The sequence below is a fragment of the Gymnogyps californianus genome, chromosome 11 (genome assembly GCF_018139145.2).
Source record: "Gymnogyps californianus isolate 813 chromosome 11, ASM1813914v2, whole genome shotgun sequence".
Lineage (NCBI taxonomy): Eukaryota > Metazoa > Chordata > Aves > Accipitriformes > Cathartidae > Gymnogyps > Gymnogyps californianus.
The window spans coordinates 6290790-6351737 of NC_059481.1; the positions used below are offsets into that span (position 1 = coordinate 6290790).

Here is a 60948-nt window from a genome sequence, read left to right on the forward strand (position 1 = left end):
TTTTACTATTGGCCAATTCTGACTGTTCTTCTGTTTAATATTTGATCAGTGTCTGGAAAGGCTTTCGTCTGAAGCGAACATGATCAGTAATGACTTTGATATTTTTTGTCTTGCTGAAAGTTGGCTATCTTTTAGCAATGCTTTTAAGGCTATGAAATTGCTCCTGTGTTTTGCAGTAGTGTACCTTGTATTGAGTTTCAAAAGCTTTAAGTCCACACATGGCATCCCTAATGTCAGTGTTTCCTTTTTTTTTTTTTTAACCTTTTCCTAATTACATGTGTGCTATCATCCAGTATTATAAGCAGTTCTTCTAAAAGCTCACTTTTCAGATTTAAAAAAAAAAAATTTTCCTATTTTTTTCTGCTGATTTAAAGAAAATGCATTAAAACAATTCTGATGTAAAAAGCAGGTCTCATTTAGGGCATGTCTCTAGCTTAAAAAATTTAAAAAGCTCCTGCTGCTTTATAATGATTTAATGAAAAGTAAAAAAAATTGCCTTAATGTGAAGAGGGATCAGTATGAAATTTTTTACACTGATACAGCTAATTCCCATGAAGGAAATACAAGTCTTTTAAAGTTTTTAAAAGCACCTTTTAAAGCACTGTACCTTCATGTATGCCAAAATTTTTTGCTGGCATGATAACATCAGAAAAAAACCAAGTCACGCCCTTTTCTGTAACTGCATTGGTGTGATTGTTCAGTATTGATTATTACTTCTGTGCTGTAATAGATTCTTCATTGCAACATGATGATCTGCAGAAAACCATGGAAATAAATATATGCTTTGTTCTTACAGATTATTTTTGAAGAAGAAAACAAAAACTTTTCCAGCTGTTTTTCTTAAAGTACCTGTTCCAACATGAAGATGTCTTCAAGAACTACTAATATAGGTAATCGTTTAACATTTCATAATAGGCTACCCAAGAACTACACCAATGTCCAGAAAATGGAAGGCAAATAGTCAAGTAGTAAATTTCTAAGTTTATATAAATGATCTGGTAGTCTATGTTCAAATCTATGCAAAAATGATTAATTCAGCATTTTACTGAGGCTGATAAATGAGATCTTAGCAATATCTGTGTTTGGGGTTTTGGGTTAAGCTTTTTCTACATGTTATATCTTCACTGAACAGATTTTCAACCCTTGTAAGTAAAGTATGTTTTTCTTATTTTTCTTACCAGTGCTTAACAACCTACAGCTTATTCCCATTATCAGGAAAAAATATTAAAATGTCAGGAAAAAAAAAATCAGGAAAAATACCTCATTAATATATATGCAGAATTCAGACACCCTTTAAAATGTTGATGTGGTTTTATTGTGTTGGTGCAACAAAGGCAGACTTTGTGCCAAGTTTGGAAGGTAGTGTGGGACGAATGGAACTTAGTAACTCTTCATAGTATATACTTCTAAATACTTAGCAGAAAGCAATTTGTTAGCTACTTAACACAGAAGCTAATCAAATCAGCTGGCTAGAGCCAAGACAGATATGCCAAACAATCTTTTGCCAACCTGTCCCTTTCAAATGCAGCTAACTGATGTACAAATTTATCTTATGACTATGAAGATGGTAAGCTTCAGTATTAAAAGGAGATATTTTCATGGGTTACTGTGCAAGTTCAATGTGACCAGTTTTAATATAAAGTATTCACTGCAATGAATACGTTTGCTCAGTTACTGCTGAAGAATATACTATAAAGACTGGTTGATGATTCTTCTCAGTAAGCACTTCCTAGGCTATCTTTGCAAGAAAAGTCAGGTGTGTTACAAGAAGCAATTTATGATTTTGCTTTTAATGTCTAGTGGTCCTGTGGTGATTGGCACAGATTTGGCTTTGAAAAAACACTATTTAAAGATTTCAAATTAAAAAGATCTCACGGAGCATTGAAAAACACATCTAGAGATAAACTGCAGTCTTTAATCACATGGGCATCATTGTGCACACAAGTGATCTTTTGGAATTTAGTGGGATACTCTCATGAATAAAGGTTTCCAGAACTGACCTCTATTTTTCTTGCGCTTGGTTGCTGAAACATAGAGGTATTTTTATTAATTAAGATGAATTATTCTGATATTTTCCATAGGCAAAGTTTCTGAAGGCAACTGTAATATTATTTTCCAAGATATTTGTCTTGCCTTATAGAAGGTGTTTCATCACTGTCAGAAAAGCTCCCTGTGTAGTTCGCAATGAAGTCTCACAATCATTTAAATCCCCTACTGGAGGGGAAGTTGATTTAATTGGGAGTCAACATACTTTTTAAACCTCACTACAAAAAAAAAAAAAAAAATCTGCAACTTTTTTTAAATCAACTCTGGACTTGAGTATGATTAACAGGAAAATCTCTCTACAGCACTACAACGAATAATTAAGCTGTAAATTTAGTCTGTGTTTGCCAAATGGGAAACAATATTTTTTACCACAGGCTCCCCCCCCGCCAACTTTATCTGTCTAGATAAACATAATTAGGTAATGGATGATGGTTTGTTAGCATTTTATTACATGTGTTTGCAAGGGCATTAAGAATAATCATAAAATGCACAACAAATATTATAGGTATTGAGGTTTTCAGCAGTGGAAAACGTGACTTTTTAAAATCTGGGCTGGAAACATGTATTCCTACAAATTAACTATTCCTCTATGCAGAACAGCAATTGAGATGCTGCTGTCTTAGTTGATTTACATACACTAATTGCTAGTTCCTGTTAAGCACTGAGTGGTCACTTGCTCAATAATATTCATAAATTGATATTTTCAGATAGCGGTTATTCACAAATAGTAGGAAACACAAAATTCACTTTAGATTTTAGCAATGAAAATAGATTATCCTTTTGATTAGAAACCTGTTTGCTGCTTTGCTATTCAAACAAAATGACGTAGTGAAGCTGTCAAAATTTGCAGTATTTTGTATGTGTATATTATGTAAATGTACGTGTATGTACATATTTATATAATGGTAAAAGTTTCAAGCAGACAGGGATGGAAATATTTAATTTTTTCTGCACTTTGACTGAGTCACATGATCAAAATGTCTCTACTAAAGTGACTCATTTATCTGGCTGGGAAATAATTATGTTCATATTTTGCTGCTGAACCTTTAAAGCAGATCGAATTCTCCATATACAGGACCTACAGGAATAATCCATATTTATGGCTAATGCAGTTCAAAGGAAAATCTGAGCTGGCACTTGTGAAATTCCTTGCAGCTGAACTTCCCCAAAAATCCATTTAACAGCTTAGTTCACTAGCATATGGCTCATCTGTATCTTAATCAATGCACAGCTGACAAATCAGAAGACAATATTATAGGTATGATATGCCTTGTCAGCCTGTGGCAAAGGGAAGCCATACAGAAAATGAAGACTGGAAATGCTTAGCTATAGCACAATTGACTTAACCTGTACAGGCTTCACAACACCGCATGTAAATTCACGTCACTGTATTGGCCTTGATTCAGCAAGGTACTCGCAGCCAGTGAGATTAAAGCACAGCAATGGCCCTTCTGCTTCTGGCTGGATTACTCCATTAAATGTTACACTGTGTTGAGGCCTTTATATGGGACTACTTTGGGTCCTATTTACCAAACAGATGTCCCAAATTATTAGTAGGCAACAGTGGTAAAAACCCCTCAGTTTTACAACACACTAACTGACAGACATTCTGACTCACTTGGCTCTTTTACTTTCTCCTAGGTTTGGTAAAAACACTTCAAGTCCAGGACAGACAACCCTGGAGATTTGAGTACAACTTTTGGTACATGCTGGAAAAACATACAGGAATTCCATATTCTGCTTCAACAACAGTATGGAGGGATCGTTTTAGGAACAAGTGCCTCAATTTTAGAGACTCAGTTCTGTATCTGACTTCTGAAGATAACAAGATGCTTCTTTTTCTTTTTTTTTGTTGATACTTGTCATTTAAAATTTCCCGATTTTTCAAAACAAAAAAACCCCCAACCCTCACAGTGCCTTTCCTTCCTTTTAAGGAATTCTTGATTCTGTACATAGGTAGTTTAATGTTCTAGAAAATGAAAAAACTAACAAGAGAAATAGATTTTTACCTCTGTTTAGTTCTGTGTGTTTTGAGGAGTACGTTCAGAGATAAGAGGGTCTTTATGCTCTTGCCGAAGGTATGAACACGTAAAATACGACAGAAAGAAGCATTAATACCCTGCCATACAAGGGTGACAAATGCAGACCTTAGAACTGCTTTTGAAGATAAACATTATTTCTGTTATGCCAAGACACGTGCTCAAATGAAGAGGCACAAAACCACCGCTACTGGAATTTCAAGTGAAACCTTAGTTTACTCCTAGAAGTTTGTGATTTTCAGTCTCATCTGCGGCCAAAGGGCCTGAATTCTGCTCCTGTTGTGTTTCTGTTGACTCCATTGAGAACAGACTGGAGTCCAAGAAGCCATAATTAAGGAGGAAGGAAGTGCAAATGACCCTACAGGATGACTCTGAATTTAGGACACTATTGTAGAGTATTTCTGCCCAGTTTTGATGATAAACATTGTCCTGTGTCCTGGTTTCGGCTGGGATAGAGTTAATTTTCTTCTTAGTAGCTGGTACAGTGCTGTGTTTTGGATTTAGTGTGAGAATGATGTTGATAACACACTGCTGTTTTCGTTGTCGCTAAGTAGCGCTTATCCTAAGTTAAGGATTTTTCAGTTCCCCATGCTCTGCCAGCAAGCAGGTGTGCAAGAAGCTGGGAGGGAGCACAGCTGGGGCAGCTGACCCGAACTAGCCAAAGGGGTATTCCATACCATGGAATGTCATGCCCAGTATATAAATGGGGGGGAAGTTAGCCAGGAGGGGCGGATCACTGCTGGGGCATCAGTCAGCAGGTGGTGAGCCATCACATTGTGCATCACTTGTCTTTTGTTGGCTTTTATTTCTCTTTTTTTTGTTATATTCCTTTTCATTACAATTATTATATTATTATTATTCTTAGTTAGTAGCCTATTTTATTTTAGTTATTAAACTGTTCTTATCTCAACCCATGAGTTTTACTGTTTTTTTTCCCTCCTCCCCATCCCACTGGGAGGGGGAAGCGGCTGCGTGATGCTTAGTTGCTGGCTAGGGATAAACCATGACACCTGCGTAAAGCAAAATAGTAACTCAATCTGATGGACGTAATTAGTTCTCTTTTTACCTGAGGGGTGTGTGTGTGTGTGTGTTTGTTACAAACACTGTTACTTGTTTACTACTGTGATACTTCTAATGTTAATTATTATTAATTATTAGCTTGAACAGTACGTCATCCTGAAAAGGTGTGTAAAAGTGTGCATCAATCTTAAGCCTGAAAGCATTTCCTCCTTTCATAGAAAGATAAAATTTCAAAGATTTTAAATGACTTTAATAGGATGAAGACAGCAATTCATGACATTGTTCAGTTCTGGGCTGTCCTTTCAGAACTCAGTATCACTTAGCTTTTTTTTTGTTTTGTTTCCTTAAATGGATATTACCTTCACTGTTGTGTGAAATGTTTACAAAAATGCAAATATCACAGAGAACCTCCAAATAAAAGCCATCGAAGCCAAGTTCGTGATTCTTGCTGAAAACAGATGAGATTTGATTCTGGTAAAGTTTCATTTTGAATTTGTTTAAACCCAATTCTCCAAGCAAAAATTATAGTGGCACAATTTATAAAGGGCAAAACCTAAAAGAAATATTCCTTAGGAGGAGGTGTATTTATTTTACATATCTCTTTATATGTCTTCATAATGATAGCATCTGAACTCCAACAATTATAGTAGCTGATTCTCAAGATCTTTAATGAGAGATAGTTATGGCTGTCATGTTTTGTGCTTCCAGTTCTGAAAATACTTGGAGGTGGATATCTGGGGCTAGTGAAGATGAGCACTAGCTTTCAGCGTAGTTTAGATGCTATATATATCTAAAATTTAGGCTTTATCTAATTTTTGAACTGCTAAAGTCAGAAGCCCCTTGTGGTGGGTTGACCCTGGCTGGATGCCAGGTGCCCACCAAAGCCGCTCTATCACTCCCCCTCCTCAACTAGACAGGGGAGAGAAAATATAACAAAAGGCTTGTGGGTCGAGATAAGGACAGTTTAATAAAGCAAAGGAAAACAAAGATTTTATTCTCTACTTCCCATCAGCAGGCAATGTCCGCCACTTCCTGGGAAGCAGGGCTTCAGTATGCGTAGCAGTTGCTCCAGAAGACAAACATAAATAACGAATGCCCCCCCTTCTTCCTCCTTCTCCTAGCTTTTATTGCTGAGCAGATGTGTATGGAATATCCCTTTGGTCAGTTGGGTCAGCTGTCCTAGCTATGTCCCCTCCCAAGTTCTTGCCCACCCCCAGCCTACTGGTGAGGGGGGGAATGTTGGAGAGACAGCCTTGATGCTGGGAGCACTGCTCAGGAGTAGCCAGAACACTGGTGTGTTATCAACGCCTTTCTAGCTACCAATACAGAGCACAGCACTATGAGGGCTGCTGTGGGGAAAATTAACTCCATCTCAGCCAGACCCAATACACCCCTTTAAATAAAAACCCCAAAACCGTAACTGTACATGTGTCACCGAAGGTACTATGGGTTAAGATCAGAAAATAACAAGAAGAGGAGAATTAAGGTGCTTGTTTCTGATTTGCATAAACATTCAGATGATGTTTTCAATTTTTGTCCTTTTGAAATGCTCATGTGGTAGTACAAACGCTATAAATCATTCTTGTGAGCCAAAATATCATTTGCCACTGTTAGAAGGCAAGTTAACAGTATTACAACTTTGGTGAAATTTGAATGCATTCCACGTTCAATTTTTTTAATAAGAACTGTAAATAACCGGCCATTTTGGAGCATAATAAACGACCCCTTCCAAAGTCTAATGATAGCTTACTTTAGTTACAGCCGTTCTTTTATAGCAATAGACAGCTTTAAAAAATCATTCTTGCAGCATACACATAATTTTAAAGAGCTGGAATAAAGTTTTGGAGCAAGTCCATTCATTTAATTTATACAAGTATGACAAGTACTAGGAATATCTTTGATGACCTAAATCTCATCTTACACAGGAAGCTGCCTTATCTTTTGGAGTTTCAGTTTGCACATAGTATTCTCTTCACAGGTATTTCATATTCTAGAGATTTCCTTTCCACTCAGAGTATTGCTTATCCTCATTGATCAAATCTCATCAATCAGATGCTAAAGATTTATAAAGTAGGTTTAAAAATAATAAGATTTTTAAAATTAATGAAGTCTATATTAAAAATTTTCCTCTGAGTTTGAAGTCTCTGAAGAATCATATTTTCCAGATTTTTACTGGAACCCTAAAGAGGAATATTTAAATTTTTTTTAATTAAGTAAAGCACCAACTCCTACTTAATCACACAGCTTTGGAAGTTGCAAATTTAAAAACACAGCAAGTTTTACGATATAATTGAGAGGTCAAAAGAATGCAGCCATATTATTAGCACTAACTGCAGCATTATCGTGTTCTTCACCTATATTCTAAGCAGATAACTATTTTCAAGCAAACTAAGCTTCAACTGTTCTGAAAAAAATCGAGAAGAAGAAAAATCAAATCCCCTTCAGAGAAATACATGCATCTTTCTGCCTCTGGTGAGGCTGTCATTTTGTGTTCAGACCAAGACATAGAAAGCAGAAGGACAAAAAATACCACACGCATTAACGCTGTTCATCATGAAAAGAAATGATAAGATGAACTTCAGTTTGAAACCACAAATATCTGGCTTGGAAGAAGAAAACAAATGCTCTTTTATAATGTTTTGCCTGCTTGTCGGTCCTGCTCTTACTGTAGTTACAATACTGTGCTATCACCACAATATGTGAGCATGTTATATAGAGACTACAGCCATGGAAAAACTCTCTAGTTAGAGTTGTGTCCGAGAAAAAAAAAGAATGAAAATTACTTATTCTGAGTGGGCATTTTTTTCTTCAAATTTTACTATGTGGTCAGATTTATTCTTAGAGAGAAAGGTATGACATTCTTGCTTCCCAGCTTCATGCTACAGACTAACCATCAACTGGCACAGCCCATATTGTCCTTTTTGCACCACTATATTTTTTTACAAAGTTTAACTTTTCATGATAGTTGAAAAGATGAAAAGCTATTTATGGAATAAACAGCAACAAAAGCTAGCCAACTCTGCACAGCATAATGGGATTTTAATGTATTCTTCTTGTCGGCATGGTGTATTTCTGTGATAATTTTATGTGACAGCGTAATTAAACTGGAAAACAATTCCCATTTCCTATGTATTTTATCTATTTATCATCATTTATTTCTTTACTTTCTTGCTCTGCTATAAATATTATTGTAAGGAGAGTTAAATAAGTTAAACCAATGCAATTACTTTTACAGATTGAAATTAACTTCATGTATCAATTTATACTGGTTTGTATACAGCACCTACTATTTGGCCTGTACAAATAAATGCATTTGTTGCGGTATATTTATAGTGTCACTATGGTTTCCATGTTTGCACTCCTTTTGACTAATGTTCTATATGTTAAAACTTGACATTTTAACAGTATTTTCAAACAATTTCATTCATTATCAAATAACCATTTATTACATTGTGGCAATTTCAAACCATTTACTGGACCCTCTAGACATTGCTAAACAATGATTTATCAAGGAGTGTGCAAATTTTAGTGCTTATCACAGCAAATACAAAAGTAACATTAAATAGTGACTTGACAACAGCTCTGACTAAATTATTTTTCTTTTTTAATCTTGATGAGTCATATTTAGTAATAGCAGTTTGTTAATGCACTGGAAATTGAGGGCAATATTCTAGATTGCTTCATCGTAGAAGGCTCTTTCTGGTTTGCTGAATTCTTTTGCTTGCTTGGGGGATAAATTGAAGACTGTGGGACACAACAGACACATCTCTCACTGCCTTTTTATTTTCTTATGGTGCCTACGATGCCCCCACATTGTCATGTGTGACAGTGCTTTTCACATTTTGACCATGAATCTAACAAAATCCATCTCTAGGCAAATCTGTATTGATTTTTGCTTACCTAGAGTGAATAGCAGTGATGCAAAGGATTTTCAGTTCTGTTTTCAGGAAAAATCTCCTTCCCAATGTTCTAGCCAACAAATAGGATGGATTTAATTTTATGTGTGACCACTTGGCTGCAAAATGCTGTGCTTGTATCTCCGTTCCTTATCTCCCCTATTTCTGTTGAACTTGAGATCCACAGTATGTTTGTGAGAGAACAGACTGATACCCACAAATGATAATTAGGTTTCTGGAAGAATTTAGGTGCAAACTTGACAAGGCAACAGCATTTGAGGGAGACATCCCCATTCTCAGAGATCTCATTAATCACTGCAGAGCTCACGTATTAATCTCAACATTAAGTAAATTGAAAGGCTTAAACATTACAGAGGATATTCATAGAAGGAGTTTCAATGACTTGGGAGTATTCCTCGTTTGTGAGGTTCATACATGGACTATAGCTGAACAAATAGCATTAACACTGAATTTAAATGATCCCTAAATCAATAGTTTGATATTGTTGATGTCTGCTACAGTAACATTAAGTAGCTCCAGATAAAGCCAAGGCCTCACTATGCAAAACTAACAGCTTAACATCATCCTTGCTCAGAAGAATTTATAGTCTACAGTTTGTTTATGAATTGGGGTAATACGGAACCACACCTTAGATTGTGATCTTCCTTGGCCAAGGTCATGAAAAGAGCAGAACTGAAAATTACACACAGATTTTCTATGTCAGTCTTAATTTCAAAGGCATCCAAAAGGTTTTGATTCATTATCTCCAATTCAGGAGTGGTTATCAGGACCACTTGTTCTGTTACTGCTTCCATGGTAGAGCCCGCAAAGAGAGCTTTTACTCATTAACGTAATAAAGTAATAATTTAGTTTAAATTGCCACAGCTTTCAACTTGTGCTAGTAAGACAGGCTGTAAACTGTAGTAGAAAAGAAACAGTCGACTTTTGGTTTGGCAGCCTGTGTCATAGCACAGCATCCTCTGCCAGAAAGGTGCAGCTAGGTTTAGTAACTTCAACAGCCAGTGCAGCAACAGCCAAGATGCATCATAAATTGGGGCCCTTATGCATGCAAAAAGGTAAAATCTTGTTTGCTTGCTGAAGGTCTCACTACCCCTAGTTTAAGGACTTCAGTTCTTTAATTTTACTCATGCATATCCTCTGTGTTTAATCCTAGGATCTCAAAGTTCATGTGTTTACTTGTGATGACAGTAGCTAATGTTTGGAGTTGGGGGGGGCGGTTGTTTGGTTTTTGTTCACCAGCTCTACTAGTATTCTGTGAGAATTTTGCTAGACTAGTAGGATATGACCAAGCCCGAAGTATGTTTACAGAGTACACAAGGAAAGCTCATCCAAAACCAGTAAAAAATAATAAATAATTAATTTTACCCCAGCAGAACTACTTACTTGTCTTCTCAAACTTCAGAGATAATTTTTAGAAATTCTTCATCTATTCCTGAATCACAGTAATTCTTAACATACTACTACTTTAAACAAAACTGTCACTGAAGTCAGGTAGGCCAGATCAGGCACAAAAAGAAGTTTTGGCTTAAACCAATCCCTTAATTTTAAGTGATGCCATATGATGCCAGAATAAATGAACCATTACACCCATGTCCCTGCTTATTTAAAAAAAACCCAAAACATTCTTAGAAAATGAAAGTGTCTGAGGACCCAGAGCAGACAAGAGTAAGCATTTAACATCGGAGAAAGTCAAGCTGAGTTCAAGGTCAGAGCTGAAGGTCTGCTCAGAATCAGGTACCTCAAATTAAAGCACTTTGGGCACAGATGTGTCTATAGCCAAACACTCAAATGACACTAATTAAGTACCAGTGTGTTTACTTCCTTTTATTTTAATCAGTCTAAATGACAGAGTCCTAAGATATTGAGGTATGTTCAGACCCAACTCTTCTTGATCCAGGAATTGATCCTGAGATGACTGGTCTTGTTATCCCATTTCCAGCCTCCTTCTCTCCACTAGTCTGTCTACCGGAGAATACTACTCCTTGACTTCCACTGGTTAAACTGATCATTTGGCTTCTTTTTCACCTATCTCCATGAAATCAAATTTTAAAAGATTTTTTTTTCGTGGATTATGTTACAATCCATGGAGGTTCAGCAACCATCAGCTATCAAGCGCCAGAGATCAGGCCTGAAAATGGCAAAAAATGGTTTTTAATATAATCAGGGTTAACAACACTCCCTCTCAGAATTCAGAAATGTAAAAAGAAAATTAGTTTTCCCCGTAATCAAAGATATATTTCTATGTGGCCAGCAGCCTAGGTGTGAGGGAAGGAAGTCATCAAGGTAAGCTCTTTGCTCGCTTAAGGAGATATTATACAAAACATTAAACCCAGTGAGGGTATCTGTCAAAATCTAAGAGACTCCATCTCTGCTGTTATCTACCTTTCATTATGGATTAATTTGACACTAATTGCAAAAATGATTCAATTTAGCTAATCTTCAAAAAATACTGTTTGAAAATTAAAATTAATGGCTAGGATAAAATCTAAGTATTCTAACTGAATAAAAGCTTAGAGATGAAGGGCCAGGGACTGACAGAGAAAGCTTAGATAGGAATTACCTCAAAAACTCGCATTTAATACATAAAGCAACAGAGAACCAAAAATGAATTTAAAGAAGAACGTGACAGGTACCAGTAGAGGAAATGTCAAAGAAATTGTGTACTGATGGAGAGGGATGGAAAAAACAAATTTGAAGCATTTTAGCTCTAAAAAGGACTTTGGGACTATATTTTGTTAGATCTAAAAAACCACAAGAAATTACACACTTTTTAAAGTTTTATCCAACTAGCAGAACCTAGAAAATCAAGTGCATAGTTTATCAATTATGCATTGGACAAACTGGAGAATGTGATTTTTGGAAGTGGTCAGCGTCTCCATATGAGGTTTGTAGTTCAAAAGTTAAACTTGCACCAGCAAACTAATCATAGCTTTGTGATGTTCTTTCAAGTCCCTATTTCTGATAAAGACACTGTGTAACATGACAGACTCTCATCTGTACCAGATGGTACAAGTCCCTGATGAATCATACGCCAGCTGTGCACAGCCAGAATACAACACACTCCAACCACACTTCCTCTTTCCTCTCACTGTGCACCCAGCACAGCAAGGCTATATTGACGCGTGGGCTCATGAGCATTCTAAGCAGCAGAACATGTGTGTCAGAGGCTCTCTGTATAGTAGGTGGGTGAAAGATGACAGCTTCCAGAGCTACACACTTTGTGCTCTTCCTACTAGTTTCTTCCTGCACCAAACTTAACAGGGGCAACGAATGCAAAGACAGCATCCTTTGTTCATCATGCCTGTTTTGTCCAGGAGGTTGGAAGGGTAATGTTCTCCAACATACAAAGATTATGTTTTCCCTTATCCTTATGTTTGCATTACATTAAAGGGTGCCATTTCAACAAGATCACCCCAGTGCCACCAGACTTGCCTTGGTATACAGTACAGTGGGAAACCTAACTGCCCCACCACAGCACTAATGCCAGTTTCCCTTGTACTCTTGTGTGCTTACCTAATGTAATTAGCAATGTGTACAGCTTGCAAGGGAGAATAAGGCTGATTCTAACACATGGTTAATTAAGATATTACAGTTAGCCAGTTGCTAGGCTGACTCAGGGGAGCAGTAATAGGATATGGAGTCTTTCACCTTAAGTTCAGCCATTCTTAGCCCCGAATTCCCAGGTAGTGATCAGTAATTTCTCATTAACCCTGGCACAAGATGAATCTGACTCCACTCAGGCATGTGGATGAGTTCTGAGCACATGTCTGTCAACAAGGAGTGTCAGTGTCTCTGATAATTAAATTTCAAAGTGAAGAACCCCACTGCTGTGAGTGAACAGCAGAAGTTGATGCCTCCCTGTGGCATTATTTTAACTCTTCTTTTTTTTATTGTTGTCTCCAGACTCAACAAGCTATCATAAGCTATCATAATATCAGCAGATACAGATTTAGGTTTTGAAGACTACAAATTGACTGTTGTCCTTAGATTCCCCTGCAAGACAGACAACTAATAGCAATACAACCATAAAAGCTGGGAAAACATAGTTAAAAAATACCCAACCCAACACCTAAATTATAATGAATCTGCAAGAGGCCCCTAATTTCATGATCCTACCTGCACTGCCAAGAACTTAAAGAATCATTGGTTCTTGACATCATTCTCTTGCCGAAGGGCAATTACCTCTTCTGTATGCATTGCTTTACTCATGTCAAGTTGTGTCCCATAAATTTGCATGTCTCCCAAGGAAGCACAGTGCATTGCCAGCAGCCTGATAGGCCAGATCAAAACAATTTCCTAATGTATGTTTACATCAGCTTTGGCTCCTGAGCTGCTTTTGCTCTAGTTGTTCCACAAAACAGAGCAAATTTCCTCTCCCTAAATTGTGTGTTGCATCGGGGATAGGAGGCGGAATAAGCAGAATATGGACGGATACATTGTCCTTACTAGAATTGGGCAATGCTTTCTAGATTAATGAACTGCAAATCAGCTACACAAATGAAACCACATGCTAGATATAAACACAATCCTCTGAGATGGGCTTGTTGTCACAGTCAGAGAGGGAGAAAGAGAGAGAGGGAGGGAGTGCACACACATATGTATGACGGGGGGTGTAATGAATGCCAGCTCCCCTCCCGACTCTCTGGGATACGTGAGGATGACAAACTCTCTGAGGAACAATTCCTTTGACTGGTTCGTTGAGGAAAGGAAACTTGTCACGCTGCCAAGAATAAAACTGCTTCTGGGCTTAGTTTTGAATTTATAAAGTGAATAAGTGAAAAACGTATACACATTCACTTCAGACCCAAGTCATGAATAATTAAAAGAATATATAATTGTACCCAGTTTTCCCCTCAAGCTCAACCAGCAAAGATATCTTCTGTCCATGTAACAGGGTACTTCATGTTTTTTTCAGAAACTGTAAGAAGTGAGCTGAACCAAGTATCGCAGAATTCATACTGCATGCAAGTATGAATAACAGCCTGACCATCAGAACACACAGAAACGCAAAATGAGAACTCAACAGTTTCATATGAAGGAAATTGCAGATTTTTTGATTATGCATAAATATTTTCCTGGTGTGATTCATCCACACTTGATATTGGATTCGGACCACAATATGATAAAAATGATATTATTAACACAGCATTATGGTAGACATTAAGCCAATACTGCAAATGGCAAAGATCAGACATTTTTTACAAGGCACACTAAGATAAGAATGTTTACCATGTCAAAAATACCTATGCAGAAAATAACCTCATAAAACAAAAGTTATCTGTACCTATGTGGAACTGTCTCCTTTTTCTGAGATAGGCAGACTTTCTAGTACAAATTAAGGAATGTGAGTTAACAGTATACAGCCACACGTTTGTCTGCAATTCTACTGGTGCACTGGAATTGTCTAACGGTATTTACCTGGAAGAGGCAGATGCAAGAGATCTCCTATTGCTTTTATTTTTCCACATTATTCCCACAGTTAATCGGTCCCTCAGTTTTCAACCAAAGTGAAATTTAGGATTAATAGCTATTTTTCTTGAGGGCACAGTAGTTAGCAAATACGGTATTAATAGCAATGTATTTAGTATCTTTCACTTGCAGATACAGAAATCTTATTTAAATACTAATGAAGAACATCAATAACTTCTGTAAACAAGATAATCGTTATATCCCCCCCAAAATGCAGACATGAAGATTCTCATGGCTAGCAAGTTGGCTCTTGCTTTCTCTCATACCGGTACGCCTGTTTGTACCCAACAAACTGTGATGCTCTGTGATAGGAAAAATATATTAAAAAACCTGAAAATCATACACACAGAGGATTAATAGATTGTCTTCTGTATGTAGGTAATAGCTATGTCCTTGAAATGGCAAAGGTCTGGGGTTTGGTTTGACTGTTATGGAAGATGCACATTCTTTGTATTTTTGTACTTCTCTAGCTGAATTCCAAACACAAGATCTTCACTTAGACCTGACTTAGACCTTGACTTCTTTTCAACAATGAGGTATTTGTTCAGAGATAGAAAAAGGCAAAACGTCAGGGAGGAGTGCTAGCAGATGTGAAGTGGAAGACTGCTTAAGAAGAACTAGTCCACTACAGCATCATGGGTTGTATTTGAAGTAGCTCCAGGAGGTTTGGGAGAAAGTACACAGGGACATAGAAGGACTGTGGTGAGGGTCACTTTCTGATCAATAATTTACCCCATGATATACAAGGAGGACGCAACTATGAAACTCAGCTAGCTACAGTAGCGTGACAACCGATTGCAATAGAATGGCTTTAAAGAGGTGGTGATGTACCCGACAGGAATATCAGAAGTGAGGCAAAGCATTACGCCCTACCTACTTCCTGTCCACACATCTGAAAGCTACTACTCTGTAATGTGTTGCTCTTGTCATTTGTATCACAGGTGTCTAAGACAGGAGCCAAATTACGTGCATGGACTACAAAAGCAGAGGTAAATTACAGCCCAAAGCTCCTATCATCAAAAAAGGGCAAAATAAAGTTGGAAAAAACAGTATTCGTACTTTCTGTATAGGGAAAATGGCAAGGTGGAATTCTACACAAATGCAATCTCTACATCCAACCCCACAGAGACAGACTTTCAAATGAATGTTTTAAAATTCCAACATTTCTGAGCTGTTGCTTGAACCACTTGAAAGGGGGGCATTTTTAATCTAGTAGGTGTTTTTTAGATTACTAGAAAATATTTTTCTAATAAGTAAAATGGGAAAAGACCATGAAAAAGGTGAATGTTTTGTATTCTGTTGCTTTTGATGGCTACTTTCTATTTAATGGTTAATTGTGAATTATGTCAGACCTGAAATTGTGTAACAGTTGATTTTTCCCATGTACAGGACAAAATTCATGCAACAGAGCATTATTGCTTCAAGCCTGTTCTCTTTGGTAAAGCTTTCATGTGAGAAACTGCTTATATTTGCAATTGTCTGAAGTTTAAAAATAGAGTTATTCAACATTCCCTAGTAGTTGGCTCTGACCTCTTGTTCGCTTGTTTTCTAGGTTACATTTGAACACTTGATAGATTTCCAGCTATATTGTGCCACCCCGTGTAAGAGATGGGAAATTGCAAAACTTTGCTATCATGACACGAGTTTAGTGTTGGTGTCCTGCAGATGACATTTGTGCATTTTGAAGACAGTTTTGAGTTTATCAACAACTGAAGCACATTTAGAAAAGCATTAAAAGTGTTTAATACGAGATTAATTTTTCTTAAAACATTAATTTGCTGGAAAACTTTGAACGTTTTGACTTAAGTCATGGTGGCCCTTTATTTATTACTGCTCTGTTGAAAGACAAGGAAGATTATCTATTGGGTAATAAAATGATTCTCTACAGCATAATTGAATCTCATTTTCTACATTATCTAAACCAGAATAGAACCGTACTGATTCAAAATCTGTACTCCGACACTTTGCAAACTTAAGTTTGCTGATAAAATAAGGGGTGTTCAGTCATCGAACTAATAGATAAGTTTTGATCCTTGTTAACTGAGCAGGCCATAAAAGGGAACATCTCTTTTCTGTAATGCAATGTGCTGCTCTAGGAATCACAGACACCCTTGATCTTTAGAGCTCAGTTAGACCCATTTCATTCTGGAATAATTCCAACTGTTCACAGATACTCCAAATCAGCAGGCTGAGATCTCTTACCACTCAGTCTTCAATACCTTGGCAAGTACCTTACAAACTGATCACAAAAGTCACATCATCAGATCTTTGCTATTAAAAGCTTGGGTGCTACAGGCATAGGAAGTTCCAAAGTAGGTACGCTAGTAACAGTAAGTTTGGTGTGTGGCTGGGAGCAGATAGAAAAATATAATGTCCTTAAGCATGGAGTATTTGGTCATCTTCTGTTGCGTTCTTACTTCCACAAACAAAAACATGACGTAACAAAGGTGGCAGGATACAGTATTTTTTCCCTTTTGCTGTTTCCCCTTGCTGTTTTACTGTATCTCTACTGGTAGTTACACACCCTTTCTTTATACTTAAGCTAGCTCTTGCTTTACATTTGTAACTATTATCTGATAAACTTATGTTACAATAATGCCTGCAGGCCTCAGGCCGTTTGCTGTGCATGATGCTAATTCTTTATAAAACGTATCGGGTCTGCGTGGCAAGGTTTTGGTAGCGGGGGGGGCTACAGGGGTGGCTTCTGTGAGAAGCTGCTAGAAGCTTCCCCTATGTCCGATAAAGTTAATGCCAGCGGGTTCCAAGACGGACCCACCGCTGGCCAAGGCCGAGCCCATCAGTAACAGTGGTAGCGCCTCTGGGATAACATATTTAAGAAAGGGAAAAGAAGTTACAGGGGAGTAGCAGCTGCAGCCAGAGAGAGGAGTGAGAAGATGTGAGAGGAACAACTCCGCAGACACCAAGGTCAGGGAAGAAGGAGGGGGAGGAGGTGCTCCAGGCCCCGGGGCAGAGATTCCCCTGCAGCCTGTGGTGAAGACCATGGTGAGGCAGGCTGTCCCCCTGCAGCCCATGGAGGTCCACGGTGGAGCAGATATCCACCTGCAGCCCGTGGAGGACCCCACGCCGGAGCAGGTGGATGCCTGAAGGATGCTGTGACCCTGTGGGAAGCCCGCGCTGGAGCAGGCTCCTGGCAGGACCTGCGGACCCATGGCCCCGTGGAGAGAGGAGCCCACGCTGGAGCAGGTTTGCTGGCAGGACTTGTGACACGGCAGGGGACCCACACTGGAACAGTCTGTTCCTGAAGGACTGCACCCCGTGGATGGGACCCATGCTGGAGCAGTTCATGAAGAACTGTAGCCCATGGAAGGACTCATGTTGGAGAAGTTCATGGAGGACTGTCTCCCGTGGGAGGGAGCCCACGCTGGAGCAGGGGAAGAGTGTGAGGAGTCCTCCCCCTGAGGAGGAAGGAGCGGCAGAAACAATGTGTGATGAACTGACCCAAACCCCCATTCCCCGTCCCCCTGTGCCACTCGGGGGGGGAGGAGGTAGAGAAAATCAGGAGTAAAGTTAAGCCTGGGAAGAAGGGAGGGGTGGGGGGAATGTGTTTTAAGATTTGGTTTTATTTCTCATTATCCTGCTCTGATTTGACTAGTAATAAATTAAACTAATTTTTCCCCAAGCTGAGTCTGTTTTGCCTGTGACAGTAATTGGTGAGTGATCTCCCTGTCCTTATCTCAACCCACGAGCCTTTTGTTCTATTTTCTCTCCCCTGTCCAGTTGAGGAGGCAGAGTGATAGAGCGGCTTTGGTGGGCACCTGGCATCCAGCCAGGGTCAACCCACCACATAAATATATTTTCAATGCTCTAATTAATTTACCTTAATAATTGCCTTTTTTCCTGTTATTTGTAGATTTTATCTTTGCTGGTTGGGCGTGCCTGTGCTTTCTGTTCTTCTTTAGTGGTATTTTTCTTTCTCATGTTTTCCTCCATTCATTTTGTGCCCCCTTATATCACTTTTTAATTCTTTCCACACTTCTTCTGCGCATCTGTCACATTTATTCCAAGTTCCTTCAGTGCCCTACAATAAAACAAACTTTTGCGTCATTCACCTTTGGGCAATAGATTAACTGTGATCAAGTTAGTAGCTGTCTGTATATTATAACAATGTGTTAGTGGCAAGTTCTAAACCTTAGCCAAAATCTTCCTTCCATCTTGATCTCCTCCTCCTAGTAATGTTGACTACCATTACCATTCTTAGCTATGTGAAAAAGATGAAAATGAGATTTATCTAACTTCCTGTGCTTCTATTGTGCATACGTAATATCACTACATTATGTCACGAAGGAGGATTGTATTTTGGATGCCATACAGCTGAAGTTGTAGTTTCAAATGATGTGGAGATTCAGGTTTTTTGCTCAATAACTGCTACCGCTGCCTCACCAGTATGTAATATTATCTGTTCTCTTTTTCCTCATGGAGAAGGTTCCACTCTTGTTTCTGACACTCATCTCATACTTTCCTGAGCACCTGAAGTATCAGGCACACCACACTAGTCTAGTACACAGAATTCAGCGAGTGGACTTCATATTTTCCATTCTGTGTCCCGTTTACCGCGTCCCAGGACTGGACCCCTCGGTTAACACTCCCGTGACAAGCGGCTGCCCTGGCCGGACGGGCAGCGGGGGAGGGAGCTGTTGGTGCCCAGGGACAGCAGCGGCGCCGTTAATTACCTCCAGCTGAGGGCTGCCCGGGCCGCAGGACTCATCCTCACCACGCTCCCGGGAGGTGGGCAGCGCTGCTCGGCGCCGGGGACGAGAGGACAGACGCCATCCCCGACGGCGCCCGCGCCCCGCCACCGGCCCTCAGAGGCGGCGCGAGCACGGCCTCACGCGCTCCCAACGGACGCCCGGCCGGCCCGGCCCCGCCCCGCCCCGCGCACGTGCGAGGAGAGAGTGCGCACGCGCCAACTTCCCCGGGGGGCGGGCGGCAAGGACGTTATTTTACGCATGTGCGTGAGTGCTCCAACCCCCCACGGAGAGGAGCGGTCACGTGAGTCCGGCGGCGTATGCGCTTCCGGGTGAGCAGGGGCGCGCAGCGGAGCGGGCTGTTTCCGTGGTGGCGGCGCGGGCGAGGCCGCGGCCCCGTCCCGTCCCCTTCCCCTCCCCGCCGTCTCCCACCAGGTACGGCCGCGGAGGGGGCGATAACGGCGAGCTGGGAGCCTTGAGTCGTGGTCGCGGCCCGGCCAGGATGTGCGGGCGCAGGGTAGGGCGGGGCCGCGGCCCGGCCGCCCGCCGGTGTGCGAGGGGCGGCGGGGCTCAGTCAGGAGCCCTCGGGCGCTGGGGACCCTACCGGGGCAGCGCTCGCCTGCGCCTCGGGCGCAAGAGCCGCTGCCAGGCCGCGCCGGTGACTGGCCCAGCGGGCTCGGGGGGGACGGCTGCCGCCCCAGCCGGCGCCCCGCGGGCGGCGAGCAGGGAGCGCCTTCGCGCCCGGGCTGCTCCGCGGGGAGCGCGGCGGGCTCGTCGTGCGGCCCCGCTCTGCCGAGCTCGCCGCTTCCTCCGCAGAGTGCGACGTTGGCGTCGCTCTGTACGGCTTCTGGTCGGCGCTGGGAGCGGCAGGAGGAAGAGTTTGAGCACGTAAACGTTAAACTTGAAAATCCCTTCCCCTGCCCCGGCAGGGTAGTCACACCAGAGCAGCACGAACTTCAGCCTTGTTTTCGCTAATGAGTTTGGGGGTTTGTTTTCAATTACGGAGACTTTTTTTTTTTTTTTTCCCCCTTTCACTTGTGTGGCTGAATAATGAGTGGGGGGTGTGAGTGGAATAACTTTTTCCGATGTAGGTTTAGCAAATGCACAGTATAGAGCTATGTCACAGAAGTTAGAGTTGCTTTCTAGTGCCTTTTATTTTAGTTCCTCCTTATTTCTAGCTACTAATGTAGTACACTAAGTAGTAATTTATTATTTCTGGTTAACTTGTATGCCTGTTTAAGTCTTATGAAGGAATATTGATTGTTTTTAGGCAGGGTATAAATTCTTTTTGACTGTTGTCTGGCAAGTCAGTATTTACCTTTAAATGAATCTCAGTGATTCAGAAATGCGGATTCTTCTATTGCTCTGAACGTGGAGCCTAAAGTAGTATTCTTGGAGATGAAAGCAAGAGTGTTTTCAAAAGTTTTCTCTTTTAGCTGACTGATTTATCCATGCTTTGATGCTGAGAGAAGGGAGTAAAAGGAGACGAACAGTTGACTTGTTACTAACGAAAGTCCTTGCATCACCTTATTATGCAAACCTGCAAGTGACAAAGTTTGGATGTCCATCTTCAGATCTGGGAGGTGTTTCTTGGGGTCATGGCTAGTGTGGCCACATTCTGAAAGCCAATGGGGTTATAAAAACATTTAGAAATTATGGTGAGCTGCACCATGTGGATGTGTGTACCAGAAAATATATCTGCTCCTTACTTTTGGCTTGCTGTAAAATTAAATGTGAAAAATACTGTTAGAGGCACCTCTTTAATGCCTGGAACCTGGAATTCACTTAACTAACACTCAGTTAATGTTTCTGTTGAAGTGGTGAAGGTAAAATGTAGAAAAAAGTAGGCTAACTTTTTTTTGAAGTTGATTTTGACTTTGAAATGGAAACAGTATGCTATTCATTGCCAATCAGGTACATAGTTCAATAGTGTACTCATCACTGCAACTATCTTGCAAAATAAACTTTATATTTATTCTACTTCAAATGCTGAGGCGCTGATCAAGGACTGAATATAGGTCTTTGTATTGGATAGGCAGATAAGACCATATAAATGCGTAGCTCGTATTTATTTGTGTATTCTGAGAACTCAGGGCTGAAAACCTAAAAAACAATTTTTGCAGGGGGTCTAACTTCGTGAATAAAATGATCTCATGCATTCTGTTGTCTTTTTTTTCTTTTTTAAGTATCTGGGACAGATTAGAGTCTCTGATTAGCTGTAAACTAAATTTTAAAAAATGGCAATTTATAATAGGCTTCTTAACACTGCTGTATTTGGTATTCCAGCACCTACCAACTAAGCCAGCTCGGTATTAATGAGAGAACTCTAAAAATTACCTTTTCTTACAGGAAAAAGGATGAGAACACTGATGTTTGAGTTCTGGTGCAAGCAGTAATACTCTTCACATGCAAACTTAAGTAGGTTTAACCTGGTGTTCTGGAAATGGAAACCTGTTCATTAGCTGTAGTGGAAGAGTAGTCGGTTTTAGTGATGTGTTCCCTTGTGATACTTTTTTTCTTTTTGTAATATCGTAAGTTGCCTGTTGAGATACTTAAAAATATAGAAGACATTGTGGAGCACCAAAGTCCAGTGGTTCCAGTAAGAGAGCAGAACCACATGGCAATCCTGCATCCAGATGTTCTTTGATGTGTTGAAGTTTCTCACCTTTAGATAGCTCCCAGTCTTCCATTTAAGTAAAATGGAAAGTAATGAGCAGTGGAGAGTAAAAATGATCAGGCTCGCTCTTCTCAGAAACCATGACTTTTTGAGTTGGCCATGAATAGTGCCAGGATCAGGTAGAAATTAATTGCTTTTCTTCCACGTGACTAATAAATACTTGCATTATTACAATATATTACATTTTTCAAGTTAAGCTTTTAGATCTTTGATTTACAGCTGAATTAAAAAGAAACTTTGGCATAGTAAAAACAGAAGATGTCAGCACTACCACAGCAGCTATAGGAAGACTATTCTAAACTCTGCTTTAGTTTGTATAAGCAGAAATAGTAGATTTTTTCCCCCTGCTTTTTTAAGCATTTATATTAGTGATGTAAAATTATTCAGTAGTTAACTTTGAAGTCAACACTTCTCTAACTTTCCTGAGAATATTACCCTTCCTTCTTAATTTGTCATTCTTCTAGTTGACAAATGATATTGCTTTTGTACATGAGACTTGAAGTGGAAACATCCAAACAACTACTTAGTCTGCATGTTAAGTAGGATGCTGAAAACCTAAATTCAAGCTTATCTGAACTTCAGACTTGCCTTGTAAGTTGTTTGCAATTGTACTATGCGGTATTTAGCAAATGATTGCTTTCAAATCTACCTTAATGAGAAGCTGCTGCTGAGAACTCTAAGTAATGTGAGAAGTGTTTTGTAAAAGTGTCTTAAACTTTGATTACAGCATGAGTAACTTTTAAACTCTGTGCCTGTCTTAGTGTATCAATTTATCTCAATGTAATGAAATACATGCAGGTAGGAATTGCTTCTGTGCTGAAATGCTGTACATCTGAAATTAATAGATGCTACTTGGTGTTTAGTATTCTTCAAAAGTATGGTGAAGAAACTGTTCAAGTCTTGGAGCAAAACCCTACTTTCAACTGTCTTGTGAGAACTGTATTGAGGTTGCCTGTACTGCGTTTACAAGAGCAGCATCTTCCAGCCACCAGCACAGTGACAGGGTTGGTTTGGGGGGGGTTTACTGTCAGTTTTCTTCATTTCTTCATCTGTCCCTTAAGAATAAAGTCATCAGTTTAGATTTTCTTTCAGGTTTAGTGTATCTTTGTTTACAGTGAACTGCATATTTGAATCAGATGGGCCGTTCCATATTGATTGTAACCACTGTATTCTCTTGACTGCATAGGGTACCTTGTGAAACTTCTCATGCTTCATCTCAGTGTCCTGAAACAAATGCATAAAGAACTATGCACATATTCACTCTTACTACTGATCAAAATATGATCTTATCTCCAAGCAAATATTTAAAATTCATTGTTGCAAACACTCAGCAGGTTAGTACCCAGGAGAAACTGTGCTGAGTATATCATCATCTTAATGAAAGAGAGGACATGTTTCATGAGGAAAGTCATATGATTCAAGCAGGAAGAAACTGCTCCAAACAGCATATTAGTCAAAAAGGACAAATACAAAGAGGGAGAGCTGGTAGGACAATTGCTGGGGGCAGCTTCTTGGAGATTGTGTGCACAGGCACATACTGCCAGCAACTGAGTGGTGCAGGGGCTGAATGATTCAAACAAGGAGAGTCTGACCCTTAAGAGGAACTAGGTTGCTACCTTCTAGAAATTATTTCAGTTTTCTGGGTGAGGGAAGCAGGGAAATGTCAGTAAAATAAGCTTAAATTTTGGTCATTAGTGTTTAATTTGTCGCCGGTACTGCAGTTTTCCAAAAAATCAGTCTTTTAATTTTTTTTATTAATCAGCTTGTGTAGTGCAGCTTTAAGCATTGCAGGATGTGTTAAAATCAGTCTGTGGTTGTAATTAGGTCAGGAGAAGTGAAAGTGAGATTTTTCATGAAAGATGATCCTACAGAACAGTAAGTGTAACTTGTTTCTTTTTAGCCACGTAAAAAATGTCTCTCTGGCTTAATTAGCAGTATGATTGCATTCTAACTTTGTACTTACTGGTGTTCCGTGTTGATTGGTTCTTTGCATTTCAACATATCATTGTTTCCTGTTTTGATTAGTGTTGATTTTCTGAACATCTTAATTGATAAGTTTACCTGTTCTTGCCAATCTTTAGAGCCAACGCAGCCAAGAGCTTCAACTGGCTTGGACTTGTATGTCAGCAGAATGGTTTATTATGTTCCATTATTGGGGATTCCTTGTTGCTGGTGATGGGTGAGCCTGAAAAAACACAGCTTGACTTGCGCATCACAGGGTGAGTTCTCTGAAAACACTTTCTGAAATAGTTATCTTTAAAGTGTGTTGTTGGTTTTTTTTTTTAAGAACTGGGTTTTATTTTAGATCTGACCATCTGGGTCTTTTTTTCTCAAAATATACACTTACTCAATATCTCCTATAGAATCTAGAGAGCTGTCAGGTTTCTTGCAGTTTGGAGTGAACTGGTGTAATCCTAAATAATAGATCAGGTTGCTCAGGGCCTTGATTTTAACTGAGAGGTTGATCCTGCTTGAGCAGAGCATTGAACTACATGAGATCCCTTCCAACCTAAATTATTGTATGATAAACCATTCCATAAGCAGTTTTGTATGGAAAAAAAAAAAATATGGAAACAAATCACAAACTTTTCCCTATTTTTTTTTTTCTTGCATAATACCTCAACTTGGTGATAAGTGAAAGGATGTGTTGCAAGTGTGGGAATTACAATAGTATTGAACTAGCATCTTCCGTTATGTTCCTGCAGCTCCTCTTTAGCCCACTGTCCTGAAGACAAGAGGTTCTGGCTGATCAGGAGTCTCTATTAGCAATTCAAGTTGGCTGGAGAATGGAAGGTGTTGAGTTTAAGGAAGAATGGCAAGATGAAGATTTTCCAAGGTTTTAAATTTTTTTTTTAAAGTAATTAAAATCAAATGCATAACATCCAGAATAAGCTGCTACTTTATTTTCCTGGTGAACTAACACTCAATAATAATCTTGAAGTGATTTCCATTAATATAGTAGTCTTGAAAAGGTTTTGTGGCATGTTTCTTGATGGTTTGGAAGGGGATCACTTCATGTTCATGTGTAAGTAATACAGGAATGCCACTGTTGAAGTTTCCAGTGTTATTAAAGTGAAAATTTGTAAGTTTGGCTTTGTTTTCTGTGGTAATCTTTTGCAACTACATTGTTTGCATATTATTACCAGTGTCTGAAGGCCCAAATACTTCATTAAGCACCATTTCTGAGCAAAATTTTTAACAGTTAAGACTGCTAGTGATGCTTGGGCCTACAAAGAAACTAAACCACCTGACTTCAGAGGCATTCTATAACAACATGACTAAACTACTTCTGTAACGTGTTTAATGTCAAATTTTCTCAAGCAAGAATATGACAAGTTTTCTTAAGGAAGACACACATTAGTAGCAACCAGTATTTTGGCATTTGTCACATCAACAGATGGTTGCTTGAATGCTGTAAAGGAATTTTCTGCCACTTTGGTGCTTTGTTTACTGAAAGCTTGAACTTAGGCTATAAGTAAATTTAGTTCAGTACATTCCCACAGTAGTTTTTTAGCAGTGCATAAGTCTAAATATTTGGTATTTAGCTGGCTGTTTAAAAAAGAAAAAAAGTTTTGTAACAATAGTTTCTACTTTGTGCACCAGACCCCTGCCAGAGGATGATCCTGTTGAGTCAGATATGTTGGCTGCAGCTGGAACAGAAAGTGAAGCTGGTAAGAATATTCCACTCCAGTGAAGCTGACTGCTTCCTACTTAGATGGCTGTTTTAAAGCTCCATTTTTGTTTTAGGGTGGTTTTGGGGGTTTTTTGGTTTTGGGTGGTGTTTTGGGTTTTTTTTGAGTCAGGCTTGAGGAAACAGTATTCTAAGCGTTTTTGTATGTGAAGGGTATTAAACACTTTCTCTAGACAGAAAAGGTTTTTGGAATAAAATATGAGACTCTTCGTCCTCCCTGTGAACAGAGCTATGCAGGTAATACTGGACAAAAATGAATTATTGCACTCACTTCCTGACCTGTCTTAAAATCTTGGTTCATTATTTGGCTTCTGTGCATCAGTTAGGGCCTACCTTAGTTTCGCTCCAAATTTCAGACCTTTGTGGCCTTTTAAGAACGTTGCCTGTCCAAATGGTCAGAGGGGAAATAATACAGGTTTGGGGTTTTTTTACACTTTTAAATTTTTTTTATCTTGTCTGTCTGCTTTAGTTGTGGCATTTACAGCGCTGGATCAGTCATGTTATTTTATTCCCTGCTTTCAACTGCTGTCTAAATCACACAAGTATTTGCCTTGTGTCTCAAAGCATGCTGTGTATTCACCTAATAGTTTCTTTGATTTTCTGTCATCACTGTTGTCTGCCAGCCTTCTCTTTTTTTTTTTTTTTTTGCAGCTTGTATATTGTTTTCTATTTCATCAAAGATGGTTATGATGTTACCAATGCCTTACAAAAACAAGGGCTAGCAACATGAATCTATTGCATTGTTTGCAAGACTTTAGTATAATATCTAGAACAACTCGTGGTACACTTTGATATAGCTAGCATGGATAATAGTTGCTTAGGTGGTGGCAGCACTTCAGGTTTTTCTTCTGTGGGGAGTATGGTGGTCTACCACTGTGATCATAGTGTGTATGCAATTGGGTAGGCTTACGGTCTTGAGGACTTGAGAACTTTGACCTCCAAGTGCTGTTCTTTTCACCCTGTGTTAATTTTATTCCAGAGATACATTGTTTAAATTATGGGTGTTAACTTACAATGCATTCTGAGAAAGCACTGTCCTCTTCTGTCTTGTTAATATGCTTATCTAAACTTGCTTTAGCTTTGACAATAAATAATTTGCTTTTTTAAATACAGAGGTCAATGGAACCAAAGTGAGGAAGAAACTAATGGCTCCAGATATTAGCTTAACTTTGGATCACAGTGAAGAATCTGTTTTGTCTGATGACTTGGATGAGAGTGGAGAGATTGATTTGGATGATTTAGATACTCCTTCAGAAAATAGCAATGAGTTTGAATGGGAAGGTAAGTATTTTGTTACTTTTGTCTGATGCCCTAAAATATTTGTTTTCTTATGTGCAGGTCAACAGTTTTTCAGGTGGGAAATAACTATGACTCAGTATTACAAGAGGAAAAATATAAAGGGAGTGATAAGATTAGAAATTGGAAATGGGTGCAATGAATTTTTAAAGAGCAAATTAGACCTTGACTGATTAGTAAACAGGCAACATAATAATAGCTGTAACTCCAAATAAACTTAGGTGAATGTCATTAAACACCTGTAAGACTTGAAATTATGGAAAATCCTCTGTTGCAGTATGTTTTTAAGAATCAACCTGGGCAAAAAAAAATCAAAGGTGTTTTACATGTATTATAGATCAGTTTTAAATAGAGGTGAACCATATAAAGGAATATAGATTATTGATTAGCTAATCAGAAATCAATGAATTGCAAGCCTTTGTATTTAAGGAGGACTGAATGATATTTTTAAAAATGTTGAGGAACACCTGATCTCATGTCTTACTGTGGTGAGAATGGCAAAAGGTCAGTAGCCTTAGAGTTTGCCTGCTTTCTGGATTGACTGGAAGTGGTAGAAGAGCCTCTATTTTGTGTCAAGGAATTCTGAAATTAGTTGATAGGAACTTAACGTAGCTATAGCCACACTAGTAATGATCTTAATTTTAAGAAATAAATAGATGCTTCATCTTGTTCTTATAGGCAAAACATGGAGATTCTAACAAATTTTGAGGTAAAAAAGTTCTGTGTAGGAGTTAAAGCACAAATTTTAAACTTGCAGTTTAATTATGTTTTAAGGCCCTTTTATGTAAGCCAAAAACTGTTGTGTTGTTCAAACAGTCTTTAATTTCTGTAAACTTCACGACATAAGAATGTCTCTAATGAGTAAACATGTAAACTCAATTATTATTTGTTTTACTCTGGAAATAAAATAATTTTAATTCCTAAGTAAACAGGAAGCTCTCTTTTCACTGTTATGTATGAAACACTACCTGTTCTTCATTCCAAGATAGCTTATAAATGGAGAAAGAAACACTCTTTAGAATAAGGGGGTTTTTTAAATAGCTAAAGACATATTGCAGGTGAAGTTTTCATAACAGAGGCTGTGGGTTTACCTGTGTAAAAGGATTTTCATCATTTTAGTGAAGAAGAATTGGTATTTAGCGTTAGTTTTGCAATGATGCAAAGGAAATGTTCCGGATGTTTGTGCCTTGTTTTTAAAAGTGGCTGAAAAGGGTTTCTGTCTTTTCTTCCTTTAATGCTGCTGCCTTCATTTTCCTGGAAGGATAGTTTCAATTAACAGCTTTGTCTTGGGAACAGACAACTAACTTGCAGTAGGTTTTTCTCGCTTTGGGTAAGGTCTATGCAACAAAGTCAAGAATCATAATTTAATTGGAGCAAATTGTTTTACAGATTGCTGTCAGCATAAATTTCATATATATTGATTGCACATATGTGAATTAGATTTAATTTCTAATAGATTTGCCTGCATGTCTGCTTGGAAGGTACTGTCAATGTTTTAAATCATGCTTTTATGTAAATCTGTGATCAAGCAACCTGTGTAATTATCATTGGAGTTAACCACTTTGTTTATTTTGGTGAGATTCATCAAGGTCTGTGTTCTGAAAGCCTAAAATTAAATAGGCTTCCTACATGAATGGAAATTTGTCATGTACATTAACACAGAAAATTACAGTCAACAGATAACTGCCAACACAGAGTATTTTGATAAAATATATATGACGCCCATGAGATCCTATTTTGTAATGACTGAAGGAACTAAGTCAGCTGATATGTCTGACTGGCTAAAGAATATTGGAATAGATTAAATAGCAAAGTGGTTAACCTGTGTTGTAACTGATTGTCACTATACATAGTATTCATAATGTATCTTGAACATGTTTTAACTTTGGCAGATGATCTTCCAAAACCAAAAACTACTGATGTAATTAGGAAAGGATCACTTACTGAATATACTGCAGCAGAGGAGAAAGATGATGGTCGACGCTGGCGAATGTTTAGGATTGGAGAACAGGACCATAGGGTGGACATGAAGGCAATTGAACCATATAAAAAAGTTATCAGTCATGGTGGTAAGGATTAGTGATGTGCTGAGGGGAACTGTTGAGAAACTACTACTTTAAGCTGAGTTGGGGTGGCAGAGAAGAAGAGCTTTGGGCATAAAGACTCGTGATGATTCATTTGTTGCAGTATTAAGGCATATGGTTGATTTAATATTTTTCCCTATTAAACTAAAGTACCAAAATGTACACATGTTCAGATGAAGCTACGAACATGCACATATGTAATAAGACGTACTTATCTGTTCTACAGTGTCAGTGCTACCAGTATAATTTTTTGGTTTTAAGGGTGTTGAAAGCATTAACTGTAGATCTACTAAGGCATAAATCAGTTTAATAACTCTTCCCAACAGTCTGTGGAGTTTAGGTTGGAAGAAAAGTTAACTATATAAAATGTTATTAAATGTACTGAGATTCTATACTGAGATATTGATTGTAGGTACAGCATTTGATTTACATCAACTTCAGCTGTTTCTTTAGAAGTAGACAAACTTGCAAAAGAAATCTTGAGGTTTTCTGTAACTGTATTAATCTGTCCATATAGAATAGATGTTTGTAAATTTCTTAAGGTAAATAATAATGAAAAAGTTTACTGAATGTGCTTGACTCCGTAAATGTAGTCAATATATAGTCATCTTTGTCACTACTGCTGCTTTTTTCTTTGTTTTTAGGTTATTATGGTGATGGGTTAAATGCTATTGTTGTGTTTGCTGTTTGCTTTATGCCTGAAAGCAGCCAGCCTAACTACAGATACCTAATGGACAATCTGTTTAAGTAAGTCATCATCTGCCTCTGAATACTGTCTTAATTTCACATTGTGAAACTTAGCGTTTTAATGTAAGGACAATTACTTCTCTCTCTTTTTGTAATGAAGCTTTTTATATTCCAGATGAGGGAAAGGTAACAGAGAAAGGCAACTACATCTGCTTCCAGGGGAAGGAAAAAACATTATTAGATGTTGCTCAACGCTGTTGCCAACTCTGTATTTTTTAAATATATTTGAGCACTACTAGGAATTACTTTAATATCCACACATCTTCACCTGAAAGTTTTCTTTGCTTGTCTCTGCAGGTATGTAATTGGCACCTTAGAGCTGTTAGTAGCAGAGAACTATATGATAGTTTACCTGAATGGTGCAACAACACGGAGAAAAATGCCGAGTTTAGGCTGGCTTAGGAAATGTTACCAGCAAATTGATAGAAGGTAAGAAGCTCTGCAGTGTTTTCTTACAATATTCACAAGCTCAGTGATAATGCATACTTAGGAAAAACTGCTGTTTAATGTGGTGTCTGGTAGCTACTGGTTAAGATTTCATTAAGCAAATTGCTTTGTGTATTGAAAACCTCTTCCTAAGCTAGACAATGTGGAATAATGCTACAGGCATCCCTGTTTTTTTGTCGTTTGGTTTTTTTTTAGTGAAAACAGTAGTGTTAGAATACTGAATACTATTACCATGTAGAATATCCTTAAAACTTCATGTATTAGTATGATAAGGTAATAAGGGGGGTCCTTTGTGAAGCGCTTCATTAATTATGTAAAAAGATTCAAAGAAACTTCTCTTTGGAATGTTATTTCCTTGTCATTGTTGTCAAACTGATACTGTATCTTAAATTTTGACTGTACACTTGTGTGGTATTTTTTTCTTCTGGCAGATGGTAATTTCTAACAATAGAATGTCAGAATACTAGATTTATGTGACAGTTGTGCTTGCGAAAACATAGTTTTTATATATTAAAAAAACCCTTGTCATGCTGCCTTTTTTGTTTAGTAATTATGTCTGCTGTTTGAATTCTTCAGGTTAAGGAAAAATCTGAAATCATTAATCATAGTTCATCCTTCTTGGTTCATCAGAACACTTCTGGCCATCACAAAACCTTTTATTAGGTAATACTCTGGAAGTGATTTCTTTTTTAAAAAAAAAAATCCTAACAACTGTTTACTTTAAACTTCAAAAACTGTTTTAATATTGACCTACTGAAAAATTTTAAGTTGTAACTGTACCCTGCATTTGTTCTTCCACAGCTCAAAATTCAGCCAAAAAATTAGGTATGTCTTTACCCTGGCAGAACTAGCTGAGCTCATCCCCATGGAATACGTTGGCATCCCAGAATGCATAAAACAGTACGTTTTATTATTCAAACATGTTCTATACTGATCATGTTTTAGAACCGGTATATATTGTATTCAATGATTGGTTTGAATGTAATACTTTGCATTTAATAAAACTTAATTTAACTCAGATCATTGCTATGTCTAGGAGGAGTATCCATGTTTGACCACATTGCTAACTACAGTTTGGTATGCAGTAGCATGGATAGTCAAAAATGTTAATATATAGGGATTTTCACAGGTAGTGCTTTACAGAATTACCAAGTTATGGTGTGTGAATTAAGTCTTCTAGAGACAAGGCCTCATTCCAGTTGTTCTACCCCTTAGTATACTAAACTGGCTTGTGAGTGAGAAATTCTGGGCATGTTGATACTGAAGTTTTTTTATAGTATCTTCAGTGTTCATGCTAAAATGTGGAACAAGGGATGAAATATCACTTGGGTTGGGATTTCATTTAGAAGAAGAGCTGTGGTGGAAAAATGCTGAATCCCTACCCATAACAGTTCTAAAACTGCTTTGGTGAAGAGGTGAAGGAAGCATCAATGTTCTTGGTTTTCTCCTCTTCCCTCCAGATATAAAAATCCATTTGAACGTCAGCACAACTCTGCTCTCAAATATGATGATGATACTTCTGTCAATAGCATTTGTGGGTGCAGTAATAGAGTAGGAACCATAAACTTGGGTCTTAAAAAAGCCAGATGAAAATACTAACAATTTAGGCTGATGAATTTATCATCAATTAGAGGATATAATATACAAAACCTATAGAGTATGCATCATAATAGGTGATCACAAACTGGGAACTCCATAAGGAAAGATGACAGAAGGGCGTATCCATGTTGGACAAATCCACCCCCACCCCTGTGAATGGCTGGTTATTGCAGTAAACATTCAGCTGGTATCATTTGCACAATTTAACTTTTTATAAAATAGAGAAAATGCAGTTTTCTTGGGGTGGGGAGGAAATACATGACAATGCTGAAGCAGCCTTGTGCTATCTTTAGAATTTTTTTTTACTGGGGCTTTTGAAGGATGTTATGAATATTCAGATTGTCATTCCAAGTCTTGAAAGACTCCTTTCTGTATTGATGAACCTTTAACTGTTCTGCAAAGGCTGAACTTGGTTGACTTAGGGAGTTAATTCTCAGTCTTCTGTGGAGGATTATATCTGGCTTCAAACTGTTATGAATACAGACTTTAAATTTTAGTGATGGATATTAATACTGTACAAGAAGTTGTATTGAATTCATATGTTATGTCATAGTAACTAAATGTTAATGCTTCTTGTTTAATGCTTATAAATGTTGGAGGTACCATATATTTTTTATTAATTAGATCAGTTTCAAAACTTGCTATGTTTCTACAAACTGTATTGACACTAATACCAATTTGCAGCTTCTGTTGAATTTGGCCTTCATATGTTATATTTACTGAAATCAAACTTTTCCTCACCAAGGTATGAAGAAGAAAAGTTTAGAAAGAAACAGAAAAGGTATATTCATATTTTGATTAGGGTTGCATCTAGATAAGACGATTTGCACTGCAACTAACTCCCAGTTGATTGGCTTGCATAAAGGAATAAGCATTTGTAAATATAAACATGCACTAGTGACTTAAGTTTTTATGCATGAAAGTAACTATACTGCCTGCAAGTACAGAATATCATCTAAAAGAACTGACCCTGGATGTTCAAACAGATATTTGTGAATAGTCTCTATTACTCTATTACATGAGATGCTCACTTTTAAGGGGGTACATGGATTCTCAACTGAATCTTCAAGAGGCAAAAGTAGTGCTTCTGTATGAATCGATTAAATAAAGTTTCACTGTTTCTAACAAGAAGTGATGTCTGAAGAATAAGCTGGGTTTAGGTGCTAAGCTGTAGCTATGCATCAGCAGAGATGCAACTTGGAAGAAGTTGGCTATTGAATCTTGTATTTTGTATTTTTGGTATTCACTACCTTTTTAGTTATTAACTTGCACAGATGCAATCTAAATTAGTATTTTTAGTGCTGTTTGTATTTGCAGTGCCTATGTTCCTTGCTAATAAACATTGGATTTTCATTTTGTTAATTTTCAGTCTCCTGCTAACTATTCAAGCTATTCCAGCAGCTGATGAAACTTTTTGAATGGATACATTTTTTCACTCACTAACAAATGTACTGAAAGGTTTTGCTACTAACTTTGCTTTTTTTAATTACTCTTCCTGTGTGTGTGTAACTGTTGAGGGAAGCTTATTGTCTAAATTGGGTAATAGACATAGAGAAGAACACTGAGAGATTAAAATAAAAGGAATTTAAGTTCTTTCTGAAAGCTAGCAGGTAAAGCTAGTGACAAGTGTTGAACATTCTCTAGGAATTATTCCAATTAAGTGATAATGTTACAGTGTGTAACCTGAAGTACTAAGCCTGTCAAATGTAAGAAACCCTTTCAGTACATATTGAACAACAGTTCTGCTTGATCCCCCCCCCCCCCCAGCGTGCATAATTTGGCCCAATTCTATTGCAAGGCCCACTGTATTCAGGATGCAAAGCTGAGACATTTGAACAGTAATGTAAAAACTTTTAAAAATCTCCAGTACAACAAGCACTTTTTAGTGTCCCTGTCAATATTGTCACTTATACTACCATCACTTTTGTAAAAAGCAGTATGTTCCTAAGTGAAACTTATGTATAGAGGGGAGATCACAGGCACTATTTGATACTGAGACTTTAATCAGGTTGAAAGCAGTTGTAGGCATTATTTATTATAATGGGGGGAAAGGAGATGTGTTGAAGCTTAGTTACTAAATTTGTTGAGGTAGGCATTAGGAATTCTTTGGCTATGTGTATGAGTCACTTAAACTAGAATATGATATACTATGGATTTACATTGTCAGCTGTATGTTTATGCATCACTTGTTTGCATTAGCTTACCATATTTTCTTACACTTTCTGTGAGTAGTCCTGTAAGTCATGTCAAAACATGCTTTTCTAAGATACTGCAGTGAGGACAGGGATGAGTTGCAGCTGCATACTGTGCAAGTGAACAGGTATTCAACTAGGACTGTTGCTTTTAGACAGCACTGCTCCAGACCTATTGGATCCTTATGTACTAGGTTCAGTTCTTACAGCTGCAAAAAGAAAAACCAACTTGCCTCCCCTTTTTATGGGTTTATGGCCTAGAAGAGCTGTCACTATTTTTATCATTTTGAAAAACTGCCTGGTTACAGTTCAAGAGACTGGACAGGTAGGTTAGACAATTAGGTTGTTAGATGACAAACTTGGCCTTAGCCTCTCTCACTTTGGAACAGCTGTTGGTTTTAAAATTAATTTACCTCCGTGCACAACTTATTTTCCAGAAGATACAGTTAAGACTGTAGCTTGTTCTTACTGTAAAGAAGAAAAGTACATCTTGTGCAAGACTGTCAACCATCCACTGGTTTCCGCAAAGCAACATTTTGTTTGCTAGTCCCAAGGCAGATAGCAAAAAAAAAAAAAAAAAAAGCACAAACAAAAAAACAGTTTTAGCGGCATGATGGTGCATTTTTCCTGGGTAATTACAAGAGTCTTAGAACTTAACAGAAAAAGTATTGCAGTTAAGGAGCCACTTAACTTTTGTTGATTCAACTAGTGTTGTTACCTTCTTGGCTTAATTACTATAATGTTAAAGGTAATTCTGTGCTTATTCTGCAGTGTATGAATTCATCAAAGTAGTAGTGCTTGACGGTATTGTCATGTTACCTGTAAACTTGTATTCCTGCTTGCATTCATTAATAAAAGCACAGAACCTGCTTTTTTTTCTTCTGTAGTCAAACTTCACTTGCACTTTTCAAATCCTTCCTTTCAAATGCTATAGTTATTTAAATGGTTTCTTAACAATTTTAATTTCTAGGGGGAGGTAGGAAAATAGATTTTAAAAAAACCATTATTGTGACTGCATTCAATAAAAATCTTAATTTAATAGTTCCAAAGAAAAATTCGTAGTAAATAAGAGCTTTGTGTTTTCCTGTTAAGATTAGTAGGTTTTGCTTAATGTATGAGCTATCAAACTAAACTACTTCTTAACATAGTTTTAATTTTACTGCTTTCTTTGCTAAGCAGAGTTGACCAAGAGCTGAATGGAAAACAAGACCAGAAAAGTGAACAGTAAGTTTGGAGTCCAAACAAGACTGAAGAATATGCAGATGGAATGATGCTATTTTTGCTCCATTTACAATGCATTCTCTGTGTGTGTGTATATATTATATAACCTGTTGCAAAAGGTGCTTAATTTCTTTTGGACTAGCACACAATGGACTGCTTACTGCTGTATTGGTTTGTCTTGACTTTAATAGCTATGTTTATGTAATCATTTTATACTGCTAAATGTGAAAGAACCCTATGTTTTTAGAGGATGTTCTTGCAATTGTTTATCTAAATGATGCATGTTCTTCAGTAAAATATATTTATATACCTAAATGTTAAAGGAAAGAGATAATATATATTTTTATGACTGAGCAATATATTGTGTGTACCTGCTGAAGGAATTCATTTGCAGGTAGACAAGGCCATAAGTTACTTGTTATTGTATAAATCTGTTTTGCTGTAAATGGTCAAGTGCATTTCTTCGTTGTCACAGAAACCTTAATTTGTTTGGATATTAATAATCACATAATATAGTCTTTCACAAGTGTGGAGATCCTTATTTTTGTTCACATGCCTAATACAAGCAGTACTCATTTACCTCACTAGAGTGAGCTTGAGCTTTGGTGTCTTTTAGCCCATGTTTCAGAATGCAGAACTGCAGTTCTGTGAACTTCAGTCTGTTGGCCAAAGGGTTTAAGCCTAAGCCACAATGGAAGCTGAACTGTTTGAATGACTAGTAATATATCAGACCTTTCTCAATTTAAGTTGCGAATTTAGCCTTGATTTACTGAAGCAGAACCTGTCTCAGCTACCAGTGGGAAATGAGTTCATTGCAGTTCTTCCTGGATGAATATTGGTTGTCACCAGTAGGAACTCTGGTTATACTCACTGGAGCTTGGGAGTTACATAGATATTCTAGCCATAATATCAATTGTTTGCAGAGGTATGGGGAGTTTTGTGCTACCTGTATCATCCTTGTAGATGAAACATCCATTTCTAAAGCTCTTAGTTTGGCACATTATACCAGGACTAATTTCACTTTAAAAAAAAAAAAAGTGATTTAAAGGTTGGGGTTTTTTAATCTCCCCACAATGGTAGTAAACTTGTGTAAGAGGTGTTCTTGGACACATAACTAGTGTTTATAGGTTTATTACAGCAACAATAATGCACTGGTTGATATGTTGTAAAAGTCTGTAAAATCTTTTGATAATCATTGCTATTTCCCTGTAAGGACAGGTGCATGCAAATAAATCCATTCAGGAGTTGAGCAGTATAATATTGTAGCAAATGTATTTAAATCTTCACTTTCGGTTTTTATTGTTCTCACAATTTTGTCTTAATGCCAAAAATATCAGTTCTCGATTATATTGAAAGTTAGTGTTATAGAGTTCCCTTATTTTAAAAAAATAAGGTTGCATTCAACCAGATTATTACCTGACACTGATAAACGGCAGTCAAGAGAGAGTTCCATGGTCAAGACTTATTACCAATTAACAATTAATCTACTGTCTCTAATGATACATGTATAGACTCTGAGAGCATATTCATGTCAGATGAGGGCAAATTGCCCATGTCTGTGGGAGTTTGTCTGCAATTCAGAGACTTTCATCTCAAGATCGAGGTACTTTTGTTATAGTAGCTTCTGTATCACAGTTTCAAAGAGATTAATATGCAGGATGTTCTCTTTCAACAGGTAATGCTAATTTCAAGTTGCCTTGCATCCATTTCATCGGGTTTGGATCTTGCTCTGAAAGCAGAACACAAATGTGAACAGTTTCTTTGGGGCTGTCTTATGTCCTGCTTCAATTCTGATGTTGACCTAGATTAATGTAAAGTTCCCGTCAGTAAATTGGACACTTACAGCCTGTTTACTTCTGATACATTCACAGTGTGGTGTGTATGCAAACCTGTAAACCTTCCTGATTTTTACTGATTCTGTGTGGGTCCTAAGCTAGCCACTAAGCATTCTGATCATCTCATTTCAAATTTTTCCTAATTAAAAAAAAGTATTCTTCTCAGTAAAATCATATTCTTAGTGGAAGGATGGTAGTTCTATATGTCCTGTTGCTTCCTATGTGTATAGTGCAGTACAGAGTAGCCAGTCCTCTGTGTAGGCCGTATTATCAAATGATGGGATTGTTATTGCTGTCTTTCCTGGTGGCTGAGTGATTCTACAGTTTCATGCTGCAGTAGTACTATTTCTTTTGGAAATGTATATGTGCTTACCGAATGGTTTATTTCTCTAGTATAAGTTTTTGTGAATGAATATACAGCACAACAGTTCTTCTGTCCCCTAAAGATATGCAGCTTGAGAAACAAGTGTACTAAAGAATTATTTCCCTCTGACCTTTTGCAGCTCATCATTTAATGGTGAGGTGGATGTTTACAAAAAGCGAAGAGGTCCCAAAGTTATCTTGAACACAAATGGGTAACTTTTTGTCAAACTTATCTTTTTTAAATCTATAAAATAATTTAATATATTTAATATTTAAAAACATGAAAAGTTGGAATGTCATACTTCTATTAAAGTTATTTTAAAACCTGAATCACTTTGTGATAAGATACAGTATTGTAGGGAATTTACCATTCAATGGCACTTCCTTCTAAAAGTAAAACTCACGTTGCTAGAATACAGTTTGAGCCCTGTCAAGAAAAGATAATTTCGATTCACTACCTTTGATTTGGAGGTCTCATTAGTTTTTATATATATATGTGGTAATAAGTCATTAGCTATCTTTTGTTATTACTGTGTGCAACTGAAATAGAAATGTTTGGGCCAGTGGCCTCTCTGTGTGTGGATGTGATATTTTGTAAATTGATTTCTACAACAGGGTAAGTGTTCAGAAGTGGCAAAGATATTTTGGAGAAAGTGTCATTAAAAACTGATGTGAGTAGACTTTAGATATTTTGGAGAAAGTGTCATTAAAACCTGATGCGAGTAGACTCTAGATTGCTTGAATGTTCTTGATATTCTGTGTGGTATGGCAAAGCCATGTTTTGTTGGAAAGTAGTGGAGAGGCATGTATTTAGTGCTGAAGCAGATTGAAGTCTTTGAGGTTCTGGGATGTTAAAATGGAGAATTTTCAGTTCCAAAAAGCTTAGAACTAGTTAGAATAATATGTAACCTTGTTCATAACAATGCACTTTAGCGTATTTTTTTCCTTTATTTTCAGTGAACAAGTGAAGAATAGTACTTCTTGCTGTGAGGATCTTTGTACTAAGAAACAGTAGTTACATTCTGAATTGCACACAATTAGCATATAGCCTGTATTTGTTAGCATGTTTCAGCAAGTTTGTTGCATCATACACTTAAATGCTCTAATAACAGTTTAAAACCTTTCAACAGTTAACTTGTGTCAGACTTCAAGATTAGATTACATGTTGGTGGTAATCTTTCATGAAATGATGTCGAAGTGTGTCATAGGGAGGAGAGGGTGGCATTGGTGCCTGGTCATATGTCAGCTTCACTGATCTCATCTACTGAAATGTCTGTAGTTAACTGAAAATAATGGAACTACATTGTGAGTGGGCACTTTCTAAACTAAATCTGTCACAAAAAACAAGTTTCTTGGTGAAAAGTGTATTTCTTCCAGCGCCAAATTTTTTATACAGTACTTATTACATAGAAAGATGGCTTAAATGCATCTCATATCAAAAGCTGTTGTCTTTGGAGATGACTTTAATTCTCAAGTCATTTTAGTCTCCCTCGAAGTCTTATACGAGGAACAGAGGGGAGAGGGATAATAGCTTGTGTGCTTTTTGTAACCGCAGAAGTCTTACAAAGCTTTCAGTGAAAATTCTTACTCGGTCCTTGTGGATGCCGGTCATTCCCTAGAGGATTTGTTTCACCAACTGGTTGTCAGAGACGCTTGAAATAAGTGCTTTAATTATACTTTTTAAGGATACCTGGGCTTTAGTCAGAGTAGCACTCTGAAATATAAGGAATATTTAAATATTCATATTCTGAATGACAGATTTTTGCAGCTTTCCTAGCTTCAAAATTGTAAGTTGAACTACATTGTTTCCCTTACCGCATCTTGTTCCCTATATTGAGCTAACAGGAAAAAAGGGCATTTGTGAAGAGGGTACAGTCGTGTTATAGGTTTTCATCATTCCCTTCAAGCATGACTGAGATCAGTGAAATTAAAGCCATTCTTTGCTCAACTAGGTTTTTTTTTTTCAGTTTTGTAATTTGGACTGCCCAGATTACTTTGATTTAAACATACTGATTTTTTTTTTTTTCCAGTATTGAAAATCTGAGGAGAATGTTACAGGAAAATGGGTTAAGCTCTTAGCTTAAGGGGGGCATGGATTTCAGTCACTTAACTAGGTAAAATAAACCTAAACCCAGAACTACAGCCATTTTAACTGTTCGTTATTACATAATGTTAAAAAGTTAACCCGTTGCAGCCCTCACTCGGTGTTTAATGGGTGGGGTGGGTGCTGCGCTGGGGAAAGCCGTGCAGCTCGGCGTGCTGCTGCCGCTGCTGCTGCCGCCGCCGCTTCCCCGGGGGCCCTCCCGCCCCTCCCGCCCCTCCTGCCCTTGCCCCCGGGTGGCAGGTCCGGGCCGAGGCGCTCCGCTCCGCTCCCCTCCCGCGCAAAACGAGCTCTGCTCTGAGGGCCGCCGTGCAGCGCGGCCTCCCGGCTCCAGCTCCGGGGCGGCGGGATGGGGCGGGGCGCAGCCAGCGCCCTCGCCGTTCCGCTTCCGGGCCACGGGGCGGCCGAGAAGGGGACCCTACCTCTTCCGGCCGCTCGGAGCGGGTGAGGCTGGGGCCGCCGGAGGGGGCTGCCTCTGCGGGAGCCCCGGGGCTGGGCCCGGCGGGGCGGCGCTGCCTGCGCGGCTCCCCCTTCCTGCGGTGGCCGGTGGGGCTGGCCGCCCGCGCGCTGCGGGCCGGGGCCGGAGCTGCCCGCGGCGGTGGTGCGGCGGCCGGCACCTTTGCTCGGGTTCGCTGGGGCCACGGGCGGCCTTGGGGGGGACGACGGGGCCCGGCCCAGCCCGGGGGGGGGAGGGGGGCGGGGGGCGGCGGCGGCGGCGGCGCAAGGCCGCTCAGTCCCCAGCGCTTGCCTGAAAGTCCCGTAAGGGCTTTCCCAAGCGCGCGCCCGGCGCCGCGGGGGGACGGGGATCGGTTTGGAAGCCGAATGGGCGGCGAACAAAGACGGCCCCAGCCCGCCGCTTCCGTGCCTGTCGGGCACAAAGGCCTGTCGGTGTCGGCCCGGCAGCGACGCGGCTCCCTCCCTGCTGCCTTCCCCGGCGGCCCGGTTTTCCTGCCGGTCGTTAATGCTTTGTGCTCTTGAGCGCTCTTAATTGTCGGTTAGTGTTTGCGAAGTGATTTTTTTAAATTCTGTTTGCTCTTGCTGTGCATTGTACATTAAGGGCTCTCTTGGGGTTTTTCTATTTTTTAAATTGTTTTTGGTTTTTTGTTAAATGAGAGCGAGGACATAACAGGCGTCCAGAGCCGCGGATGGTCAGGAAGGTGTCCGGCCCATCTTGGTAAACCATGGCATATCAGCTGTATAGAAACACCACGCTGGGTAACAGTCTTCAGGAGAGTCTGGATGAGCTCATACAGGTGCGTGTGGGGTTTAGGGTCTGGGCAATCAGCTTAATAAGGAGAGGTTAGTTATTAAAACGGCTTTGTGGTTGCTGTATCGGGGTACTTATGGCCAACGTTTGGAAAACTTACTGATTGAAATCAAAAGTTATTGGTACTCCATTCACGTGGGAAGTCTTTTTCTTAACGTTCTAGACAAACAAAGTATTTTATGTAAGTGGCATAATGCCCTGTTGCATGGCCTGGTAAATGAACAGCTAGATTAATCTGGAACACTGTAATCGATTTCCTGCTCTTCTGGTTGTTTCCAGTGAATGTTTATGAAAAGAAATCTTTGTGTGGCACAAAAAATCATGTTAGCACATCATTTCTTCTCTCAGAGTTAAAACAGGAAAAATTAAGTAAACACAGGAACATAATACTTCTGTAAATTGTTTTTCTAGAGATCTGCTTGATGTGAACTTTGTTTTGATGTTTTTAATTTTTACTGCATTTTTGAGTTTACTTTGAAACAACTCAAAACTTTTTTTTTTTTTTCCCCAACTACTTTAGTCACAGCAAATCACACCTCAGCTGGCCCTTCAGGTGCTACTTCAGTTTGATAAAGCTATAAATTCGGCACTGGCACAACGAGTCAGGAACAGAGTAAATTTCAGGGTAAGATAACAACATATAAAAGTTCTTCATGAGGTACAGTAACTAAGCATTGATGCAGAATGTTGTTAAAAGCTGTGTGCTCTAAGCAAAAACTTATGTAGGTCCATTTCGACTCTGAAATAATGACTGTTTACACATACATTCTGTATGCAATTGTAAGGCTTGTTATCTTCTTATTTTGCTAGGGACCTTTTGAAGGAATGCAAAAATCAGAAACAGATTTGGCGGGCAGATGAAAACAGGGGAAGGGGAAGAGGAAAATGCTTCGATGGGTAGCATTGCCATCCTCAGTGTCTTGCAGATGGGGAGGGAGACTTTTGCTTCTCTTAGTTGTACCTAGCAGAAGTGAGATGAGGCCAGATTTTCAGCCACATCTATAATGTGAAGAGAGAGTTGTAGATCTACCCTTATGTAAGTCATTGGATCATTTTGTAGCTATTTTCTGTAGGTATCATAGAAAAATAAATCTGGGGTTTTTTTCCCAGCCAGCCACCCTAATTAATGTCAGATAGCCAGCAAATTGTTAAATGTCAACCTGTCAATTTTAGATTTTTAAACCATATAGATATGCTAAAAAGAGTATAACTTCTTTTCTCTAACACACTTCACTTGCTTTGTCTATGTAACATGGTATAGAGAACTGTTCAGAATGTGTTTAGTGGGTAAATTAAAAAAATGTTACTTGGAGCCTAAGTTCAAGAGTATCAGTTTAAAGTATGTGAAGATGAAGGCCAAAAGGTTTACATATCAACATCCTCAGTAATACATCAAACATGAGGGATACCCCTTTATGTCATATAGGTCAGTTTTGTCATGATTTTTTATTTAAACTATTGTTTTATTTAAACAATTGCAGAATTCACATCTTGTTACGATCACTGCTGTAACTGATTTTTCTTATGGCCCATGTTTTAAGAAATCTTGTCTGATACTGATCCTTTATACACATTAGAAAAGTTATAAAACTTCTTAGCGAACCTGTAAAGCTTCCCCTTGGATAGACTATAATGTCACTACATGGTCTTGAAAATTTCAGCCATTGGAGGGCATTTAAATTACAGTTTTCCTCAGAATTGCTTGCTTGCCAAGTTTGTATGCATTCATGTTCACAGTTGGCTTTATGGCAAACCTGGTTCTAGAAGGTACGTAGTTCAGTAGATAGTAAACATCATATTTTCTGTTACTTTTAGGATGCATCCTATAGAAAATGTCTCTTGTCTTTTTAAAGGGGTCTCTGAATACATACAGGTTCTGTGACAACGTATGGACATTTGTACTGAATGATGTTGAATTTAGGGAGGTCACTGAACTTGTGAAAGTGGATAAAGTGAAAATTGTAGCATGTGATGGAAAAAGTAAGTATGGAATATGATATAAATAAGCTGAGACGCAAGACTTGATCATTTATAGAAAGCTTTGACCAAATGTCTGATTAAAGCTGGATTGATTGTATTATTCAGATAAAAGTAGGGCTCTGCACTCCCTTTTACATACGATGAGAAATGAAACAAAAGCAAGCTAAATGTTTCCCTAACTCATAAGCACTGAAATTGGAATGTGTTACAGACTGCTGTACACCTGTTGTTGGGCAGTACATATTACTAAAGTGATTAGAAAGTCGGAAGTCATCTTAATTGAATTTCTGTGTCGTGATTTTTCTAGTATTAACCTGTTTGTTAGAACAGCACCGTGTTTTATTGAATGCAAGGAGTGCTTTATCCGTCTGAGCAAGCAATTGTCTGAGAAAACTGTCTACGTAATTGTTTGCTGGATTTGATAGTAGGGGACCCAAGCACATGAAAAGCTTCTGCTAAGCATTTGCAAATCATATTATAAGATTTATATATTGCTCAACAGGCCCACTGGATGTACACTGTTTACGGGAGCTTATGTTCCATATCTGCTTGACTGGGTTACTTTTGTCAATGTTCCTTGAAATTCTTTACTGGAAAAAGTCATTTAGTGACTTTTGTGGCAAGCCGGTTTATAACTTTTAAAACCATCAATGTGGCAGAATATCACTAAAGATGTGTGAGGTGCCACTTGTTTTATCCCCGGGGAGTGATGCTAAAAGGAAGAACTGCGAATGGAAAAGGCTTTATTTAAAAATACCCTAGACCTCTGAAACAGGTTCTTCATGGCTTCCTGATCCTGGCGTGATTACAGTAGTCACTTCAAGTTGTAGTTCTAAAGAGTTTACAGAATTTATTGTTTGCTCAACTTCTGGTATTAGCCAAGCATATAATCTTACTCTGTTTATTTTTTGTGTGCTTATTATAGCTAGTAGAGGAAACCTTACTTTCCAAGTATTAATCGTTTTCACTCTTGATAAAGTATGCAGATAAGATTTAAAGAACTGGGTGACTTAAAGTGGCTCTTAACATTACAGCCTTTTTTCCCCACAAGAAGTTGACTTGCTAAAGGACCGTAGTAAACACTGACTTGTCTTTCTCCATATCCAAGTTATGTATTTTTTCCATAGCTCTAAGAACAAGAAAGCAGTAGTGGTAGTAATACCAGAAGTTGCACTGATCTTAATTGGTGCTTCTGATAAAAGTTCAGAACAGAGAATTGCTCTCAGTTGTTTTATGAAGATCATGCTCATTCTTGCATCTATTTCAAAATGCATAATAAACTATAGCCCACACTCTATAGGAGCTTATGCTAATGGATGTGCAAAACCCTTTCTCTTCAGTAGATTATGTGATTTAGCCAGATGTGCTTGTGGCTGACTGCAATAAAGTGTTTGTGTATCACTACAAGTTAAAGCAAAGCTGCTTGTATTTTTAGTGCCTTAATAGCAAATGATGTGTGTGCACAACCTTGAAGTTTTGTGCTGGCTTTTTTCAATGTTGGTAAATGAAGTGAAACAGCACAAGCAGTTCATGCATCACATTGATAGCAGTGGAGGGAATTGGGTAGGTACAGAACATGTTCTAAAATGCTTGGGGAAGGTATCAGAGAATGGTATTCATTCTCTTTAATTTATACTCAGCGGTAGTGGGGGTATGTATTACTCACACTTTTTTTTTCTTTCCTAGACACTGGTTCCAATACTGCGGAATGAATAGAACTGTGGTTTGTCTGCAACATTTTCTGTTAATATGCAGCACTTTCTGGAGAGAAGCATGGAAAGGGACTGTGTTCATACTTAATTCTTGTAATGCAGATGTGAGTTAATCCATACTAGAAAGTGTCACAGAATCACAGCAGAAGAAATACCTGTAGCATTTCTTCAGTTCACCTTATAGGGCATGAATACAATGTTACTTTTTTTTTTTTTAAATTACAACAGATACTGTTGCCTTTTTTGTTCAAAATAATTTCTGTAATAAACTTTTATTTAAAAACCTGTGAATGAGTGATCATTGGAAAACTTTGTTTAAAAACAATCATTAATATAATATATTCTCCCAGTATTGTCTAAGTGTGTTTAGAGTAATGTTGCAAATGCAAAGGGCTTTCAGTTACAGAGTTGTGAGTATGGTTGCACTGATTAGTATTGCAAGAAATGACTGTTTTAGAATGATGGAGGACGACATCGACAAAAGCTTAGCAGCTCATGCTGGCCAGTATATTTGTCTGCTTGTTACTGCATCTTTCTGTCTATAAATTTGTCCATTTGGTACCCTCTGCTAATAATACACTAACCCAAGTATTAAAGTTATTGCACAGCTAATCAAATTGAAATAATGAAACTGAGTCTCGTAAGATTGCACTATATTCTCAACAAATGTTAGTGCTGCTTCTTTTAATGTTTTTCTAATTGTTTTTTGTATTTATGTGGAATACATTTAATCGGACACCTGGCCAACAGGATTTCAGTGAAAGAATTGAGCTATGAATTTTGAGATATCAAATGGATAACTTTGTTCTTTTTAGACTTACACATTCCACTAAATAACTCCAATCAAGAAACCCTTAAAATAGTTTCTTCACTAGAAGTATGAATATAATATACTGACAGCTCATTTGTCTGAGTAAGGCAGTGACTGTTCCAGTGCGGTCACAGGAACGCTAGCTGCCTCAGCAGTGTCAAATTCATTTATTTTTGACAGTAGGCTACTTACAGACCACTAGAAACTGGAAACCATACAGAAGAAAAGTCAGCAGGTAACTGTGTTCAGATCAGTCTAAATCTTTAGTCTGTGCCAAAACTGGAGCATAATTTTATATGTTGAAACCTTTCGCTACACGTCAGTGGCCCAGTCCATTAATTAAAGTAATAAAGCTTTAGTATCTATTCTAATACGTTTCCAGACTGATATGTTACGGTTCTCTAAATCCTACCTTTGGACATCAAAGGACATATATTTGGGGTCTGGTTAACTTCTGCTTCCCTCACTTCAAGTGAGAAAGCAGTTCACAAACTTGCTAGACTGTTCCAAGTATTATGTTTACCTTTTTTTTTTTTTTTTTTTTTTTTGTTTTGTATCTATGCTAAATGTCCTTTGCTGCAAACTGCAGATTGGTAAGTAACTGTTTTTGAAACCAGAAGAACAGAAGGATGCAAATGTGTATCGGTACTGTGGTTTTCTCTTTTTCTAGGTTTAAAGATTTTTTTGTTCTCTAATAATCCTATTGTAAACTGAATTTCAGCTGTTACAAGTATAAAAGTTTGCTCTTCTTACCTCCAACTCTGTAGTCTCTTCCTGTCTCTGGACAGAAACTTCTCAGTCTCCAGTTCTCTGTAGCCTTTGGACTCCTTCCTAATGAAAATAATTATATTTGTTCCAATTAAGTGTGCATTAGCATATTTACTATAGCATTTTTCCGTTAAAAACAATAGAGAAGCACAAGTGTACTGATGATGTGAGGTTATTGTGCAGAATGGATTTATGTTTACATTTCATTGATACTCCTCTATCAGGCTTCTCTTGTGTTTCAACAGTTGTATACTACTGCTTTAGTACTCCCAGGCTTAGTGCTACCTCAGCTGTTAATTGAAAGGAAAATAAATATTTAACTGAAAAAGAAAATAACGTAATGAATCTATATACTAAGAAAAATTACGAGTGACAGGAGAAATAATTTTGTTGACAAAGATTTCTGCTGCTTAGTAATCAGTGAAATTCAAGTCAATGTGAGCATGAACCAGAAATGATTATGTTCATAATTCTGGACAACTTTACTGACTTTTTTAAAAAAAGAAGAAGTAATCGTCCCATTAAAGCTCTAGACTTGGTCCTTTGGAAAGAGAAGGTGATGGGATACTACCTGTGCTGATGCATGACAGTAATACTTTGAATTGTATACCCTACTTATCTGGTGGTTCCTATTCGGTGTGAAAACTGAGATTTGAATATTGCCTGGACTTGTAAGGAAGCATTTGAAAAGGAGCTGGACATTCTGAAATTAATTTAAATGCTCAGTACCCGAGTCTTACTGTACTGAAAAAATATGCAAATGCTTAAGTGACACTGATGTTCTTGATTAGCTTGTTGTTTAGCCTGAGTTAAGTGAGTGGCAAAAAGTGACATGTGAAAAACATATTAAATGCTTCTGATGCTTCTGAACTGTTCTAAGATTTTTCCTTTTGCTAATAATAATGTAGTCTTAAAAGAAATGCGCAATGGACTTGAAAGATTTTTGGAGCAACTGGAATGGTTGGGGACAGGAAGCAATCTGTTCCTGTGCACAGTGATGATGAAGGGACTGTGTGCTGAGGGAATCTATGTAATTTAGTCTGTGTGAAAGGCTAGAAAGCATGCACAAATGGGGAGTAAGGGAATGTTTTAGGTGAAACAGCAAACAAATGAGTAGGAACAAGTGGGCAGTCATAACATATGCTTCTGTAATCTAGACGTTCCTTTCCTCTCTCAAGACGAAAGTCTGAGAAGGCCTTTCATACAAAACAACAGGAAGAGAGAAGTTACCAAACAGAAATAAAAATTGAAGGAAGGAAAGGCAAACACGTACCCTGAATCTTTTGTATTGCTGCTGCCTGGCTAATTATTGGTGGTATTAGAAGCTTTATTTCACATCTGGTTAATTTTTTAATATCACCGTTTAAAATTTTCTGGTAACATAGGCTAGCTCTGTTTGGTTATGGCAAATGCATCAAGCTGTTGTTCTGCAAACCACTTGTTTTCCACTATCATGGCAGAATCCTCCTCGTTTTCTGTGTACTCTTTATTTAACATACAAAATGTTTTATTAGAAGTTTGACTACTTATTGTTCCTAAAATTAGCTTACATATGCATCTTCCATCTCCTTCATGACAGTGCAGTGTTAGGCAATGCAGGTATCTGATTTTTTTGCATCTGTGGGACGTTTCTAGGACATGGAATTCAAATCTGGATACATACAGACTACTGAGTTTACCTGGGTACACAAAGAATACTTGAACTTTTGTGATCAATGCTATTCTTTGCTCTTGTGGTCTGTGGTCCTTGAGAGCCAAAGGGCAATCTGTGCATATGCAACAGAAGCATTTGGCAGCCTTGTTCCTTGCACGGTTATGGTACGGTGCAGAAGCTCCAGGTACCACTTCTTTAGTGTTTATTTGTTCAGTGAATATACTGTTGAAAACTGCAGAAGTTAGTGTTGGTTTTGTGTATGTGAAGAAACGACGTGAATAAGGGTTGCTTTATGGTTTCTAAAGCTTCTAAAGTAAGCTCTCAAACAGGTCTGGTGTGATAAATGCTCCCTGTTCCTAGCTTACCTCTAGTTTTTTGGGGGGTTTTTTTTGGTTGTTGTTTCTAAACTATCCTTTTTTCTTAAACTGCCCATTCAGCATAAGGTATTTACCCTGTTAACTCCACCATCTCTTTAGAAAACAGCTCTTGAGGCATACTGAGGTGTAAATAATTCTTGGGAATAACCTTTTCGATGTCTAGAATTGCTCCAGTGATGCCTCAGGCAGTATCTGCCTATGGGGTGAAGACTGCTGCCTGCTCACTGCAGAAGAGAAGCTTGCTTATGCTCCTGGAGGAATTAATTCCTGCAAACCTCACAGCTGTCAACACAAGCTCTGACACTAGCTTGGCAGCACACATTCTTTTTGGCTCTAACCATGTTTCTGGGATGGTGTTTGTCCAGGCCCCGGATCTGCTACTTCTGTGGAGGCTGTTGCAGTTCACTGAAGGAGAAGGGAGCAAAGAGAAGGTATGGGGATGTGGTGCCAATATTCCTCCTGCTTTTTATTGCTTTACTCTCCATAATTTTCTTGCCACTTGCTGTTTTTTGTGTTTGAATTTCAGCTAATCCCTCCACGTTCATATGATTAATGTGCTTTGTGGTCTTGGAAGATGTGTTGAACTTACACCTAAAAGTGTTGGCTGCACTTTTGTTATAGTAAGCTATTTTAATATCCAGCAGAAGACAAACCATCTCACTTGCTACAGCATCAGCATATTTGCTGCTGCCTATTTGATTCTTCCTTGCCTGTAGTGTTACGGACTGATTCATTTATTTGGTTTTTTTGTTGATTTTCTTCAGAAAGCTCACAGTTGCTTCCACCTATCAGTAGCAGAGAGATAGTAAAAGATACTTTTGCACCTGGACCTTGAGCTGGAATGGATGTGTCTATTTAGAAAGTAAATTAACTAAAAGAAAGTGAAGAAAAGGAAAGAATAGACAACAATACAGAAATGGCTGTGGGTGACTGCCTGTGTTTAAACATGGCTTCTGAGAAAAATGATTTTGTGAATTCCGTAAGTGCGCAAACAGGTTGTTATCTGAAGTAAGCTGTTTGCTCAGTCAGGGATGTCAATACCTGACCTGAAATGTTATCGGAGAGACACAAATTAAAGGTAAATGCAGAGCAGGAAGAATTTATGATGAATTCCCAGAAGACAAGTTTAATCAGGATCATTATGTACTTGCACACAATGACTAGGTACAATAAGGTAGATGAGAGTTACTCAAAACACAGATAGTTGCTTTTAAGTATCTCAGCAGCTTAGGAGGTAGTATTTCAGTTAAGGTACTAGTGACTTGGTTTTGCTTTTCTGTACTCTGAAAGTTCCGGGGGGTGGTGGGGGAGAAAGGTAGGAGCATGGTAAAAAGCATTTTAACTTTAATAAGACTGTACTGGGAGATGTGGACTTTTCCTTCACTGTAACTTAAAGGGTGATCTTTGTTAGGAAAATAGCTTTGCTCAAAGATAAATTTACTATATAAATTAGCCATTATAGCTTAGTAGGTAGTAAGTCACAGATATATATTTTGGTTTTCACCTTGTGCTAAAAGAGCCTGCACCCTCCAAGGAAGTGGAAAATAGTTCACTGAGAGTCTAGTTAATGTTTCATGGTCACTGCTGTTGCAGTCAGAAGAAAAAGGACACCCTAACCCTGTTCCCTGAATCAATTTTACCCATGACTGCAAATAATTTACTGATATTTTGTTCCTATAGGTCATGTTTGCTTCTAGTTTGTTCAGAATTTATTACCTGGTTTCCTCTGAATTTATTTCAATTGACCCATCTCTTTATTATAGGATATTTCAGAGATGATCATATGGAGTATGAAAGAAATGCAAAGCAAGAAGGAAACAGACCCTCCTAACTAGAGTTAAGGAGAGCTGTTCGTGGACCGCTGTGTAAATATGTATTATGCCAGTTTCAGTTCACATTAGGTTGTTCTTGTAAAAATAAAGTGAAAACTGCTTGGAAATAAAATACAAATTAAAGCCAGGTGAGTTTAAAAAAATCTGTTATTAGATTTCAGAATTATAGTTTCACCTTCCTCCTGTGGCATCTTGAAAGGTAAATGGCATTTTGCAACATATTTCCTCCTTAAACAACTGGTGGTTTATTTAAAGTTCAGATTGTTAGTTAATTCATTGTAGACAGAACTGTCAGAAGTAGATTTTCATCCTCTCACTAGACAAAGTTAACACTAATATTTCTGATATGACTATATTTCCAATTTGGATAGCCCAAGATTTTACTGATGAAGTTCATATGGGGTTTAACCTGTTTTTTTGGAGGTGATCCTATATTCTGATATGCCAATGCTACTTTGGGCTACAGCTTGCCCTAGTCTATTTGAAGTTTATTCTTTTTTCAGTTCTGCAGCTAACCTTGGCAAGTTACATCCTTTCTTTGTGCCCTGTTGCCAGTTTTCTAAGATACTTTGAGATCTCTGGAATACAAAGTTCTGTATTAGAGTTGAGTGATATTGAGTTTGGTTTTGATGCAATTCCTTAGAATAGAGAAGTATGGGGTTTTTTTTCTCTCCATGAATATGCACCTTTTTTTCTCAGTTTTCCAAGGGAAAAAGACAACACCTTGCCATAGTCAGAAACACACTGACCCCGCTCTGCCTGATTTAGTCCAGAAACTTGAATGTATCCCCGTCCCCCAATGAACCACTGGCAGTAGTTTACCATTTTGGGCTAATATGTATTAATTTAAAGTAAATGAAAGAGCTCCAACAAGCAAAATCAATTAGGCAGCAGTGGTTAGATGCAGTCTTCTATGTTGGGAGATTTGAATTCTTGCCCTGAGTCAGCAAAGAAGTTTTGTTCTAAAAGAATGTACCAGACATGGAGATTTTTTGCTATTCAATGTTGAATTTGCTGCTGAAACCATTTTTAAATTTTCTATGTTACTATCAGGTTAGCATAAAGCTTTAATCTCTGTTGTAGCAAATGTCTGTTTACGTAAGTTGGAAAGAGTTTCCCACTGGGACCAGTAATCCTATTACTTTATTTGCTCTTTTTGAATAAACAGACGCCCAATGGTATGTTGGGTATTTGTTTGAGAGCTTTTCTTGCCAGTAGTTAGGGTTTTTGCCTATAACGTTTGCTGTGAAATCACCATGGCATTTTAAAAATCAGCATTTTACAACCAAGTTCATTTTAAAATGTCTAACAAAATTGCAATGATACACCTTTTCAAGTCAGTTATTTCATCTTCTCATCCTATTTAAATCAATGTTTTAAAGATCTGTGTGACTGCAGTCGTAACTTAACTTCATCTAAATGTAGTCTGGTGCTATGGAATTGCTTCAGATGTTCTTTGTATAATGCTAATTCTCCACCCGAGACCTTGAATTTATAAAGGTGAGAGTGTTTACTGACAAAAAAATTACTTGAAGATTTTTTTGGTAGTACAAAGACAACTGAATTAATCCTTCAGCATTACAGGTAGTGAAAAGCTGTTGGATCCATGGCAAGTGGCTGGCTTTAACGTGAGAAGGTGGGAAAAATACCTGTGATTGAAACACAGAAGTTCACAAATCTTTCTTTCAGCTTCTAGAAACTTAAGAAAACAAGGTGTTAGATGATTGTTTTGTTCATCTAAAAGGCCAGATACACTACTAGATATGGCAATTATATTACCAAGAGCGCTCCTCACAAAAATCTCTTTTCTCGGGGGAGGGAAAGAGAGAGGAAGATGTTAGAAAAATGTAAGTTTGCTCACCATTAACTACATAAGCATCCCTCTCCCTGTGTTACAGATGGAGAAGTGGGGTGCAGAAGGGTTAATTAGTCTAATGGCTCTGCCTAGGAATGCAACCAGTTCTCCTCAGAGGACTACAGGATACAGAACACCAAAGAGCAATCTATTTTAATATATTTGATTTTATTGAAGGATTTTTGTTTTAATGGCTATTGATAGAAATTAAACTTCAAAGTGATGCAAAAGCAGCAGCTAGATGTTAAACTGAGCAGTGCAGCAGGTGCCAGGAGTGAGTGGCCTGCCAGGTGCTTTGTAGAAAAGCAAATTAATTATAGTTCCAGCTCTGCTTGTAGCAGGACGTGGAGTCACCGTGGTCCATGACCTGGCCCTGCCTGTCTACAAGAAGCCCTGGGTCACTTCTGCGAACAGACTGTAGAAGGAGAACGGAAAAATACGCTACCCCCGTTTCTTTAAGACGGTCTGTTAGAAAGCTGCCTGGGGTGCCGGGCGGGAGTCGGCGCCCCGCACGGTGTCTGTGAGGAGAAGCCCGCGGGTCGGGGAGACGGTGGAAGGGAGGAGGCAGGGCAGGGGAGGCTGAGCCCTCCCGCCCTTCCACACCGGGCATTCCCGCCTCCGAGGCGCCCCGTCCGTACCCCTCCGCGGGGCGCCCCCCGCTCCAGCGGACCGCGCGGCTCTCCCGACCATCAGTTACCTCGCTCGCTCGCGCGCGCGGCACTGCCTGCCGCGCGCGGCCGCTTCTCCCTCAGGGGACCGCCGAGGCTCCCGCGCCCGACCGCACGCCTGCCGCGCAGAAAGATCCCTCCGCCAGCGCGGGTAATGCCGGCCTCCAGTCCCTCCCGCTGTCGCTGAGGCGCCGCCGGCGGGACTCGCCTGCGGAAGGAGGCAGGTGCTGGCGAGGGTCTCCGCGGCTTCCCCTCAGAGTCCCCGGCCGTAGAGGGCGCTGTGGCGCAGGTGCTCCTCGAGACACTGGATGGCGGCGGCGTCCACCAGTGGGTCGAACTTGTTGGCCAAGAGGTGGTGCTGCTGGAGCATCCAGGGCACGTCGCCCGCCCCGTAGATGCAGACGGCGCGCTGGTGCCGGCCGGTGCAGGGCGGGTAGGGCGCGCCCTTGCTGGTGTCGCCCTCCAGGTACTGCCACTTGACCAGGCGGGGCAGGGCGTTCATGTCCGAGAGCTGGAACTTGTCATTCTGGGGCATGGCGCCCGGCACGCCGGGCATGCGGTTGAGGGTGGCCCAGACGTGCTCGTCAGGGCTGTAGGTGTCCTTGGCCCACTCGAGGAACTCCTGCGCTGTGGGGTTCTCAAAGATGTGCTGCACGAAGGCCCGTGTGACCACGATGTACGCGTTGCCTGTGAACATGGGATAGTTGTGGGGTGGCGGCAGTTTCTCTGTGGCTGTCCGGGAGATGATATTCCCCACTTCGTGGTGGTACTGCCAGCGCTCCCGCTTGAGGGCCGAGGGCTTCTCTGACTCCATGCTGTTCTGCCCCTGCAGCGTCTTCAGGGCACGGACGATCTCAGCGTTGGTCTTGATGGGGAAGTCGGTGCCGCAGGTGTTGAGGAAGTAGCGCCATGGCACGGGGCTCTGTAACAAGTCCTGCATGCAGTTGAGGTCGGCCTGCAGCCGGGACCAGGAGGCATAGACCACCTTTTCCAAGCGGCTAGCCACAAAGACATTGGGGAAGCAGGCTACGATGGCCCGCACAGCCTCCTGGAAGGTGGCCGGGGACTTGCTGTCAATGTGGACGCAGTAGACGTTCTGGGGGGTGTAGAGGGACCGCAGGAGCCGCTCGAACATCTCGATTTTGTTGTGGATGACCATGGAGTAGGCGATGGGGAACTCTGCCTCCTCCTGGCTCAGCGGAAACTCAATGAACCGCCGGGTCTCCTTGAAGTTGCTGCAGTCCTTCGTCATGTTCAGGTACTCGCCAGGCGTCAGGGAAACCCTTTTGTTCGCAACCTCCAGGTTGCCGAGCTGGGCGTCCCGGATGGCCTTCTCATCCCCGTGGACGACCCCCGAGCAGTTGATCCTCCTGCCGGGGGAGAGCTCCAGCGCCTGGTAGAGGCGCTCGCGGCAGCGGGGGTGGGCGGCGGCGGCGTCCGCGGGGGCGGCGGGGCAGGGGCGGGTGGCGCTGCGCAGCGCCACGGCGGCGGCCAGCAGCAGGCAGCCCAGCAGCACCGCGCGGCGCCGCCGCGCCTGCGGGGGCTTCAGGTCGCCCAGCCGCATGCCCCCGCGGCGGCGGGCACGGCCGGCTCCCTCGCGCGCCGCTCCGCCACGTGCGGCTCGCCCTCCCCGCCGCTCGGAGGCGAAGCGATGCCCGACCCCCCCCCCCGCCCGCGGCTGCCTTGCCTCGGTGGGTCTGGTCTTGTCTCTGGGCTGGACTTTATGGAGGGCGCCGGAGCCGGTGCTGCGCAAAGAGTAACCTGCAGCGTGGGTGCCGGCTTCCTAGGTAGTGGTGAAATAGTGGCCGGGCGATGTCCGCGTAACCGCAGGTGAGTAACAGGTGAATAAAAGGAAGTCTCCTCCCTCCCCGTGGCGTGACTGCGTTTGGTTTTCTCCACACTGGAGGTGGCTGTGTATCTTGTATGTCTGTTTAAAAGAAGATATTTTATCTTACCCCTGTCCGGTGTGTAACGCGAGGAAAATTCGTCTAGAATGCAACCCCATGTAACACACTTTTTTAAAAGACTTTACGAGATGACTTTGTGATCTAATCTGCTTTTCGAGTGTTCAGATCATTCCAGCTTACAGGTCAAGGGAGTGACAGCAGTAGTGCTGTAGTCTAGAGGCCAGCTTTCTGCTGGCCTGGAGCATTTTGAGCTTTAGTGAAGGATTGTTGCAAAAGATGTTGGATAACTGGGCAAAGTGGAATCTCTGCTTCTGCAGTGGAAGCAGAGGGTGAAGACAGAGGCCCTGGTTTATAAATAATTTGCCACAAAGTGTCCGCTTAAAGGAGGGAGTGAGAGAATATTGGTGGAGAGCGTCAGGACCTCCTGCATGCACCTACATGTGTATCCTGGCTAAGTAACTATCACTTAATAGAAAAAGAGGGGTAACTGCAAGTGACTAAAATACGCCTTGTGCCGTGATGAACAAAATAATGTCCCCTAGGTTTTGCAGTCATCCTGAACCACTTTGTGGTTTGAACCAAATATGGTATTTGGTACCAGGTTTGTAAAAAAGGGCCAGTTTCAACGGTTTCAATGATGAGTCAAAATTTCTAAGATGGGTTTTCTAAGATACAAAGAAAGGTGTATTTCTTTTAATTTTTTTTTTTCTTTCTCCAGATGTATCAAGGAACCAAACTCACAGGACCTGCAGCTGGACTGAGGACAGTTGATGTAAGCGTAGTTCTGCACAGGTTCTAGAAAACAGCAGAAGTCACTTCCCCAATTTCAAAACTGAGATTATTTGTTGAATTATTAGCTTTACCCAGTTCAGTAAATAATTGTCTTAGACATCTGTGGTCCAGAAATTCTAATGGGCATTATGAAAGGCAATGATGTGATACATATAGTATTTCCCATATGCACAGCTGTCAGTTTGCCTGTGCTAAGTACCGAAGTGAATGTGCCTGGGAGAAACATGGGGAAAAAAGGCTTGGGAAATGTAAACAAGATGCTAGATGGGCCAGCTGCTTTCTCAGTGCAAGGAAGACATTCATCCCATTTATATGTGTACTTTGCTCCTGAAATTTGTTTCTAAAAGCTGTGTTCAGCTTGCACTAGAGAGCTTGTTCACCTGGACAATTTCAAAGAGTCTGAGGAAAGGTAAAAGAAACTCTTGGAATAGGACAATCGTAATCCTCTTGGTGTGTCTTCTGCACTTCCAAGCAGCTCTTCCCCTCCAGGTCACTTCTGCTAGACTGTACCCTTGCAGTATTGTATGGAGTGTTGGCAAGTTCTTGTAGTCTTAGGATTTTATTTTTCTAAAGCAATATCTTTATACTGATCCTCTACTCTCATTTCAGTACGCAGATATCCTCTTTCATACAGCCACTACTTGCAGACTAGGAAAACAAGAGCATATTTTACATATTGTATAGCATTGTAAACAATAGTTTCTACTTTAAGGTTCTACCTGCCCTGTATGTGTTGTGTCTTGTAACCGTGTGGTGGAAGAAATCCTCAAATTCTTAATCTTACAGGAAATGCTGAAAACATGATGACTCCACATGAGAGCTCTTAAACGGGCTGTAGTTATTTCAGTTATGTGCATTTTTGAGTAGTTTTTAAAAAATTATGGTGATGTGATTCAGAAATGCCATGGTGTTTTTCCCAAAGGTGTTTTTCAGGAAGTTGAAAAGAAACTGTAACTTTTCACTCACGCTTTTACCATCCATAATTCTTCGTTAAGAGTCAACAATTGCTAAGTCTAACCTGAGACTTGAAAAATATGTTTTCAGTGTTCTCAGCTATACTCTTAAAGCCAACAGTGTATGCCATGTCTGAACAGTACCAGAAGCAAAAAAACCCAAACACCACACCCCAAAACAGTGTGTGAAATGCCAGCACATTGCTGCTGTATTTCATTTTATGCTGGCCAGTGGCTGAAGTCACATGCATGGACAGATAGAGAATAGGTTGTAGGAGTAATACACTGCTTGAAAATGCTGTCATACACATTGACAAATATCAGCCAGATGGAAAATTATTTTTGGAAAAGTTATCTTTGTTGAGAACTTTATCTGACAGTAAATGTTTTCTCAAGGAAAGCCTAATACTGAGTAAGAAAGGAAATTATTTTGGATTAATTTGTCAACATTCTGTAAATTTAGTCACAGGTTCATCAATATGAAACTTCTTTGGAAGAAGTTTGTGGCTTAGCATTAACATCTTGAACTTGTTCAGTGCAAGAAAATTGAAACTTTGGAAGGTTTCTATCTTTAGCAGCGTGGCCATAGGACCACACATCATCTACTCTGTGGTACATAGCTCTTCATATATAGGCTCTTATCTCAAGTTAAAAAAAGTGCAGCAAACCCAAGTAGTCTGAAGTGCTTATGCCTCTGCTGACTGAAATATCTTCCTTACTTACTTTCAGGGTGAATTTTTAAAACTGCCTCCTTTGGAAAGTATGAAATGTAAATGTCTAGCTAAACACTTAGCTGAAAATCTGAAAAACCTCCGTAATAGTTATCAGTTGATCACACTATATGTACTGACCAATCCTCTGTCAATGACTTTTTTGTTATTTGGCACACCAGTTTTTCCTGTGCTTTGGTATTATTCTTTACGCATTCTGTTAAGAGCAAGTGGTCATCCACATGATCAACACAGGTAAACATTTGCTTTATTCTCTGCTAAGCAGGTCTGCTGCATAACCACAGCAGATGAGCTGTGGTTATGCCTGCAAACTTTACAATTTCTGTGAAGCTTGGTATCTAACTTGTCTGATATGAATAGTATGTGTTACAGACAAGATATATACATCTAAAAAACTTCATGAAAATAAATTTGTGTCCTTAGTGATGGTTTAGATATAGAGTTGATATTTCAGTTGTGTAACAGAATACAGATGCTAACATCTCACCATACAGAAAGGTTTTTTTTCTGTTGCATATTCATGATGAAAAAACTTAATCCTTAAAGACACATGAAAATGGAATTAAATAAAACATAATTAACAGCATGCTTTCTGCAAAGCTGCTTTTTTTCCATGAGAGAAATGTTAGCCTACACAAAATAATATTTTGTTGGTAAAGTCCAAGACTTGAGAACTTGTTTTCATACTACATAGGAATTAAAAACTGTTAATATTGATATTCTTAGGTGTAACTGTAACTTCCAAAATACTTCACTTTAAACTGTGGGCTCAAATCATTGGCTTTGACTTTGTCTAATGATGATACATGTCTCAATGAATACAAAAGTAACTCTGTTTAAAAGTGAGTGTAAAACCACTGTCCTATGGTAAGGATACTATAGTACAAGCACTGTCTACAGGGTAACCAGCAGCCACTTGATCACTTACATAAAGAGATCAATAGCCTGGAGATATGACAGTAGATTACAATGTAAGAGGAGGATGATTTAATCATATTTAGATAATTTGCAGAACACTATCTGTGAGAAGTTACATAATGTAAGATTCTTGTGGTATGCTTTTTGCATAAACACACAACAGGCTGCAACCCTCTAAAGTTGTTTATATTTGAAATGGTGAAGGAATGGCATAGAGAGGAGTTCAGGTGTTTGGCAGTGATGGCCGTGGCTTAAAGATCACTGTGCTGTCATAAGACAGACTGGTGTTTCTATTCATTTCCAGAATTCCCCTGTAGATATCAAAGAATGAAGAGTTCTTCCTCAGTGTGAAGACTCTCAGTTAAAACAATTTTAATAAGTCTAGGTGCCACATCTGTCTAGTGCTTTTTTATACCTGCTTCCATTTTAATAAGTCATATCAAGTCAGAAGTTCCTGCTTTTTTAGCTTTCCTGTTAAGCGATAAAAAGAATCATCACAAGGTGACCTGTTACCTACTTGCCTAATCCCACAATTTTTAGGTTGTTGTTCAGATATGCATTGGAGAGTGGAGAGGAAACATGTATTCTGCTTGCTTCTCCAAGGGGCAAAAAAATACTATGTGATTGTTTGCTGATGGTGCCACACCTGGTGAAGCACCTAGTAGAAATTTAGATTGTGATGGCAAGGCTCATAGTGGGTTCACCTGTACACAGTTAGCTTGTAGAAGGAATAGGACTTTCCCTGGGAAAGCAGCATTAATAAAGAGGGACAAACAGAATCACTTGGAGGAATCAGCCTGAAGTGGTAGTTACTAAACTGTGTAAGGAAAGGATTTTTATATCTAGAGATATACTGTCAGCTTCTTTAGTAGGACTTTTAAGAAATATATGGAAGTAGTAAGTTTTCTTAACCTAATCAAATAGAAATCTGAGACCAGGCTCGTACATCCTACAAAAAAAATTTTGTGTGTTATACTCCATTGCTTGGGTGGGCTGAGAATTTTCTTTTTAGCTTCTTGGTCACAAATGGTTTGATAGTTTTTTGGGGTGGGTTTTTTTTTGTTTTGGTTTGGTTTTTTTTTAAGTTAGAATCTGTGCAGCCTGTTACAGACCAGCCTGTAGGGATTTTGAAGGACTCCACCTCTAAGCTATAATACCACTTTTAAGCTATCAGGGTATAACTGTCTTTATCATTCTGCTGCTTTTGTGTTTTATATTCTTTCAGTTTTCAGAAGAGAGCCTTATTTCCTGCTGATTCATTTGGAGGCATAGTGTGCATTGTGATGTGGTTTCTCCTATGTTGGCTAACTGCTTTGTAGGCGTTACTAGTGCACAGCTAACTTCTGTGTTCTCCAGGACATTTGTTGTCAACAGGAGGAATTTTATATTCACAGCACAATGACTCTCATTTAACCTTTGTATTTGAGAGCTGTTTGGCTTTTATGTGTCATCTAGCTAGTGAAGCCTTAAATAGAAGGAAGTATGTGCATGAGGCATAATTGTAATCAGAAAGCAATGCACTTTCCTTTGCAAAATGTTCCAGTGTGGGTCCTCTCTGCAGGCTACAGTCCTTCAGGATAAACCTGCTCCAGTGTGGATCCTCCACAGGCAGCAGTTTCTGTCAGAAAACCTGCTCCTCTGTGGGCTTCTCTCCACTGGCTGCAGCTTCCTTCAGGGCATTCCCTGCCCGGAACCCCCTGCCCCCTTCTTCATTGGCCTTGGTGTCTGCAAGATTGTTTCTCACACTTTCTCCACCCCGCCAGCCCCTGAGCGGCTTTTTTTTTTTTTTTTTAATTTTTTTTAAACCCTTTCTGAAAAATGTTTTCACAGAGGCCCTACCAGCTTCACTGATTGGCTCAGCTTTTTATGTCTGGCATGGGGCAGCTTCTGGTCTCTTATCACAGAGGCCCCCTCTGCTGCCTTACAAAATCATTGCCATGTTAACCCAGTAGATGAACTTTTGTTTGTAAATTGATCCTCTTACACTAATGGCAGGGAGAGAGTGTGCAGAGGTGAGTGATAAGGGTGTGACTTAGATAAGGAAAAGGTTGTGGGTTTTGGTATGATTTTTTTCTTGCTTTTGTCTTTCCCTTATTCCCTCTCCCACCCTCAGCTGGCTACATATTTGCATAGAGAGGCTGATGGCTCTAGTCTTCTCAGTGTCCACTAGTATATTTTACAGCTATAAGATGATTTATGATATAGTTAAGATGTCAAAGACATGTAGACAATTATCCAGGTTTACAGACAACAGGTAACCTAAAACCATGGAGAATCAGCTTGCTGGTTCTCTCCAAAGTTATATGGATTAATTATTGAGAAATACCTACCGGCATGAGGCCTGTAAAATTATTTTGCAGGCCTGCACCTAAAAATACTTGGGGCTGGCTCTGATCTTCCTGTAATTAATTTTTGGTTATGTAGTAAAGTATCATTAAACAAAATTAGTGATACTCCTACTGACTACTACTTAGGCAAAATTGTTCCTAAATATACTCTATAAATAATTTGCTGTTAAGTACACACCTTGTGTTAAAATATAGTATTCTGTTGTGAAAAACTGCATTCCACTTTTTTCATGTGTGTTCACATAGGGAATCTTCTTATTTGTGTCAAGGAGAAATGGATATTTTCCAAAAGAACTGTTCTTTTTTTTAATCAATACTTCCTTTGAACTATGCTGACAAGAAATTAGATTTCTGTCTCCTTGGCTGTTCAGACCTTTTTTTACTGACTGCGCTGGTATTGTGATACTTATCTACAAAATCATAGTATCATATTTGGGTTATAATTTTAAGATTTATAGTTTTAAAATTACTGACAAATGTTTGGAAAACATTATGATAACCTTCCCATTATGTATCTTCAGAGACCGAAAGTTCAGTGTTCTTTTTGTGTGGAGTCTTTGGCACATCTTGCTTTCCTGGGCGGGGCGGGGGAGTGAACAAGGAAATCTGGAGGTTTCAGAATAAATATAATAAACCTTATGCAAATATGTATGTATTATATGTGTACACTTTATCTGTAAAACTTTAAGATGATGAACATGATCTTATGCAGGTTTTGCGTTTTGAAATTGAAAACTGTCTACTTACAGACTTTAGCTTTGGTTTTCTTTCCATTTAATTTCAACTGAATTATGTGGCTCAGTCCTGTACTCTATAACAGGTCAACCTATATCTTTGCAAGCCACTAATACTGCATCCACACTAGCATCATCTTTGGTCGTTTTGATGACTAATTAGAGATTAAGTCAATCTTTCAGGAAACTGG

At 39.3% G+C, this 60948-nt stretch overlaps 3 protein-coding genes across 5 annotated transcripts; 2 read left to right on the forward strand and 1 right to left on the reverse strand.

The window, feature by feature from the left end:
* The first annotated feature begins 19564 nt into the window (after positions 1-19564).
* On the forward strand, positions 19565-38081 carry BNIP2 (BCL2 interacting protein 2). 3 transcript variants are annotated; one of them, XM_050902969.1, is made up of 13 exons: positions 19565-19632; positions 23956-24093; positions 24580-24710; positions 25478-25545; positions 26679-26846; positions 28754-28930; positions 29590-29692; positions 29990-30121; positions 30716-30802; positions 30941-31039; positions 32484-32519; positions 35110-35154; positions 36827-38081. In XM_050902969.1, the coding sequence occupies exons 3-13, from the start codon at positions 24661-24663 to the stop codon at positions 36828-36830; spliced, it is 969 nt and encodes a 322-aa protein (XP_050758926.1). In that variant the 5' UTR covers positions 19565-19632; positions 23956-24093; positions 24580-24660; the 3' UTR covers positions 36831-38081. The 3 variants fall into 3 exon arrangements, with proteins under 3 accessions (XP_050758926.1, XP_050758925.1, XP_050758927.1); XM_050902968.1 differs by having other exon boundaries at positions 35110-38081; XM_050902970.1 differs by lacking the exon at positions 32484-32519 and having other exon boundaries at positions 35110-38081.
* Positions 38082-40285: 2204 nt separating this feature from the next.
* On the forward strand, positions 40286-44696 carry GTF2A2 (general transcription factor IIA subunit 2). The gene is made up of 5 exons (XM_050903645.1): positions 40286-40444; positions 40564-40703; positions 41238-41342; positions 42571-42697; positions 44384-44696. Exons 2-5 carry the CDS (start codon positions 40632-40634, stop codon positions 44407-44409), a joined length of 330 nt encoding a protein of 109 aa, XP_050759602.1. The 5' UTR covers positions 40286-40444; positions 40564-40631; the 3' UTR covers positions 44410-44696.
* A 7181-nt stretch (positions 44697-51877) lies between these two features.
* On the reverse strand, positions 51878-53938 carry GCNT3 (glucosaminyl (N-acetyl) transferase 3, mucin type). Its single transcript, XM_050903402.1, has one exon. The coding sequence runs from the start codon at positions 53936-53938 to the stop codon at positions 52628-52630; it is 1311 nt and encodes a 436-aa protein (XP_050759359.1). The 3' UTR covers positions 51878-52627.
* Positions 53939-60948: the final 7010 nt, after the last annotated feature.

Coding starts and splice junctions, on each gene's coding strand:
- GCNT3 (XM_050903402.1), bottom strand. CDS start 53,938: ATGCGGCTGGGCGACCTGAAGCCCCCGCAGGCGCGGCGGCGCCGCGCG.
- GTF2A2 (XM_050903645.1), top strand. CDS start 40,632: ATGGCATATCAGCTGTATAGAAACACCACGCTGGGTAACAGTCTTCAG. Junction 41,343..42,570: donor GGAACAGAGTAAATTTCAGG/GTAAGATAACAA, acceptor GTCTTTTTAAAG/GGGTCTCTGAATACATACAG. Junction 42,698..44,383: donor TGTAGCATGTGATGGAAAAA/GTAAGTATGGAA, acceptor TTTCTTTCCTAG/ACACTGGTTCCAATACTGCG.
- BNIP2 (XM_050902968.1), top strand. CDS start 24,661: ATGGAAGGTGTTGAGTTTAAGGAAGAATGGCAAGATGAAGATTTTCCA. Junction 30,803..30,940: donor ATCACAAAACCTTTTATTAG/GTAATACTCTGG, acceptor GTTCTTCCACAG/CTCAAAATTCAGCCAAAAAA. Junction 32,520..35,109: donor TTTAGAAAGAAACAGAAAAG/GTATATTCATAT, acceptor TTTGCTAAGCAG/AGTTGACCAAGAGCTGAATG.